This window comes from Cryptomeria japonica, chromosome 5 (assembly GCF_030272615.1).
Source record: "Cryptomeria japonica chromosome 5, Sugi_1.0, whole genome shotgun sequence".
Lineage (NCBI taxonomy): Eukaryota > Viridiplantae > Streptophyta > Pinopsida > Cupressales > Cupressaceae > Cryptomeria > Cryptomeria japonica.
In genome coordinates this window covers 699778049-699850137 of record NC_081409.1, presented here as the reverse complement: position 1 = coordinate 699850137, position 72089 = coordinate 699778049, and the positions used below count along the sequence as shown (strand labels likewise).

At 35.1% G+C, this 72089-nt stretch overlaps 2 protein-coding genes across 3 annotated transcripts; both read right to left on the bottom strand.

The window, feature by feature from the left end:
* Positions 1–32910: 32910 nt before the first annotated feature.
* On the bottom strand, positions 32911–36475 carry LOC131070635 (sugar transport protein 13-like). Its single transcript, XM_059220869.1, has 4 exons — positions 36429–36475; positions 33503–33602; positions 33316–33399; positions 32911–33183 (listed from the first exon to the last, which is right to left on the bottom strand). The coding sequence occupies exons 1-4, from the start codon at positions 36473–36475 to the stop codon at positions 32911–32913; spliced, it is 504 nt and encodes a 167-aa protein (XP_059076852.1).
* Positions 36476–45170: 8695 nt separating this feature from the next.
* Positions 45171–48121, bottom strand: LOC131070644 (ABC transporter G family member 29). Of its 2 annotated transcripts, XM_058006228.1 has the most exons (4): positions 47703–48121; positions 46568–46770; positions 45999–46044; positions 45171–45638 (listed from the first exon to the last, which is right to left on the bottom strand). In XM_058006228.1, exons 2-4 carry the CDS (start codon positions 46603–46605, stop codon positions 45459–45461), a joined length of 264 nt encoding a protein of 87 aa, XP_057862211.1. In that variant the 5' UTR covers positions 46606–46770; positions 47703–48121; the 3' UTR covers positions 45171–45458. The 2 variants fall into 2 exon arrangements, 1 of the variants encoding a protein (XP_057862211.1); XR_009112358.2 differs by having other exon boundaries at positions 45606–45906; positions 46568–48121.
* Positions 48122–72089: the final 23968 nt, after the last annotated feature.

Genomic DNA, 72089 nt, shown 5'->3' with positions numbered 1-72089 from the left:
GGGGTCATAGGACACCATATGACCCCTTAGGAGACCATATGACCCATAACAACACCATATGGTGTCCTAAGGGGTCATAGAACACCATATGACATCTTAGGACATTGTATGACCATAACAACACCATATGGTGTCGTAAGGGATCATAAGACACCATATGACCCCTTAGAACACAATATGACCCCTAATGACATCATATCGTGTCCTAAGGGGTGATAGGACACCATATGACCCCTTATGACACAATATGACCCCTAACAACGTCATATAGTGTCCTAAGGGGTCATATGGTGTTCTAAGGGGTTATAGAACACCATATGACCCCTTAGGATACCATAACACCCATAACGACACCATATGATGTCCTAAGGGGTCATATGGTGTCGTAAAGGGTCACGAGATACCATATGACCTCTTAGGACATAGTATGCCCCATAACAAAACCCAATGGATCATATGGTGTCTAAGGGGTCATCCAATGTCCTATGATCCCTTAGGACACAATAAGACCCCTTAGCATGCCATATAACCCCCAAGGACACCATATGGTGTCCTAAGGGGTCATAGGATACCATATGAACCGTTAGGACACAATATGACCCCTAACAATACCTAAGGGGTCATATGGTGTCCTAAGGGGTCATGGGATACCATATGACCCCTTAATATACCATACCACCCCTAACGACACCATATGGTGTCCTAAAGGCTCATATAACACCATATGACCCCTTAGGACACCATAAGACCCATAACAACATCATATGGTGTCCTAAAGGTTTATGAGACACCATATGACCCTTTAGGACACAATATGACCCCTAACAACACCTGAGGGGTCATATGATGTCCTATGACCCTTTAAGATACAATATGACCCCTTAGCACACCATATAACCCCTAACAATGTCATATGGTATCCTAAGGGGTTATAAAATTCCATATGGTGTCCTAAGGTGTTATAAGATACCATATGACTCGTTAGGACACAATATGACCCCTAACAACACGTAAGGGGTTATAGGACACCATATGAACCCTTAGGACATAATATAACCCCTAACGGCACCTAATGGGTCATATGGTGTCCTAAGTGGTGATATGACGTCCTATGACCCCTTAGCACACCATATAACCCCTAACAACACCATATGGTGTCCTAACAGGTCATAGGACATCATATGACCCGTTAGGACACAATATGACCCCAAATGACACCTAAGGGATCGTATGTTGTCCTAAGGGGTCATATGGTGTCCTAAGGGGTCATAGAACAACATATGACCCCTTAGGACACAATACGACCCTTAACAACACCTTAGGGGTCATATGGTGTCCTTAGTGGTCATATGATATGATATGACCCCTTAGCACACCATATGAATCCTAACAAAACCATATGGTGTCCTAAGGGGTCATAGGATACCATATGACCCCTTAGGACACCATACGACCCATAACGACACCATATAATGTTTTAAGGAGTCATATGGTGTCCTAAGAGGTCATAAGACACCATATGGTCTTTTAAGACACAATATGACCCTTTAGCACACCATATGACCCCTAACGACATCATATGGTGTCCTAAGGGTTCATAGGACACCATATGACTCATTAGGACACAATATGACTCCTAACGATGCTTAAGGGGTCATATGGTAAAGTTAGAGGTGAGGATAGGTATGATAGAGAGATGGTATTTTGGGAAGAGAGAATTAGAGAGAGTTGGGGGTAATTAGGAGTTGGGAGGAGAGGGGGGATGGGAAAGTATCAACGAAGGGAGAGAGGGAGAGATTAGGAGAGAGGTTCAAAGAGAGAGGTCTAGAGAGAAGGCAATTAGGGGAAGGGGAGGGTGGAGAGAGAGGGAGGGAGTATCAACAAAGGAAGAGGCGAGAGAGATGGGGAGAGAGCCCCCTGATTACCCTCTCTCTAGTCCATCTCTTTGTTAATAATTCACTCTTCTTCTCTACTCCCCCTAATTATCCTCTCTCCACATCTCTCCCTCTCTCCTTTTTTTGATACTTACTCTTCTGGCTCTCTTCTTATCCGATAACTACACCTAACTCTCTCACATTATTTCTTTCCCTCAATAACCCTCGATCACCTCTCTCCTCCTATGCATTTATAGATACTTCCCTCTCCCCCTCTCCCCACCCCCTAATTACTCTCTATGTCTCTCTTCACCTCTATTCCCATCTCTCTTCTCTCTTTGTTGATACTTTCCCCTCTCCCCCTCTCCTCCTACCCCTAATAATCTCAAACTCTCCCTCTCGTTCTCTCTTCACCCTAATCACCCCTCCCTCTCTCTCTTCGCCTACCACCTAATTACCTCTAGCTCTCTCACACACACACTCTCTTCCCCCCATTTTATCTCTCCTTCTCACCTCTCTCCCCCTCTCCTTTTTTTGATACTTCCCTATGCCTCTCCTTGTCCCCTCTGAATTTTGTTGCTAGAGATGAGAAAGAAATGCAGAGAGACTAGTCTAGATCTTAAGGAAGAGAGAGTGACATAGTGGAGGAAATTATGAAGAGGTAGAAATATAAGCACCTTGTAGAGATTGATAGAATGAATGAGGTATTCAATGATAGTTAGAGATATAGGTCTGGAGAGAGATGTATAAATATGGACAAAAGGGAGGGAGGAAGAAACACACAGGTGGAGTGATAGGTTTAGGAGAGAGAGAGGTGGAGAAAGGAACAAACATAGATATCATGGTTTATTAAAATTTATTGAACTCAATAAAATTCATAAATTTTCTACTATTAATTACTTATTTAGTTTATTTTGAGATGATTGTTACAAAAATTCATGCAATAGGGAAATCATATTAAAAAGTCATGAGTTTTTTATGTTTAAAAAATGAAGAATGAAATTAAATTAATTATAACTATTTTTTAAAATAGATAATTGAAAATATACCTATTCCATATCATAGATCTCTTAATTACCTTTCTAATGCCTATAAAAAATCAAAATTTTGATATGAAACGTAAAAGTTATGCCCAATTTAATAAAATGTATTTTTTTATTTTTTTCAAAACAGTTATCCGATTTTAACGGATGCTTGATTTTATCGGATATCCAATTTTAACGGATATCCCATTTTAAAACATAAATAATTCCCTCCATCTTTTCATTCGAGTTTGCTTTGGGATTTGGCTTGGAAGTGACAAGCCTAGAAAGTCAACTGAAAAAACGTGTTTTTCAGTATTCCTTGATTTTCCAAACTTTACACTAGTGGCTGACAACTTTTTTTAAAGACAAAATTGATAAAACAAAAAGGGTTTTTTAAGAACATTCTCATCTTTCCAACAATACAAGGCTTGTCTTATTTCAACTTTAATAAATAATTATTATTTATTTTCTAATTGAATTCTGACAAAAGTCCTGATTGATAGACTGACTGAAAAATACTCATAACTTCGAAACCGTATAACATTTTTTGAATCCGAAACATGCGTCACATCCTATGCTTTGTCTACTATAGGGAAAAAAAAGTTTAAAAATGAATTTCATAAGCTTTTGACCAAGTTAAGGTGGTCAGACGTAGGAGTTTCTAAATTTCTGAAAAGTTGTAGTAAAAAATTCATAAATAATTATTTACTTTATAAAAAATATGTGTCACATCCGGACGTGAGTCTAATACTTATATTATAAATATTATAAAAAAATATTATGATTTGATTGTGATTAGGGTGGTTAGACATACACCTACTTCTTATATTTTTCCTGGAATTTTAGTACCACTACATTGAAATTTGAAATTTGAAATTTTCATCAAATAGGATTTTTTTTTCAAAAAACAACTAGTAGCTTAGAAACTAAATTCAATTTTCTATAGATTCTCTTCTTACATATTTTAAAAATAATGTTCATAACTTATTTAATTTTTCATGTCAAGTTGCATAACTCTGATTTTTTGAAATTTCATTGTCACTTAAGGGCCTGTTTTGGCACACTATGATCCTGCACATACCCTGTCATCTTTCCCAACTGACATTCCTTACAAATAGCATTGACCAGTTTGTCCAACTGAGCCAAACCTCTCACTATCTTGGACTTACTCACTTTAACAATGTTATCAAAGTTTATATGACAAAATCTCCTATGCCAAAGCCAACCATCATCAATCTTTGCAATTAAATAGTTGTTGACTTTAGGATTAAGGTGAAATAGGTCGCCTTTAGTTTTCTTCCTGGTTGCAATCAGTTCACCTTTGCTCCCATAGATTTTGCATATACCATTTTTAAACTCCAATGGGTATCCTATGTCATTGAGTTGTGTCACACTCAAAAGATTGTGCTTTAGACCTTCAACCCAGTAGACATAATCTGCACTGATCTTTCCATTAAGAGAAATAGATCCCTTACCTTTAACCATGTAGGGTGAGTCATTATCAAATCTTACAACTCCACCATCAAATTCCTTCAAAGAAAGAAATTTGCTCTGATCACCAGTCATGTGATGTGAACAACCACTATCAATGATCCAATCATCAAAGTTATCCATCCTTGATACTAACTCCTTCTGATCGGATATCTCTTCTTTAATGACTACAACCACAATATCTTCATTAGCATCACCATCAAATTCCTCATTAGTGATACCACCATCAACAACAATAAGACAATCTATTTTGCCTTTACCCTTATACTTCTTGAATTTCTCTCACTTGTGTTCATTATCACCATCAGGACAGTTACCAACTATGTGTCCAATCTTGTTGCATGCAAAATATTTTAAAGGTAATTTACCTCTATGTTTACCAGTGCCTTTGGGAAACCGCTTGGCCAACAATGCTTCAAGCTCAACTAAACTATCTTCATCATCAACTTCTCTGCTGGATCTAGATTCATAATAGTGACGAACATCTCTACTTTTCCTCATAGATGGGTTCGAAACAAAAGATCTAAATGTAGACTCGAATTTTTGTACACTGCCATCATAACCATTTAATTCAAAAGCAGTAAGATTTCCAGTGATGGAGTCAAGGGTTACCTTAGTATTGTCAATAGATTTCAGCTCTTGAATGGCTGCAACTTGGATAGCGTAGACCGGTAGCAGGATTTTCAATACCTTACTGATCACTATGGCATCTTCCACTTTACCTCTTGCACTCTTAATTTTACCGACTATCTCTTTTATCCTTTGATCATACTGCTGGATATTCTCACCTTCAGCCATCTGCATGTCATCAAACTTCTCTCTTAGACTCTCTTCTTTAGCAATCTTAACATGTTCGTCACCACTATAAATATCTTCAAGTTTTTTCCATACCTCATATGTAGTCTCTAAACCATGAACATCTACATACTCTACATCAGACAAAGAACTGATGATAGCCTCTAATGCTTGATTGTTTTCTTGTAGTTCTTTCCTCTAATCATCAGTCATAATCCCAATAGGTGCAATATATTTAGTATTGACATGTTCCCAATACTGGTTTCCTAGCCTCTTGATGTAAATTTTCATTCTGTCACTCCATGTCCTATAGTTCTCTCTATTAAACTTCAAACCTTCCTTCTTCATCATGATCTGTAATATATTTACCTCAAGTTGTTAGGCTTAGACCTTAGAGAACCTGATAAGCTCTGATACCAATTGATGGTATGATGAATCCGGTCAACTACTCAGAGTGGGGGGGTGAATCAGTAGATAGAAAAACTGATAAAAACTTCACCAATCTCAAAATCAATCTCTCAAAGTAAACTTAGAACTATCAATGTAATAGCATTGTCAATATAAAAACTCTTAAGATAAACCGGTTAAATGTTACAACAAATTAATAGTAAACAACTTCAAGCTCATAAACATCCAAATTCTTATACTTATGTAGTAAAACTTCATTTCACAATGTTTCGGGTTATCATGACTTATCAAAGTGTATTAAGTACTTAAGCAAATCAACCATAAGAACATAACCACAAAACATTCACCACTTGACACAATATTTTTGACATGGAAACCTAAATGGGAAAAACCATGGTGAGATAAGACTCACAAGATAACTATATGAACTCTTCTGAAGTTCACCCTATTAGGAGCCAAGCCTATTAAAGCTTTACAAAAGTCTTGTTAAGAACATATCCTATTAGGCACCACCCGGTTAAGGGATTGACTATAATTTCTTGTTAGAAGCAATACACTATAAGGAGTAACCTCAGTAGAGGATTTGAAAATCCAAGCTAATGGATCACCTTGTTAGAGGATTTGAATAGCACCAAGCTTGTTAGAGCTTACCCAGTTAGGGGATTTCAATTCTGCTGTAATTATTAGAAAACAACAAGAGTTTGCTAATCTGTTTGAATAACACTACACTTGCTTGTTCAGATCCTTTTCATGCTCCTATATGCCTTTACTCAAACTGCAAATACATCATCTGGTTTGGCAACCACACACACAACTAAAACTTTGCCAAATCTAAAACTAAACAATTTATCGATCTTATAAACAAATCAATTAGGTTGGTAACACGACAAAAACCTAATTCTCTCATAGAGATTACAAACAAGTTGGTTCAAGTATGACCATTGGGTTACATAAAAATCTCTGCACATCAATCAAGAAAACCTCAACCGCTCCTTGATCACTGCTTCATCGAACTTAGTAATTCATCATGCGCTTTGCATTAAATGCAATATACTTGCTCATTCCCTAGACAAAAATTGTTTCATCAACACACCAAAATCACTTGAGATTCTCTTCATACAATAATGATACGTGTCATAATCATTACCGCTTATCATCAGATCATAAACCAATATAACCAATTCACAAAACTAAATCAGTTAGGGTTTATCAAAAACAATAGGTAGGGTTTACCATTTCAACTCTCCAATACATAGCAATACTGGTTCACTCCACAAAGTTACCTACTGGTTACAATTTCCTTCACTTATCTCTTTCTACTGGTTATAAAACAATATTATAACAATATCAACAATATCATTACCGGTTAATTGACATCAATGACAACATAACATATCATTAATGCAATCTTCATGCAAATGCCAACACAAACAACCAGAAGGACCATCCGGCGAGCCTGCAAGTACTAAGATAAAGGAACCAGTGAAGAGGAAGCAAAAACTAGCTAGGCAGTATATGACTGTTTCTTAAGAGGAGACTAAATCTGATGAAGAAATTAAACAAGCTCCAAAGAAGAAAGGTGTATTTGCAAGGGTTGTTAGACAAAAGAAGGAACAATTAAAGGAGCCACCCAAGAGGACTCTAAAAATCACAATCGTACATAAGAGGAAGCCTAAGGAAGATGAGCAGTCTAAACTGGAAGCTAAAAGGAGAACCTATAAGTAGAAAAAGTTAGATGCTCGGGATATTATAGATCAAATTATCAATGATGGAAATTCAAACAACATTTCTACATTTAATGATGATTTTGATGATAAGGATAAGAAACAATTAGAAGAAGCAATTGTTTTATATCTTCATTCTTTTAGTAGAACATTGATTGAGTTGGATAATATTTTGCCTAAGGAGTTGTATGATAAATTAGAAATAAGAAAATTACATGTACAAAATTTAGACCGACAGATGAAAGAAACAAAATCCATTAATCTTTGTTCATCAATAACTCCGACAAAGGTTCCTGATTTGATAAATAAGACAGGTTCAATAAAATTCAATCCTAAACACCAATATTAATAATTTAATACTTGCAAAGTATGAAGAGATCCGGAAGGAGACAATAGACATATGGGTCAGAATTATTTTGAATCTTGGTTATGAGCTTAGTCCTAGTTTTTTCAGTCACAAAATATTCAATTACATAAGGACAAGGAACCAAAAAAGAAGGATGAACAGAATGTGGATACTAATCCACCGGTTGGTATTCCACCAGTTACTAATGAGTCAAATTTTGATGCTGAGGATACACAAAATCCTCCAGAATCTCATGTATAGGATTTTGAGGCAGATGTTGATAAGGATAAACATTCAAAAGATAAGGTTTCTGAAGATGCACCAAAATAGAGTGAAGCACCAAGTGGTGAAGCCACTGGTGCACATGAGGTGAAGACTTATGAGGATAAGTCATCGGCAGATAAAGGCAAGAAGACATATTCAGATTTTCCTTCTAGTTTGGCAATTGACACTTCACTGTCAAAAGCTAAAGGGAAATTGTCGAAATTCTCTATTAGTTTTGACAAACCTTACCATTTAATGTCATCGACAGAAAAGGTTTTGGTCACTGCAGCACTTCAGGCTCAGGATACTCAGGAATTGTCACAGGAGGAATCCAAAGATAGAGAGTTAATTCAAAATGCTTTTGATGTTTTAAACCGACTTGTACCAAGATTTCAGGCTAAGGAGATCTCAATCTCATCTGGTAAACTATAGGCAATAATTGATTATATTCCTAAGAAATATGATTCTTTGGTGAGGCTTTTTGCACTTGAGGCTAAAGATAAATTTATTGAGGCTCAGAAGAAGAAATTTTTGCAGATGATTACATCAGAGAAAGCTAAGCTTCAAACTTGCATACAGTCCATTGAAGAAGCATTTGCAGAAGGAGGTAAAATGTATAAAACTTGTCTAGATTTTTTCAAAGCTCAAAACATCCATAGAAAAGAAAATTTTGAATTGTAAGGACCACTTGCTCTAGATTTCTAACTCTTATAATCCGACAACAAATTTGACAAGTTCTTTAGAAGGTCCAATTTTGGCAATTATGGATCAGATTTTAAGGTTGGAAAAGCAAAGGGACAATGCAATAAGGCGAGCAACAAAGCTCCTGAACTTTATAGGTCCCCGGCTAGATAACTTGTTGTGCCACAAAACAAAATGTATAGCTAATATGCAACAGGATGATCCAATAGAATCCTAAGCCATTGAGTACTATGTCAGTCTCTTGAATGGTTCAGCTCCATTCTAGATTCTCTTAAGCATGGATGGTATTGGTGTAAATAATTATTCATCATGGATATTATTATACTATACTTAAGTTTACTTAGGAAATACATTTCATAGTAGTTTGGGTATGAGACACTTGGGTGTTTGTGCCACATTGGGATAGTGCATGTAGGAGAATTTCCACCTTTTATGGTGTTGATCTTGTTACTGCTCTATCATATCCACTTATTGCATAGAGTGATAATTCCACCTTTGGTGGGTGATCCACTTCATGTGGAATATTTTATTGTTTCTCCTACCTACCCACACCTATTTCCTACCTACCCTTGTTTCTTATTGAGCCACATGTCATGTCTATATGCTCACATATCCATATAGCCTTGCCTATATATGCAGACTCATATTCATTGTATGTAACAACTATTGATCTATTTTTTATTATTTATCTATTGATGAGAATACAGTTTATTCTTGTCCTATATTTTGTCTCTATTTTGTACATTTCATTGAGCTCTTGATCTTGGCAAAATCTCACATGGTATCAGAGCCATTACAGCATCATTAATTCGTCTTTGAGAGGCATTATTGCGATGTCAAGAGGTAGATCTAAGGAGAAGCATCTTATTGAGGCGTCCTAGACCAACTCTGACCTTGCCATTGCATCCGGGTGACCGTTTCCATGGATTCTGATTATAAAGTCAGCCTATTTTGGTGAGGGAAAAAATTTCGCTAATTTTGCTATATTGGTACGGATTTCGAAATTCTGTTTTTTTTTTAAAAAACATCTGCAAAAAAAATATTTCTTTTTTCCGCAAAGAAAATAAAAAGCGAAAGGGATTTTTTTTTTTTTAAATCAATAAAAGAAAATCTTTTTTGGGGGGGTTCGCAGACCCCCCCCGTGACCTATCGTATTGTAGGTTTCGACGACTGTGTCGTCGCTACTGCATCCCCCGATCATCGTGATCTCCAAGTCCTTCCTGCACGTTTTCTTTCAAGGCATCTGTCATCGATCTTCATTGCTATCGTGACCACACCACACGGGCCCCCACAGTTCTTCACTAGCAGTGTCTATAGATCTCCAAGCTGCAGTCTCTCCCGACACCTCCCGCCGACACCTTTATCCCGACTGTCGACCACCCTACCTCTCACGACTAGGCCTCCACACATCGGTGACAGTTTTTTGTAGGCCATGCACCGCCCCTGCCATCTTTGCCACGTGGACCCGAGACCTTTGCCACGTGGCACCACGTGACCTTGGCCATGCGACACCCCTGCCACACGGAACTTCATCACCAGTACCTCATCATCTTGCATACAAATCGACCATACATCACATGGTATCCGCTAAGTACAACACATCAGCAACCAAATCATCTTCGTACATTGCCACATCGTCTTTCCATATGACACGTGTCATTCTTCGATCGGTCCACGTCAGCGATTCGTATATTATAGACACCTAGTCAGCAGGGAGGTGAAGTTTTTGCGATGGTCATACGACCATCAAATTTAACCTTGCAGTTTGCTGACATCATCATTTTTGAAAATGTTTTGCAGGCCCCTCTCATTGAGCTTTTTTATTTTATCGTCCAACTTAAAATAGGCATATCTTGCTCATTTTTGCTCCTATATTGGTGCAATTTTTTTTGAAATGGGCTAGAATTTTGTGTACTTTCTTCTAGTGGCATTATTTTCTAATTTTGATGGACAATTTTTTCAGAAATTGCAGTTTTTGGTGACTGTACTTGTCCAATCCCCATTTCTGCGACTTCTGGGACTCCATTTGGGCTCATAAGAACTCCTTTTTAGGTGTCGTATTTTTTGAAAGTGCATGATTTTTCATCTACTCTCATAATATGCTATCATTTTATAGCAATTTTGGGTGGAAATTGTACTTTTAACATATGGTCTTTTTTGGCCAATTCAGCACTTGTATTGCATAGATCTATCTTGTTGGTCTTTTGCTTTGTAGTTCTCAGCCTATTAGGGCATTTGTAAAACATAATCAAAAGTCTGCCTTGCCATTGTTTGCAAGTGGCCTATTGTACACGCACTACATATAAAGTGTCAAAATCATCATTTTTGGGGGGGTACTTTGATTGATTGAATTTGGGGGGTGTCCTTGTTCTTTTGTGCTCTTGTGTTCCTTCCTTTTTTCTACCATGGGTTCTTCTAAGTTTCCTCTCTTAACTCCTCATAATTATGCTACTTGGAAAATTGATGCATGGAGTAAACTTATGGAAAAAGGACTAACTCATTATATTGATGGAACTATAGTTGCTCCTACTGATCCTAAGGTTGATCTAGTTGGTCACTTGGATTGGCTCACTAAAAATATCATGGCAATTGGTACCTTAAGAAATTATGTGTCAAAGGATCTCATTTTTCATATTGAGAAGTGTACTCTAGTCAAGGATGCTTGGCAAAAGTTTCAAGACTTGTATGGTCAAGTTGATGAGATTAGGGGGTATCAAATTGATAGTGATCTCACCATGTTATATCCCAAGAAATTTGATACTATACAAGATTATGTCACTAAGGCAAAAGAGTTGAGAGCATAACTCAAGGATTGTGGAATTGATAAGAAGGATACTCAATTAATCTTCAATTTGATGGTAAAACTTCCACAAGAATATGCAACATCTATTTCTAGTTTCCAAACCCATAGGATGACAATGGGTTCAAGCTCCACAATGCCTACATTTGATGCTTTCGCTAAAATGTTGATGATGGAACAAACTAAGTTGATAAGCATGGGCATTCTTAAGGCTTCTAAGTCTCAAGCATTAGTGGCAAATCAAGGGAACAAAGGAAATCAAGGAAAGGACAGCTCCAACAAGAAGAAATGGCAATCAAAGCCTAAGGACAAAGCATCACCTTCTCCACAACAAGGAGATTCATCCTCTTCCAAGAGGGACAATTCACCAAAGAGGGAGAGACCTACTTGTGCCTATTGTAAAAATTTTGGTCATGAGGAGCATCGTTGCCATTCTAAGAAGATTGATGAGCTCACACAAATCCTCAAAAAGCATAACATTGATTTGCCTAATGTCTACAAGAAGGATGATTCATCCACTTCCACTTCCACACATTCAAAAGGAAAAGGGCAAGCATTCATGGCTTCTACAAGTGGGAAGACTCACTCTTTTGGGACAAGAAAAGGAAAATCTTTGTGTGCTATTACAAGTCATGATTTAGGGAGATGGCTTCTAGATTCAAGGGCTTCTCATCATATGGTATCTTCGTAGTCTATGTTCTCTACATTTGAGCCTTGCACCATGCCATAGATTTTGATGGGAAATCATACATACATGGATGTGATTGGGAAGGATCTATTGTCATTGGGGATAACTCCTTCAATGATGTGTTGTGTGTACCCCACTTGACAAACAATCTCCTTTCCATCTATCAAATCACACATGGCACAACTAAGAGAATTGTGGAGTTCACACCTGAATCAATTTTTATTAGAGACTTGGAGACTAGAGCTATCATTACGACTGAGGTGGCTGATCATGCATATCGGTTATACTCCTTTTCAAATTTTGTTGATGTTGATGATTTCACATATGATGATTCTACACATGATGATCACACTTCTTGTGATGGTTCAGATTTTGAGAACTTTGCGTACATGAACTTGGGGATTCTCACATGTGACCCTGTTCATGAGCCTTGTATTTTATCTCCCCCTATTGATATCACATCACCTATTGCACCTGATGATGCAAATAATGTGATAGTTTTGCCTTCATGTGATTCAATGCAACAGGATATATCTTGTCTTCCAACTTCAGTTTCATGGGATGATTACTTGATAGACATTGTAGGTTTGTTTGTGGAATCCTACATTGCAAACTTGGGAGACATCATTGATGATATTAATCTTCTCTTTGATGAAGATGATCCTTCTTCGATTGTTGCGAGGGATCACTCTGACCCTCTTGTTCATTCTCTACAAGATCATTCCTTCGGGGTTGACATGATTGTGGATACTTATGTACAAGAGTTGGAGGAGGTCTCTTTATCCTTTAAGGAGACATGTGAGTCTTTGAGACATGTTCTACTTTCATCTCCACTAGATCTTGGAGTACCTTTTTCAGTAGTGTGGAGCAGTTCACCACCTTTGGAGGGGGTATCTTTCATCTTCGACATGGGGACACTTGAGCAGTTTTCAAAGATTTCTTCATCATGATTTTTTTTCATAAATCTTCCCTTCATGCTTGGGGAGACTTCATGGATACACCTTTGGTTTTGTTTTTTCCTAAGGGGAGGAATGTTGTTCAACATTCATGGAGCAGTTTCTTCATACATCATTGAGCTTCTATCATTGGTGTTGATTCCACATTGAGAGGGGGATTCCTAGCTTCTCTTCTTCTCTCATATGGGGAGACTTTTTCCTCACATGGGGTTTTGTTCCTCACATTCTTCTATGAGAGTTCTCTTGTATAGCTTCCATCTCTCTTTTGGGGGAGGGTTTTTTCTCATTGGTTTTTTCTCTCTTTTCCCCGCTTTGTGAGAGATTCCATTGCATTGGTTTGCATGCATTTGCATTTGTACATGGGTACCTAACATGGCCTAGTAGCCAGGACCCATCTTGCATTGCTTAGTTACATTGTAGACTTAAGTGCATTCCCCTAAGTTGCACTTAAGGGGGGGTGTTGGTGTAAATAATTATTCATCATGGATATTATTACACTATACTTAAGTTTACTTAGGAAATGCATTTCATAGTAGTTTGGGTATGAGACACTTGGGTGTTTGTGCCACATTGGGATAGTGTGTGTAGGAGAATTTACACATTTTATGGTGTTGATCTTGTGACTACTCTATCATATCCACTTATTGTGGAGTGATAATTCCACCTTCAGTGGGTGATCCACCTCAAGTGGAATATTTTATTGTTTCTCCTACCTACCCACACCTATTTCCTACCTACCCTTGTTTCTTATTGAGCCACATGTCATGTTTGTGTGCTCACATATCTATATAGCCTTGCCTATATATGCAAGCTCATATTCATTGTATGTAACAACTATTGATCTATTTTTTATTATTTATCTATTGATGAGAATACAGTTTATTCTTGTCCTATATTTTGTCTCTATTTTGCATATTTCATTGAGCTCTTGATCTTGACAAAATCTCACAGATGGGATACTTATTTTCATTTTGGAAGACCTTGTATGCTGACATTTTGAAACGTGTATAGGAACTACTATCTGAATTTTTGTACACAAAAATTTTGGTGTGCACCTTGCTTTGTCATTGATGTCAAAGGGGGAGAAGTACAATGAAAAATGAATGTATATCACAGGGGGAGAATACCATATATATATAACTATATGGATGTACAGGTCATGGGGAGAAGACTCAGAGGTTATATCATTTTTCACATGAATGTTGCCATCAATGTCAAAGGAGGAGATTGTTGGTAATTGACACTCATCCAGTAGTCACCTTCTGACGTAAATTGCATCTTGGGTTGTCAATGATGGCAACTCATCTTTAGGTGTTGGTATTTCTCATCTGGATTCATTGGTTTATCATTTTGCTTTGATTGGGGCCAACTGGTATACACCCTGTTGTTTATTCTTGTTAACCAATTAGTCTTAGTACTGACAACTTATAATTAGGACTCGGTTAAGATATTATTGGACCCGATAAAATCATTTGTGGAATTATGGCTAGCATGTAAGGCCAACATCAGATATGATCATCAGGATAATGGATAATACACTTTATGATCTGGCAGCAGACAGGTTTATTTTGATCTTGAGGTCGAGATGATGAACAAGTTAAATGGGTATTTAAGGGAGATCATTTAGCGATGGATTTCATGTTAGAGGTGATGCAATTTGTGATGCGAAAAGGTCAGAGATTGATGGTGTGCGAGTGTTAGCATTTGTGCACAGTTACACCTGCACAATCCTAACCGGTAGCAGAAGAGAGTATCATTTACACTAGTTCAGTGAAGGTTGTCAGAGCTTAAATCAGAACTTATCCAGCATGATCAGATGCACTATTTAAGTTCATTTATGTTTGTGATCATTGTGTAATGTTGTGTAAGTCAATGAGACTTTTGTTTGAGCAGTGAGCTCTAGGCAGTGAGCCTGTATGCATGTGCATACCCCCTTATGTAATATTTGTATACCTTGATCAAGTATATAGATATTGTGGGTATCAGCCCCATCATGGTTTTTCCCTTTACAAGGTTCTCCACATAAAAAATACTGGTGTTATGGCATTGTTTTATGCATTGCTTTGTTTATGCACTTAAATTTCATATTTTGTCATCTGATTGATCAGTAATAAGTTCAAAAATTTATTTACCGTTAGAACACTAATTCACCCCCCCTCTCAGTGTTTTTGGATTCCAACAGAGACAAACCCAAACAAGAAAGTGTTTCAGATCGATTCAACATACAAACCCTTGTTTGTTCCCCAAACCCTTGTCTGCACCATATATTTGCCATAAATTTTATTACAAACCCTTGTCTGTTTCCCCAAAACATTACAAAATCCTCCATTCAAAATCTTAAAAATGAAACTTTTTTTCACCATTATTTATCGTGGAGTCAATATACAACCCTAATCAACAAGACGACACCACGCACGTAAAAACTCAATGCCTCCAAAACCCCACTGCCCACGAACATCCACCAACACCACAAACTTCAATGTAACAAAACAATTTCAAATAAACCATATGAAATACACTACCATAGCACACTACCATAGCACTAAACACTAAGAAAAAAAAAAAGGATCTTTTCGATTAACATTTAACGGGCCATCATTTACAGCCCATCCCCCAACCACAGCCCATCCCCCAACCATACTAAACGTCATTACGTCATGATATGTTATCATGCTATGGCCATGCCGTTTTGGGTAGAAAATAGCAAAATGATATTTTATTTTTTTATTCATCTGCTGACGATAGACTCAGCTTATCAAGAAAAGAACCTGATGGAACATTCTCTCGCCCGATTTTATAAGGAAAATATTGACTACACTGTTTTCCTCAACGTCGCGTAAGGATGATTCCTCCTCCTGCAGTCAATTAGTCGGGGGAATCCTTCTTATGCAACGTTTTTTTTCTTATAATAAATCCTCTTGGAGTCAATTAATCGGGGAAATCATCCTTATGACGTTGAGTGAAACATTGCACCCAATTTTTTTCTTATTAAACATCCTTTGTCACGTTGAGTGAAATAGTGCACTCAACTATTTTTCTCATAAATTGTGACGTTGAGGAAAACAGTGCAAAAAGAAAAAAAATCCTCTGCATTCAATTTGTCGGGGGAATCATCCTTATGTGACGTTGAGAAAACGTGCACCCAATTTTTTCCTTATAAAAAATCCTCAGTCGGGGGAAATCCTCTATGACGTTGAATGAAACAGTGCACCCAACTATTTTTCTCATAAAAAATCCTCCTTATGCCGACGTTGAGGAAAAAAAAAAATGCACCCAATTTTTTTCTCATAAAAAAATCCTCCTGCAGTCAATGAGGAAAACAGTGCACCCGATTTTTTTCCTTATGCGACGTTGAGGAAAACAGTGTATCCAATTTTTTTCTTATAAAACTGGGCGAGCATTTTTACCAAGAAACTACTCAAAAAAATCTTAAGGTACTCTTCGTATTTCTGCCCAAATAGTAATTCCAGTAAGCTTCCATGGACTTGCCTCTGCTAGAATATGTAAAATTGTGCCTGCCAATTCAAACAGCGCTGATGCTAGCCATGCTGAATGGAGAATTGAAGAGTGTCAACGCACTCATCTGCCATAAGTGGCGGGCAGTTTTCAGCATTTGTGCCATTGGTGCTGCTGGAATGCTCGTACTGCTTGCAAAAGAAGGCATTAATCTGTTCAGGGAGGTCACGGCCCAACCGCCACTTTTACAGCCTCAGTTGTTCCGTGAGAATCTAATTATAGAAGAGGGCATTATTCAGGAGGTCACGAGCCCACTGCCACTTCCACAGCCTCGCTCGTTTCGGGAGAATCTCAAATTATATATTTTGCATTTGAGGGAACGTTGGAGTTATATCATCCTCATATTTCTCTACATCGGCTTCTCGGCTGTGATTTTGAGAACGAGCTATGCCTTTCATGGACTGTGTAAGCCATAGCGAAATAGATGTAGTTCTTCCCATGAAGAAGTTTGATGTATTGGTTATTGGATCTCGATGCAGAAGAAGAAAGAAAAGCGGGCTATCTTTCATTGAGTGGTGCGGATATAACGAAATGAGACGATCCCACGATTCAATCTGTCCAGTTTATAATTTGAATGTTCATGTTTACCTGAGTACAATATATGTGAAATGTCTGTAGTTTTCGCAATCCGTTTTTAGTGTATGGAGAGCGGATTAAATAATATTTCATTCTATTAGTGATGCTAGTTTGTCGATCATTTGTTGGAATCGTAAATCGCGCAGAAGTAAAAAACTAAAGAAACAGGTAATGTTTTGAATTTTTTTTGTTTTTCATCAAGAAATAACTGTTTCTAATGACGAGGCATAAGTTTGATGGTTCTCGCTCGTTAAGCAATTTTTCGCGTATGGTATCTATTCAAAATCTCAATTCAGCTATTAAATAGATATATTATCTAGAAAAAAAATCACATAAATTAGAGATAGATAGCTATAATGTCGTAGAACGATCTATCCAAAATCTTAGCTTTCATACGATATAGATTTCCTAAAATTTTGTTTGTATTTTGCGACTGGTCTACATACAGGAATACGGTCATCAATAGAGACACTTGTCGGAATTTAAAAATTCAGAATTTTGAAATATATCTGATTTTACCTTTCTTAATGTTTTTATCAAATTTTATTATGACACGTTTCTCTCCCTAAACGTCACGCCCGTATTAGTGTGTACGCAAAATCATGCCTTTGCTTGTCATGGGGTAAATTCGCCGCAAAAGTGTTTTCGTTGCCGTTAACCCTGATATACCGGCTTTGATGGATCCCTCACGACGATGACTTAACGGAATCTCTTTTGAATTGGATGGATGACTGTAGAAGAAATGATGGAGGATGTGCAGGGAAAGGGCCGCCAATTCCGTGCATAGTCGACGACACGTTTTTTGGTCTGGCCAAAAAGCTTTCTTCGGATGTTCTTATCCAAAGCAAAACTTCATCAATTTTGCAAACCTCAAATTCATGAAATCCCATGGGATTATTGTACAGTGAGCGATCCCCCCGTTGATTACTTTCCATAAACCCATCCAGCAGTGTGTTTCATACGTCAGAGGCAACTCAGAGATTTTTAACCGCTTACAGATTGTTTGCTCCTGAGATTGTTTCTCGTCCTCTTTTGGGATGAAATGAGAATCATTTTAATAGGGATTTAGGCTTAAGTTTTAAAGATTAAAAAAATGTTTCCAGGGGTTTTCTTCAGCATCCATGCCCACAACTGGTGAAAGGCAAGTCCTTTTTTCTACACCATTTCCATGAATTTTTGTCTTTCGGTGTTATTCTATCAAAATGATTTATCCGTAAAATTGGAGATTGTTAGTAAATGTGCTATGTTTATCCACAACCTTGGACAAATCGACAATAAAAATATTTTACTATACCTTCTTAAGTAATGTATATTTCGCAATCGTTTTTTAATTTAGGGCATTCCCTCTTCCTTGAAACCTGGGGACCTTGCTTGCCATACTGAAATCAGATCCGATGTTAAACTTCTGATTGTGCCCTCCCGGCCGATTAAAATTAATTGCATGATATGCGGAATACGTACACAATACAAATTTGCCCTAAATTACAAAGGAAACTTCTATCACACGAAATGTGAGACTTTTGGTATCCATTAAAAAATGTAGACTCTAATTGTATATATTCAGTCTACAGTATTTTCATTTTAGAATTTTAGCAAACTAGTATTTATTGTGATAAAAATTATAAGTACATCTATTATCTTGAGGAGACACAGGTCAGCATTTGTAGCACAACTTTTGAATGAATAACTGTTGCGGAAAATTTGCCTGGCAGCCATGATCGACCATCAAATTAGGTCTTTGGCGGTATGTAACTGAGTGTCACCCGTCTAAAAAATCCTCGGAAAGAGAAAGAGGTTTCCAATTCATAATCTATTTGTTTAATTTTATATAGTTTTTATATGTTCTCAAAATTTGGGAGTAATTTTCTTATCTTAAAATTGTTGGGATTGTGAAGTCACATGATCATTCTCCTTCTCAACTTTTTCAATTCATAGCTGAATATGAATGCATAAATAGTTGTGTGCAATCCAGTTGTATTGATATCGATTAATGACCACTATAATTTCCTGTCTCCTGTCTTTGTTGTCTTTGTCTAATTTACTCTCTGCTACTTTATATTGTTCTTATGTTCTTCTCTAATCGTTTAAATTAACAATAACAATGTCCCCATGAACCTCTGTGCTGGAAACAATTCAAAACTCCTAAGACAGGTTGTATGCTAGTTATGGTTAATTGATCAAGTTGGACACATATTTGACGAGTTATGTGAAACAATCTCTTGATGCCTCGTCAAAATTATCATGCTTTGGGTAAGCTATAATCATTTTGTTTTTCCCCTAAAATTTGAGATATTAATAAACGTGCTCTGTTTATCCACTGCCTAGTGCTAATTGATAGTACAAATCTTCTACTATACTGTCGTATCAGCTTCAGTAATATATATTTTGCAAGTGCTTTTTCATATACTCCCAGGAGGGCATGCCCTTCTTGTTGAAGCCTGGGGATCTTGTTTGCCATACTGCTAAATCAGATCTGGTGCCAAACTTGATGACTGCAATATGATTGTGCCCTCCCGGCCAATTTTGAATTGCTGGTATATGGAATAGGGACATAATGCAATTTAGCCCAAAATAACTAAGGAAACTTGTAAGATTTTTGGCATCCATCAAAAACACTAAAGGACTGTAATTGTATATATCCAGTCGATGATATTTTCATTGTAGATTTTAGCAAATTTGTAGTTAGTTTGATAAAAATTAAAAGTGCTTCTATTATCCTGAGAAGACAGATTAGCATTTCAAGTGCAACTTTGAATGAATAACTGTTATGGAAAATTTGTGAGGCAGGCAGAATTGACCATCAAATTATGTCTTTGGTGGAATCTACCTGGATGTCACTGTAATGTGCCCTATTTGAAATGAAGCCAAGTTGAAGCACAAATGTCCATCATTGAATTCCTATGGACCTTGAGAATTCTGCACTAGGAAAACGGGATTGTAATAATAACTCGAGGTTCGTAATATCAAAAGGGGTCGCTTAAGTGATACTATAAAATATAATTACAATAAAGAGGGCCTTGGTCTCTTATAAGTAAAGTTTATTTTAAATAATTCCTTTCAAATATCAATCAAGGCTCATCAAATAATATAGAGTCACGACTTTTGGAGGGAAATTCTGTTTAAGAGAGGCCAAGCAAGGAGAAGGAGGATATTGATCAACCATTCTATTTTCTGATTTCTACTTCTTGTTGGAGTATTGGACTTCAGTTCAATTAATCTTAGGATGAAAACCTCCCTTATTTGCAATACTAGTTCAGTGGAGAAAAACATCTTATTGGGGCATGGAATGATCTCATCCACAAATTGCAGATGAGCTTCAATTTCTGATTTCTACTTCTTGTTGGAGTATTGGACTTAAATTCAATTAATCTGAGGATGAAAACCCCCCTTATTTACATGACCAAATCAGTTGAGAAAAACACTTTATTCGGGCATGGGATGATCTCATCCACAAATTGCAGATGAGCTTCAAAGTAACAGGCAACTTTGAATTATGGTGAAATCTTGTTGAATATGCGTTGAAGATTATCTTGATAATTCATAGCTGTTTGCATAGCACCATTATTGATTACTTGGAGCAGTTTCCATAATGCTATATTTGTGTAAGGTCTGGCAGTCTTTAATAGTGCGAATTTTAAATTGTCAGGGGTGACTCTTACAGTGCGACTGTTGGTACAACAGGTGACTTGTGTAAGTGCCCATGCCTTAAGATAGCAGGCACTAATATTCAGTATAGTGGATTGTTTCTAGGCATAAATTCTTGACACTTCAGTGGGCTGCTGTGGGTATTTGGCAACGCTTTGCAGAATGAATGAAATCAAAATGGGGGAGCGATTGCTCTGATATTATTAATATCTGTGATCTATATGTATATTGATGTCTGCCATAACAGCACTACACAGTTGGAATGCATTATTATGATTAAGAGCAGATTGGTGTCTGTAATTTTGTATGTCCGTATATTTGTTCAGGCAGAGTCGCATACCTGTTTTGTGTTAGATTTTTTGGGGGAATAAAGAGATTTAACTTAGGTCGATTCTGCAGGCTGGAATAATAAGATTATTTTAATCTCATTGTCTATAACTGATGCATTTACTACTACAAGTTGTATAGAAATTAATATTATTCAATCTGGCTGCGTAGCTAAACCTTGGAAATTGTTGAAGGGATTAGAAATTTAATAGATTATCATTGAGTAATCCCGTGGGGATATTTAAGTCACCTATCTTAAAAAAAATCGTTGAAAAACAAATGAGAGTAAACTATTCCTTTTTCTAGTTCAAACTTCAAATGTTAAATTTTATATAATTTTTAATTGTTGTCCGAAAAATTTGAGAATTATTTTGCCATCTTAAAACATTATTACCATGTCCCTCTGTCCTAGAAACAATTCAAAAATCCTGTTCCCATTGCCCATTATTAGATGTCCAGGACCATACCCTGTTAGTATGTTACAAAGCTCTTGTTTTGGTAAAGGTTGGTTGTATATTATCAATGGTTAACTGATCAAACTGGACACCTATTTGATGAGCTGGGTGACACTATCTCTTAGCGCCTCATGAGAATAATCGGGTCTTTGGTAAGCTGCGATCATATTATTCCAGGAGATGCTAAAAGCCTAAAACTATAAGATCATCCATCAAATTTTTTCACTTTGCATGCGTGTTGATAAGCTTATGATGAAGAATTGTGCATATGATACAAGCAAATTGCATCATGGTCAGGAAAGGGCAGATCTGTATCCAAAGTTTTGGCATACATTATAGACATTGTAATGCCATATTATTGTTTTGAAAATCACTAATATATCTACGAGTTTTTATGTCAACTTAAACTACAACAAGTTTCATAGCTTTTCTACAATTTATGTTAATTTTTGTTAAGTTCAGCTGATTGATTGCAGATGGTCAAGTGGAATATTGAAGGAGATTCTAGGTATCAGATTCAAAACTTTACAATATCTCCTTAAACAGTGAGGACCCAGACTAAAACAAAGCTTAATTTAGCAGTTACAAATATACTTGTACATGGAGGCTATCTTATGTTTGAATTTCAAAGGCAAGGTTGAATGAATTCAATCCTATTTCTCCGCTTCACACATAACAGTTCCTAATCTTTATATTTTGTCATTCTTAAAATTGAATATCTGAGATGGTTTGTACTTGAAAAGCTGTTCCTTTCATCATTATAAATGCTCTGTTTTAATAGGGTTTTACCAAGAAAAACATGCCTCAGAGTGAAAGCCGTCTACAGTCTCAATTGTAGAGTGTGATAATATGGACATGGCTTCTTGTATTTGTCCATCATTTCCCTGTTGGCAAGGATGTAATTTGAGCAGTTTGCTGTGACACTTATACTATACTGATTACTGATTAGGGTCGGTTTGTATTTGAAGATATTTTGCTTAAGTAGACTATATTGAAAGCAGATTTTCGACACATCGTCCGTGTGCTGAACACAAGTTTTGATGGGTGACAGATGATAATGCTTGTTCTTCCATTAAGGGTATTAGACGTCGTTTTGCTAACATTATTGCAAGAAGTCCAATGTTGAGATGACCAAAAGGTTGGCTTTTTTGGGTATTTTTTGATCTCGTATTCATTTTAGGATTTTCAGTCATACATAATTGTATAAATAAGGTTTTTAGACTTTCTTGATTCAATTTTTGGCAAAAATGTAATTTCAGCAATTACAAGGTCAATAATTTTTTTTAAATTGTGTGGGATTTTTCCGTCCAATCTGTGATGAGAGGTTTCCAAGGGTTTGAGTTGTAGGGTTTCAGGATGTCTCTGGATTTGACAGGGCTAGAAAGCTATCAGATCAAGAATTGAAAAAACTAATGGTAAAAATGGTAAATCCTAGATAATTTTCTCTGCAGTTTAAGAAAATTAAATGCATAATATAACGCTTCTTTTAGTTTTCTCATTTCTTATTTCTTCCTTTCCTGTGTGGTTTAACAAATCAAACGAATTGTTTGAGCAGTGCATTTTCTGGGTAGCTATGGGCAAGCTTTGGCTAATGGTGGTTCTGTTATTCTTCGAACTATGGTTGGAAAAGGCTCCAGTTTGAGTAAATTGGACTTGATGTTTAAAGGATCCAGAGCTATTAATATTGGCATCAAATTGTTGCCTTGCAGGTGAGCATTGCCAACAATTACGACATTCTTTTGGAGGGTTGTACAGGTATTGACTGGATTTCGTAATGTGACCAAGGCTCATTTGTCCTTTACTGTCAGGTTGTTGATGCACTGTATGTTCTCGTCTTCTCTACAGAAGATCTGTTTTATTTTTAGTTTTATAATTTTCCTAGGAATCTATGGCCAATTTTATGTACTCTGCCATAACAGCACTATACAGTTGGTATGCATTATTATGATTAAGAGCAGATTGGTGTCTGTAATTTTGTATGTCCATATATTTATTCATGCAGAATTGCAGACCTGTTTTCTGTCCGATTTTTTGGGGGGAATAAAGAGATTTAACTTGGGTCGACTCTGCAGGGTGGAATAATAAGATTATTTTAATCTCATTGTCTATAACTGCTGCTTATACTTCTAGCTGTATAGTAATTAATAATTTAATAGTATTCAATCTGGTTGCTGAGCTAAACCTTAAAAATTGTTGAAGGGATTGGAAATTTAATAGATTATCATTGAGTAATCCCGTGGGAGTATTTAAGTCACCTATCTAAAAAACCGTTGAAAAACAAAAGAGAGTAAACTATTTCTTTTTATAGTTAAAAATTCAAATGTTTAATTTTATATAATTTTTAATTGTTGTCCCCAAAACTTGGGAATTATTTTGCCATCTTAAAACATCTGTCCTAGAAACATTTCAAAAATCTTGTTCCCATTGCACTTTATTGGATGTCTAGGACCATACCTTGTTACAAAACTCTTGTTTTGGTAAAGGTTGGTTGTATGTTATCAATGGTTAACTGATCAAACTGGACACCTACTTGATGAGTTGGGTGACACTATCTCTTAGAGCCTCGTGAGAATAATCAAGTCTTTGGTAAGCTGCAATTGTAGTATTCGAGAAGATGCTAAAATTTTAAAACCATCCACCGATTTTTTTCACTTTGCATGCGTGTTGATAAGCTTATGATGAAGAATTGTGCATGTGATACAAGCAAATTGCTTCTTGGTGAGGAAAGGGCAGATCTGTATCCAAAGTTTTGGCATACATTATAGAAATTGCAATACCATATTGTTGTTTTGAAAATCACTAATATATCTACAGGTTTTTATGTCAACTTAAACTACAACAAGTTTCATAGCTTTTCCACAATTTATGTTAATTTTTGTTAAGTTCAGCTGATTTGATTACAGATGGTCAGAGTGGGATATTGAAGGAGCTTGCAGGTATCAAATTCAAAACTTTACAATATCTCCTTAAACAGTGCAGACCCAGAGTACAACAAAGCTTAATTTAGCAGTTACAAATATACTTGTACATGGAAGGCTGTCTTATATTTGAATTTCAAAGGCAAGGTTGAATAAATTTAATACTATTTCTCCGCTTCACACATAACAGTTCCTAATCTTTCTTTTTCGCCATTCTTAAAGTTGTATATCTGAGATGGTTTACACTTGAAAATTTGTTCCTTGCATCACTATAAATGCTCTGTTTTAATAGGGTTTTAACAAGAAAAACTTTCCTTATAGTGAAAGTCGTCTGCAGTCTCAAATGTAGACTGTGGATAATATGGACATGGTTTCTTGTATTTGTCCATCATCTTCCTGTTGGCAAGGATGTAATTTGAGCAGTTTGCTGGGACACTTATCCTATACTGATTACTGATTAGGGTTGGTTTGTAAATTGAAGATTTTATGCTTAAGTTGGCTATATTGAAAGCAGATTTTGGACACATACTCCTTGTGCTGAACACAAGTTTTGGTGGGTGACAGAAGTTCGTGCTTGTTATTTCATTAAGGGTATTAGATGTTGTTTTGCTAACATTATTGCAAGAAGGCCAATGTTGAGATGACCATTAGGTCGGCCTTTTTGGGTATTTTTTGATCTCATATTCATTTTAGGGTTTTCAGTCATACATAATTGTATAAATAAGGTTTTTAGACTTTCTTGATTCAATTTTTGGCAAAAATGTAATTTGAGCAATTACAAGGTCAATAATTTCTTTAAAATTGTGTGAGATTTTTCTGTCTAATCTGTGATGGGAGGTTTCCAAGGATTTGAGTTGTAGGTTTTCAGGATGTCTCTGGATTTGACAGGGCTGGAAAGCTATCAGATCAAGAATTGAAAAATCTAATGGTAAAAATGGTAAATCCTAGATAATTTTCTCTGCAATTAAAGAAAATTAAATGCATAATATAACACTTCTTTTAGTTTTCTCATTTCTTATTTCTTCCTTTCCTGTGTGGTTTAACAAATCAAACGAGTTGTTTGAGCAATGCATTTTCTCGGTAGCTATGGGCAAGCTTTGGCTAATGGTGGTTCTGTTATTCTTCGAACTATGGTTGGAGAAGGCTCCAGTTTGAGTAAATTGGACTTGATGTTTGTAGGATCTGGAGTTATTAATATTGGTAGCATGTCAACAATTACGACATTCTTTTGGAGGGATGTACAGGTATGGACTGGATTTCGTAATGTGACCAAGGCTCATTTGTCCTTTACTGGCAGGTTGTTGATGGACTGTATGTTCTCGTCTTCTCTACAGAAGATCTGTTTTAATTTTAGTTTTATATTTTTCCCAGGAATCTACAAGTGCTATGGCCAATTATATGTACTTTGCAGGTCTTACAAGCAAATTATACAATTTATGAATTCTTTGTTTGTACAATATCTTTAATAAAATAAATCAACTGTTCCTCTCTGTGAAGAAAGGGAAGGGGCTTACAGAAATCTTTAAAACTAAAAGTCTTGATCTATCACTTAGTAACTTAATCTCAAACTCACACCAAATATTGCTATATTTACAGAGAATAAATTTAAGTTAAACAGCGTATCCATTTCCAATTATAGAGGGTAATTGTTAACTTTTTATGTTGTAAACTATGAAGAAGAAATCGGAAAATGGTAGGTTTTTATGGAAGTTTTAATCGAGCAGATTAACTTAATAAACATATCTAAGATAGAAATAGAAAAATAGAACGTAAAATATCTTATTAATGTTTAACTAATCTACATATTATATGGACTGGACACACTCCTTTATATAATTATATTCAGCCATGAAATGAAGAGATGAGGAAGCCAAACAGTGATGTGACCGTTGGGCTTCACATTCCCAACATTTTAACTATTGAGCATGTCCAGTAGCTTGGACGGTTTATGGACTCGTTATTATGTTTGATGGGGTTGCTACTAACCCAATTATGGTATGCAGAAAATAGAGATTGACTTAAAAGTAAACTGGTGGAAAATATTACGGATAACATCGATATTTGGAAAAACGAAGAAAAAGAATAGCCTGCTAATAGGTCTCGAAGGCTGGAAGACGTGATCGAGACTTCCCTGCTTTAAGACATATTTTTGTAATTTTACGCACTGGCATGAATGGGTTCGGTTTAACCGGCACACTCTAAGCATTGACTTAGAGTGTGTCGTGCGATGTGGGGCCCATTTATCTTTTAACCTTTTCCGTTTCCATTCAATACTTTTTCATTTTCCGTTTCTTAGAGTGTGCCATGCGATGTGGGGCCCATTTGTCTTCTAATCTTTTCCTTTTCCGTCAAATTCTTTTTCATTTTCCGTTTCGCATATGTTTCGGCTCACATCGAAAGTTTGGAGAGATGTTTTTTGGTTTTATACAAATGGTTTTTAATCCCACATGAATTGCATGAGGGTAGAAGCAAAAAATTTAATGGTGTATCTTATACTATCTTACATATATTTGATCAAATATATATATAATACGTCGAGATATATTCTTTTGATTAAAATCAAATATATGTAAGCTAGTAGCAGTCGTGCAACATGAGAAACAATAAAAAAATTCAAAATAGAACTATATAATATTATACTATTAATGTTTGTTGCATTAATATGTAATATTATTATTGCAATTATTATTATTTTCTATTTGTTTGTACTAAAATAAATTATATTATAATATTATTATATTACTATGTAGAGATATATGAAATTTTAAATATCTATTTAGACTATTTTATATAATATATTTGTGTTGCAAGATCAAAGCAAATATTAAAATCTAAGATAATTTAAAACTTTATTTAATGATAATATAAAATTTTATTTAATCGCGAGTATTATGGTCATGGTTAGCATTAGGGTTAAGGTTAGTGTTATGGTTAGGGTTAAGGTTTACATCATGGTTCAAGTTAGATTTATGATTAGGGTTAGGGTTATGATAATGGTTAGGGTCAGCATCAACGTTAGGGTTTGGTTTTGGTTTAGGATTATGGTTAGCTTTAAGGTTTAGAATTACAATTAGGATTATGGTTAGGGTTAGGGTTATGGTTGCAGTTTAATATTAGGGTTAGTGTCAGGCTTACAATTATAACTGGGGGTATGGTTAGGATTACGATTTGGTTTATGGTTATGTTTTAGATTAGGGTTAAGGTTCGTATTATGGTCAGGGTTAAGGTTTATATTATGGTTAGGGTTATGATTAGGGTTAGGGATTAGGGTTAGGAATATGATAATAGTTAGGGTGTATATCATGGTTAGGGTTAGTATCAAGTTTTGGTTCTGGTATAGGATCATGGTTAGGGTTAAGCTTAGGGTTAGGGTTAGAATTATAATTAGGATTAAGGTTAGAGTTAGGGTTAAGATTGCAATGGAAGATAGTATACGATGATAGCTATAAGAGTTAGGGTTTGAGTTAGGATTAGGGTTGTTAGGGTTAGGGTCTAGATTAAAGGGAGTTATAGTATTATTGATAAAATAAGTTATAATTGGTTTTAGTTAACGATTAGAGTTATTATTATAGGATAATGCTTTGGGTAAGGGTTCAAGTTCAATTAGAATCAATTATTTAATAAATATTTTTATTAAAATAAATTATATTATAATATTATATATTACATGGAGATATATGAAATTTAATATATCTATTTAGACTATTTTTAATAATATATATTTGTTGCAAGATCAAAGCAAATACTTAACTCTAAGATATATTAAACTTTATTTAACGACAAGTATTATGGTTATGGTTAGGATTAGGGTTAAGGTTACTGTTATGGTCGGGGATAAGGTTTACATCATGGTTTGGGTTAGGGTTTGGGTTTTGGTTACGGTCTAATATTAGGGTTAGATTTATGGTTAGGGTCAAGGTTTAGTGTCAGGGTTACAATTATGTAACTTAGTGTTTAAATCAAAGGTAGGGTTAAGGTAAGCATAATTACAGTTAGGGTTAGGGTTGGAATTATAACTGGGGCTATGGTTAGGATTAGGATTTGGTTTATGGTTATGTTTTGGATTAGAGTTAATGTTATCATTATGATCAGGGTTAAGGCTTATATCATGGTTAGGGCTATCATTAGGGTTAGGGTTTGCTTTTGGTTTAGGATTATGGTTAGGGTTAGGGTTTATTGTTAACCTTAAGTTTATGGTAAGGGTTTAGTGTCAAAGTTACAATTAATTTAGGGTTTATATCAAAGTTAGGGTTAGAGTTAGGGTTATGGTTCAATTACATTAAAGTTAGGGTTAAATTAGTATTCAAGTTCAATTAGGATTAGGGTTTGGGCTAGATTAAGGTTAGGAATAGATTAGGATTAAGGTTCAATTTGGGTTAGGGTTAAGTTTAGGGTGGGATTATTCTTAGGGTTAGGGTTTATGATTATGGTTAGGTTAGCATTATGATTAGGGTTAGGGTAAGGAATATGATTAGGGTTATTATTTTTGGTTATGGTTAGGTTTATTGTTTACATCACAGTTGGGTTTAAGGTTAGGTTTAGGATTATGGTTAGGGTCATAGTTAGGATTATGGCTAGGGTTAGGGTTTACATCATAGTTAGGGTTAGGCTTAAGGTTGGGGTTATGATTAATGTCATGGTTTAGGGTTATGATTTACATCATGCTTAGGGTTAGGGTGAGGATTATGGTTGGGATTAGGATTTAAGATTAAGGTTAGGGTTAGGGATATGGTTTGGGTTAGAGTTTAAGGTTAGGATTAGGATTATGGACAGGATTTACTCTTAGGATTAGGGGTAAGTTTCGAGTTAAGGTTAGGGTTAGGATTAGGATTAGGTTTGGGGTTAGGGCTAAGGATTATTGTTAGGGTTAGGGTTAGGTTAAGGTTAAGGCTAAGGAATGTTGTTTAATTCTCTACGGTTATAGTGAAGTTTAGGGTTATGTTATGGTTTGGTTTTAATTATGGTAAGATTAGGCTTAGGGTTAGTGTTAAGCTAAAATTAGGAATAGGGTTAAGATTGGAGGTAGGGTTTAATTATAGGTCTTAATTATGGTTAGATTTGAGTTTGACTACATGATTAGGGTTTGATTATGGTTATAGTTAGGTTTTGGTTATGATTAGGGTTAGGGTTTGATTATAGTTAAGATTAGGGTTTAATTATGATTTGGGTTAGGGTTTGATTATGATTTGGGTTTGGTACAATTATGGTTTGCTTATGGTTAGGATTTGATGACGGTTAGATTGGGGTTCAATTAGGTCTAGTTTATGGATATTGTCAAGGTTAGGATTTAATTATGGTAAGGCTTAACATAAGAGTTCAATTAGGGTTATGATTCAATTACATTATGGTTTGGGTTAAATTAGGGTTAAAGTTCAACTAGGGTAATGATTCAATTACATTAGGAGTAGGGTTAAATTAGGATTAAAGTTTAATTAGGGTTAGGGTTTGGGCTAGAATTCAATTAGGATTAGAGTCCAATTAGGGTTATAATTTAGTTTAGGGTTATGGTTAAGTTGTTGTTAGATGAGGGTTGAAGTTGTAGAGGTTTTAAAATTATATGGGGTTATAGTTAAGTTTAGTGTTAGGTTATGATTAGGTTTCAATTATGGTAAGATTAGGTTTAGGGTTAACGTTAACCTAAAATTAGGGTTAGGGTTAATATTGGAGGTAGGGTTTAATTATAGGTTTTTATTATAGTTAGATTTGATTTTGATTGTGGTTAGGATAAAGTTTTTGTTATGATTAGGGTTAGGGTTTGATTATGATTAGGTTTTGGTATAGTTATGATTTGGTTATGGTTAAGGGTTAATGATGATTAGATTGGGGTTGAATTAGGTCTCTATTACAGATATTATCAAAGTTAGGGTTTAATTATGGTAATATTTTTATTATAGTTTGGTTTAATATAATACTAAAATTGTTTAGGTTAGAATTAGGGTTATGATTCAAATACATTAGGCTTAGGGCTAAATTAGGATTGAAGGCTAATTAGGGTTAGGGTTTGGGCTAGACTTTAATTAAGGAACTACTATTGTAGGATGAATCTCGGGGTTATGGTTAGGTTTCAAATATTGTTTGAGTTATAGTTTAATTAACATTATGGTTTAAGCACAATTAGGGTTAAGGATTAATATTAGCTTAGGGTTGGGGTTCAATTAGAGAAAAATCTCAATTAGGGTTTAATGGGTTATAGTTAATTATAGTTAGGGTTCAATTGTAGTATGGTTTGATTGTGATAAGGGTTTAATTATAGTTAGGCTTAGGATTTGAGTCTAATTAGGGTTAGAATTTGGTTTATTATTCAATTAAATTAGGGTTAGGGTTCAATTTGGTTTAGGGATAGGGTTCAATTTGGTGTATTGTTAGAGTACGAATTTTAGATTTTTTTTTACGTGTTATAAAATATTTTCTATTTGTCAAATTGAACCTATTTTCATTTACTTCTCAAAAATTCTTTAGTGAAAAGATTATGCATTTTCTTAAGTACAAGAATATAATACTTTAGTATATAAATAAATTATTATATATTCTATAAAATAAAATAAAATAATGTTTAAGAAAATTATATTAATTTTAAATTTAATAATTTTAGTTAAATAAAATAACTATATTATACATATTTAAAAATTGTGGATTAGTATAGATATCTAAAACACTTCTATATAATATATAAGAGCATCCTTCAAATGGATGTCTTTAATAAATTTATATTAATTTTATTATCTTTTATGTGCCACTTTCACTTTTTTTTTTTTTTTGATAAAAAAATTAAAATCATTTGTATTTATGATTAAAATCTAATCACTGGTGTACTATGAGATATGGTTGTTTTATCGCTTGCATTGTTGGCTAAATACATGGTCTATAATTTTGTTAAGGATAAGCATTCTTTTTTTTAGATTTTTCTTCATCCCATCTTTTTCAAACTTTTTAATGTTTTTTTGTTATTTTCTATTGAGTTAAGAGCTATTTAATTTATTTACATTATTTACTTATTATTTATTCATTATTTGATTTTTTTCATATAATATCTAAAAATAATTCATTATTTTTCACCCATATCCATGATAATAGGGATAATAGATATAGAAACTTGGTTGTAAAGCATGGTTCATAGATGAAAATAGCAATTTAAAACCATTGCTTATGATCTTTTAAGGAAACAACTCTTTGAAAGAAGAAAGTTTCATTTTTATTTGCAGTGTATTAAAGAGACTATGGGATTTTGATTCAAAATAGAAATTGATATTTGCAAACACTCATCCATTACAAATATTCCTAAATCAATAAGCATAGTAGAAAAACATTCTTAAATTGAGTCCAACATCTAAGATAGCTACAATCTTGTCTTGGAGACATTCTATCTATTATATTGAGGTTTTTTCCTTATTATTATATTATTTGGGCATTCTTTATATGTAGATTTTTGGAAAAAAAAAGTTACTATATTGATATTTGAAAATATAGAAAGATATTTGTCACAATCTTAATTTATTTTAAGTGGTTAAATTATAGAAACTTTAAGAATAAAACTTATTTTAAATTTTATGGAAAATGTTGTATTCTAGCTTATCAATTAATATCCAAATTGATTATCAATTAAGATCTTTGCTATTAAAAAGAAACAATAGTTTGAAAGTAACAATTCTAATATTGAAGAACAAAAGCTTTGTAATTTATTTAAAAATTAAAAATACCATAAAATTGATCATCTATACTTTCATTCAAAATCTTTCATTAAGAAGAGAAATAAATCATTTTTATAGCTGCACAAATTCGTCAAGGTTGTGCCCATTGTAGATCATGTTTCCACCCTATTGCAAGAATTCTAGAGCACAAATTTGAGCTACCATTTAAGAGTAATTCACAACAACTTGGAATATAATTATATGGTATGCTTAATATGCAATTATAGTACAAAGTGTATCAAATTTAAAAAGGAAAAACCCCACTCTCAATTCCAAATAGAACTCAATTTTTTCCCTCTCCCCCAACAATATTTAATCTTTAATTGTTATTATTTAATACAATATATTAAATTGAATGAAATTCAATGATATGAGAGATTTAATGATGTTCTCCAGTAAAAAATGGTACAACTCACACCATTTAATTTTGAATTTTTTTTAACATATTTAATATCATCCTGTTTCTAAACCCTTTTTCTAAATATATATTGAAGATCCTGCTACTGAGCTTGGTTCCCTTCTTACAGGTTCAGTATCTTTGAAGGGAAAGGGGAACATAATTGACTTAAGGTTGGGCTTGGTTAATTTCAAGCTCTACACCTTGTCAGAGACATGAAAAAGCAGCCATTCAAATCAGAGATGCAGAGTAGATCAATTCGGGAGGCTTAGAAAAAACTTTAAGCTTGAAAATTAATTATGCAGTAAAATCAAATTATAACTGAGAATTGTGATGGGCCTTGCCATTAGCTTTCCCAGTTTCTTGATTGGAATAGGCATCACCGTCCTCATCATCGATCAGATCAGAGTCTGTGACATACTTCTTCCACAGCGAGTGTTGTCTCCACACTTTCTCTATCATTTCTTCGATTGGCACATTCTTTGTTTCCGGAAGGAGAAACAAGACGAATGTAGACATGATTAAAACCCAACTAGCGAAAAATAAGAAAATCCCGTATTTGAAATGACAAAGCATTGACAGGAATGCCTGTGCAATGACGAATGTGAAGAGAAGGTTGACGCACACGGTGACACTGTGTCTAGCGGATCTTGTTTCGCAGGAAATGAGCCATGCAAGAGGCCCCCATGACCATGCAAAGGCTGAGACGAACGTGCATACCATAAGTACTATCACAATTGCCATGCCCTTGGAAATATCTTTGTCCTCTTTCATCCCTATTGCTAACAGAATTCCAATGATCACCTGCAATTCCAAAACAAAATCGTTACAATTTTTTATATTAAAATGAAAAAAAAATTGGTTACATGTGATTACAATTCATAGCAGAATGGCTACAAAGATTTACCTGTGAAACAAACATTTGCACTCCGGCTTCGAGCAGAAGCACTCTTCGCCCAACTTTATCAACTGAATAGATTGAAACGAAAGTGGATGGGAATCGCAACCTGAACGTTTACAGTGTGGTGTTTCGTCTTCCATCTTTTTTCTTCCACGCAGCTTCAGGTGGTGTTTTCGTCTTCATCAATTACATCTACCATTTTCTTTAACGGTCCACGCATACTAGGAGCGGTTACAATGCATGGCCACCAATAGGTTTCCATTTTCTTTCGCATACTTGGAGCGATTACAATGCATGGCCACCAATAGGTTTCCGTTTTCTTTAGTGTATACATGGATGCCTTCACTCCCCCCTGTTGTGACTGTAGGAACGCCTCTCGGCGTAATTAGGAGAGGGGGTCATAGTTGTACAGAATTGGCAATTGTGCTTATGATATAGGCATAAATATATTCATTAACAAGCGAAAAAGTATTTTTATTCAACTAATGGGGATTTTTAGATTAAGTTTTGGTGGAATCTTTAAAAAGTCATTTTTTGGACAGTTCACAAAACACGTTATTTTGACCAAGTTAACATCAATTATTGGTCCCTCTCCCCTATTTCATGGTAGAATCAAAATGCAATTAAAAGGATGTATGGTTAAATTCATAATTTCAAATAATTTATTTTATGATGTTTAGTATATATTTTTTATTTTTACATTTAAAATATATTAAAAAATTAATAAGATTTATTTAATATAATAATAGAGGTGTAAATAATATATTATAATCATAAGACTTTTCAATGTTTTATTATATTCAGTGAAGTATTATTTTTATTTATTTAACAAAATATTTTTACTATTATAAATATTTTATTTGTTAATAATTAATTTTGAATCATAAAATTTATATATCATGATATATAAGGTAATAGTTAGAAATTTTATTATTTTAATAAATAAATAAAAAGTAAACTTACATAATAAATTTGATAATTTTATGATTGGTAGCTTACAAAAATATTTTTTATCTAATTAATATTTAATTTTGAAACATAATATGTCTATATAGTAGTAAAAAAAAAACCAATCCTAATAAATATAAAGAATTCCAACACTTCTAAATTAAAAAAAATTATGATTAACAGTTTAAGAAAAACAAAGATTATAAATATGCTTATCTAAATAATTTTCTTTTTTCATATATTCAAGATGTTTATTTTTCTATAGATGTCATAAATTAATATTCTACCTATTAACATTTAATTATTGATCAACATTAGTAAAATTTGAGTTTTAAGCATTTATACATTTAATTTTCATGATGTATCACTAAAATGTGTTATAAATTTGTTGAACACACTATGTCATCAATCGCCGTATCCGATTTTACTTTTCCTAATGTTTTTGTTAATTTTTTTTTATGGCTGACACGGTTCTCTCCCTAAACACTGCGTCCGTACTAGTGCGTTCTCAAAAACATGCCTGCCTTTGCTTGTCGTGGGGAAAATTCACCGCAAGAGTGTTTTGGTGGATGTCTCTGCAGGGAAAGGGCCGCCAATTCCGTGCATCGTCAAAGACACGTTTTTTGGTGTGGTTTCTTCGCAAAGTTCTTATCTAAAGCAGAACTTCATCAATTTTCCAAAGCTCAAATTCATGAAATCCCATGGGGTTATTGCACAGTGAGCGATCCCCCAGTTGGATACTTTCCATAAACCTATCCAGCAGTGTGTTTTATACATCAGAGGCAACTCAGATATTTTTAACCGCGTGCAGATTGATTGCTCCTCAGATTGTTTATTGTCCTCTTTTGGGATGAAATGAGATTCATTTAATAGGGGGGAATTGGGTTAAATTTTGAAGATTACAAAAATGTTTCCAGGGGTTTTCTTCAGCATCCGTAAAATTGGAGATTATTAGTAAATGTGTTCTGTTTATCCACTACTTAGGACAAATCGACGATCAAAAGGTGGTTAAGGTGGTTAAGAGGGTCTAAAAAAATCCATGAGCAAGTTTCCTCACCTACATCTAGCAATTTCTCATCTTCTTTTAGCAACCTAAAACAAATCAAAAGGACATTACTCTTACTATATGCGAACCTATTGATGATGATACAATTCTTGGTAATGAATGAGATAAACTTGATTACCATGATCCTTATGTTACAAGTATTGCTTAAATATTTTATTTATTTTTATCTTTTATCTTCTTATCACCTCACCTTTTTTAAATAATATATCTTGTTTTTTATTAATAAAAAAAAAAAAAATTATTTATAATTACTAATTATTTTAACCTTCACAATAATAAACTTTGTACAATTTATAGTGTTTATTAAATAAATTAGACTTAACAAAAAACAAAAAGCTATTCATATCTCATATATATTAGCATGCCTATCTTAGAGGACTTTAGATAAAATACTTTAAATGATATCATATTTGGTCATTACTCTACTCAAAAATTTATTATATTATCATTAATATTAATTTATTATTAAATTATGATTGTATTATAATGTTTTAATATATTCTTATTATTACATCAAGATGTGTATTAATACTCACATAATGGATTGATAGATATACGCAATTAAAAACCTCTTATGATTAAAATTTACACCTGTCATCACTGTTATAATTACAATTAGTTTTACTATTACTTAAATAAAAATAATTTAAATAGATTTAAATAATCTAAATTAAAATAAATTGCACATGTAGTATTTGTTGGGTGAATATTTTGTCACCAGCGTACCAATGACAAAATATTCACCCAATAGTTTTTTGGTGACCCTATTGGGGAGCGACGTGCAACCGATATTTTCTCTTTTGGGTTGCAGTGCACTTTTTCATTGTAATAATTGTATTGCTGATTTTTTCGAAGTACTAATCTGACTGATCGAAGTTACAGTCGCGGACAACGAGCAGTAGGAATTGTTGATCCTACCTTTGAGTTTTTGTAGCAACATAATTTTCCTTTGGTGACTCCTCCATAGATGTGATCTCCTTTGCAGCAGACACAAAGTTTTTCTCCTACTACACAACAGTCTCCTATACCAAGTGAGGCATCAAGTTTGCAAGTTGTGGTTGTTCCACTTGCAAATCATTTTGCAATTCCCCCATATAATCCACCAAGGATGGCTTCTCAAGGTCCTTGGGGTACTGTGTTTGGCCCTTTCAGCCTAACGCCACCTCTACATGAACTTCCTCGAGGTTCCAGAAAAAATTTACCCAAGATTTTGGGTGATGGTACTCAACATCCTGATGAACACCTTGCTGTATTTTATATTGCATGTGGTGTTTTGGGAGTTGAACATGAAGATGTATCTGTAAGGTTATTCATTGAAACCTTACAAGGTGTAGCTGTTGATTGGTTTTACCATTTGCCTGATAACTCTATCACTAATTGGGCTACTCTCAAGACAAGGTTTGAGGCAAGATTCAAACCTTCTGAAGATGAGCATGCGCTCTTGGTGCAGTTGACTCAAATGAAGAAGGAACCGCGAGAGCCTATGCGGGAATTCGTTGCTAAATTCAATAAGTTGTATAACCGCATTTTGGTTGCTTCACAACCTACTGCTGGAAACTTAAAATAATTTTTTATAAATGCACAATTGTCGGAGGTGAGTTTTCTTTTGCGTAGAAATGATCCTACAGATTTGGCTGCTACACAATAGTTGGCCACATCAGTTAAAGATGATCTTATCCTTGCTGGTAAGATAAAGATAGAATCAAATGGGTTCAAACAAAACTCTTCTTTGGATGCATGGTCTACCAAGATAATAGATCCCATGGTGCAGAGGTTGGTTAATGAGTTGGTTGCCCTCAAAAGGCAAATAGCTCAAGGTGTATTCTCTTCCCCTTATGATGAAGACATTCCAAGGAGGCCATATCCAAATACTGCTCCTAGTTATGTAGCTGAAAATCAAGATAATCTTCCTTCATCACCAAAAGGGATTGTTGTTGAGGCACCACCAACAAATGCAACAATGGAGAATTTTGAATCTGAACAAATTGATCTTGCTAATCTCTTCCAAGAGGAGGAAGCAAACATAGCTGACGACTCTCATATTTGGTTTATGTAGTACCAGAAATTCGATGAACAAAAAGAATGGACCATGCTAGATACCATGGACAATACACAACAAGAGGTTGAAGGCCACTTTTCAAAGGTGCTAGTAAAGGAGGATCATCACATCATGAGATGTGAAAAGATGGACATGCATGAAGGTCCCAATCAAGTTGAAATGAATGCATTCATTTTCCAAGGTCATGAACTTGGACATATCATGCATAAGAGACCTACCCCAGAACTTGATGAAGATCATTTCATGAGTACTATAGAAGAGTTTTGTTCAAGTCTTGTTGACAATCCTCTCAAATCTAAAGTTTGTGAACAACATGTTGAGGTAAGTAATGTAGTCACATTTTCAATTGACTCACATGAAGAAACTCGTTCTTTTCAGCATGAGGTTGTAATTGAATAAGCAACTAATAAAGGTGTAATCAGTAAGAAGAATTTGGTTTATGTCCCATCAAGAGGATGTCCAATCAGACATCTTTCTTGGTTGGAAGCCAATGGAAAGCCAAAGGTTCCACTTGTACATGAGCTTGAAGATACACTTGAGGAAGAGGCCAACCATGCATTTTCAGCTAAGCAAGAGCAGTTTGGTTTCAAAAATCTACTTTGGAGCAGCAATACATATGATTCATTTCAAGAGGAAGGTGAATTCGTTCATCTTTTCCAAAGAGTGTTGCATCAGGTTCTGGTACACTTGTTCGTGCTTCTATTGGTTGTGGTTGTTAATGACCATGCAAGGAACTGCAAGCTACTAAAGAAAGGCAGCTACTTTGATGAGCCCATGAATGGTTTCATTTAGGAAGAATTCCATCGTCAGTTAGATTACGTTAGGTTAGTTTCCTTTTTCAATAAGTGTAGTTACACAAGTTTTTGTCTTGTTTTCATTTGGTTGATTTGCATCAGTCTTATTTTCTGTGTCTTTGTTGCTTGACTCTATAACCCAATGGATACAAGCACTTGGAGTTTTGGATTATACAACCTTCATTAGTGAAGGTCGTTCCCCAGTCAGAGCTAATTGTTGTCACCGATTTCAGGTAACCTGAATCGTGGTACAACCCCTACGAAACTTGCCCATTTTGTAGCCTACGTTCTCTAAGGTTGATCGACTTCCCTTGTAATTTGTGTCAGTTTGCATCTTCGTTTTTGTCATTTTCATGTTTTTTCCTTCATCTTTTATTTCATCTTTTAATTGCACTTCGGGTTTTAAAACCCGAAATGCAATGTTTCTTATGTTTTCCTGCACATCGGGTTTTAAAACTCAAAGTGTAGTTTTGGTCTGCCAAGTAGTGTAGGTCAGGTTTTGCCTTGGTGCAGGTCGAAAAGTTCTCTCGACCTGCAGGTCTACTCATTGTGCAGGTCAGATTTTAAAACCTGACCTATGAGTCTACCTCATGGTGCAGGTCAGGAGGTCTGTCTATTGCAGGTCTTCCCCAGTTGCAGGTCGGGTTTTAAAACCTGACCTGCAACCTAGGTTTTCCCCAACTGCAAATTGGGTTTTAAAACCCAACCTATAGGAGACTTTCATGTGCGGGTCGGGTTTTGCAGTTTTGACCCGCTCAAGTGCAAATTGGGTTTTAAAACTTGATGTGATGATTTTTTTGTCTTTTTATCTAAGTGTAATTTTGATCTTGCAGACATTATTTTGGGTCTTTGAAGCCGACAATCTGATGGTGAATATTGATTTACATAATGAAAATGTTGTAGATTCTGGCAGATGACTGGTTCTTTTCCAAGTAAATCTAGAGGGATGAAAAAGAAGAATAAAGTGTCCTCATTGACACTACTTTTTCATGTAGTTGCATTCTTAGTTACTGCAAATTTTCTTGCAGTTGCATTTTCATTTTATGCAGTAGTTGTAGTCAAGTGGGACTGTGCAATTGAATTAGTCAATTGTGCCCACCTTTTTCTCAACTTCTTTTCCTATATAAGGAGGACCTCATTTGTAAATATTTATCTTTTATGATGCTAAGCAAGACACTGTCGAAATTTTGCCTCAACAAAGACTTTGAGCTTTTTGATGTAAAGTTGTATTCAAGGAAATAAAGATAGCAATCCACGAGTTTCCAAACTTTATGTTGGACTAAAGATTGTGTTTATGAGTGAATTGTTCTTATGTCCAGTTCTTATAATCATTTCTTAAATACTTGAATCTTTTTGGTGATATTGTTTATATGAGTAAGAGAGCTTTCTAATTATGACAAGTAGAATTTGTGCTATTTACATATTTGGGAAATCTTCTGATAGTTAAATGATTACATAGTAAGCTTTGCATTGCTATTAGCTGCTCTTAGTTTTTAGGATAATTAATCACATTTTGGAGACTTTGAGCTACAAGTTGTGATTATAGTTGTAAGTGTGGTGATTATAGTAAGTTGCACTCACGTAAGACTTTAAGCTTACATGATTGTCTAGATATTAAGAATCTTTGTCAAGAAGTTCTATTTAGTTGTTAAGTTTATTGAGTTACAAGAAATATCACTAAGTGAAGGGAAAATACATTAATTCTGTAAAAAGCGAATTACATGCCCTAAGCTTACACCTGAATTTTGTTTTCATAAGTTGTTGAAATACCCAAAATTCCAATAGGGAACTCCCCTTGATGAGAGGAAAGCCTTTGTCTTAACATAGCTGTGTGTGAAATACATATTTTGTCATTGGTACACTAGTGACAAAATATTCACCCAACAGTATTGTAACAAGTTTGAATTAGTTTAATAATTAATAGTAATAATAAAAATAAAATAATAAATTAAATTAAAATAATTAAAATATTTTTAATCCAGACAGCTAGTTATAATTAGATTTTTCTAATTAAATATTTAAAAAATTTATTATAGAGTATAAATAGAAATCAATAAAATATATATTACATTTTATTTCAAATTAATGTAAATAAAATAAAATAATGAATTAAATTAAATTAAATAACTTAAATGAAAATAAATTAAATCTCTCTATATAAATAGAAGTCAATAAAATATTTACTAGATTTTATTTCAAATTATTGTAAATAAAATAAAATAATAAATTAAATTAATCTAAATTAAATTGAATAATTTAAATTAAAATACAATGCATATTTAATATTGTAACAAGTTAGAATCAATTAAATATTTAATTTTATTTGACTATAGCATGAAATTATATAATTTAAATAAAACTAAATAAAATAACTTAAATTAAAAAAATTAACTTATATTAAAATAAATTGCAAGTGTAGTATTGTAATAAAAATATTTTAAATAACCTTAATCTGAACAACCAGTTCTAATAAGAGTTCTCAAATTAAATATTTAAAATTTTCATTATATTACTCTATATATATAAATAGAAATCAGTAAAATATATACTAGATTTTCTTTAAATTAATGCAAATAAAATTAAATAATTTAAAATAATTAAAATAACTTAAATTAAAATAAATTAAATAAAACTAAATTAAATAACTTAAATTAAAATAATCTAAATTAAATTAAATTAAATTAAAATAAATTAAATAATTTATATTAAAATAAATTGCATGTGTAGCATTGTAACAAGTTAGATATCCAATATGAAATGCATAACTATTACTTATAAAAAGACATCATCATGCATTCAAATAGATAAATTCATTCTATATTTAGAACATTTTATTTATACTTTATTTAAAGCGACAAAGTTTGTTTATTTACCTTCAATTACAAAAGAATAAAAAGTCATTATGGATTTTGAGGAAGCCAAAGAAAGGAAAGGACAACATTAGTGTGTAAATTTGAAGGTAAACAACAATTCACATATTCTAACTTTAGTTTATCATTCATACTTTCTTCATATATCCTTTCTCATTATCTTATCAATCTATTCCAATCTTCAATTTTGTATTAAGATTATCTCTCTATTTTCTAGTTGAATTCATTTGTTGTGTATACATTAAAGACCTTTGGATACAAGTAGGACTTGTAAATGGAGCTTTAGGATATATTCGAAAAAATTATCAATAAACTAGGAAGTTCTCCACCTAAACTAACAACATATGTGATGGTTGAATTTGACCATTATTCAAGAATACCATTTGACAATCATCATCCAAATACAATACCAATAACAACAATACAAAGGGGCAGGGCACTTCAATTACCATTAAGATTGGCATAGGTATTAACAATACATTAATCTCAAGGGTTGACTCTATCAAAAGTCACAATTAATATAGAAACACGAGAAAGAACATGATTAACATTTGTGGCAATGTCTCATGTAAAGTCTTTGGAAAGTCTTAAAATAATGCCAACATTCTCATTTGATTGTTATGGAAAAATGAATAAAGGTAGACAACTTGCAAAGCGAAAGACCGAAGAAAATAGATTAAAATATATTTGATGTAATATATCTTTCTTCAAATAATATGAAATAAATTATCATTAATAAATGTGTAATTTTCAACTATGATAATAATTGCTACATCCTTATATCACTTCTTCATTTGTATTTTTATAAAAATATTTACACATTCTCACTATGAGTAATATAGTAATATAAATATATAATGATATAACAATAATTAGTCTTAATAGATTGTTTTTGAATGCTGAAGAGTTAAATAGAAATGTTAAAATATAAAACTATAGTAATATCTCAATAATAATTATATATATATATATATATATATATATATATATATATATATATATATATATATATATATATATATATATATATATATATATATATAATTTAATTAATATCTTAATAATAATTTAATATTATTAGTATCATTTTTTAAGCTATGCTACACATATGTTGTTCTACTCTTTTTACTATTTAACTACATACATTTACTTCAATTGAAAAAAAATTCAAAATATGCAACATTTTCTAAATATACATCATGTAACCTTGCATCATTTGTTTGTTATGATAAGAGAAATGCTAGATATATGTTTCTCTACTTTATTTCAAATGAAAAAAAATTCTATAAATTTATCTAATTACCCCACCTTAACATATATTGCCTTTAAGTTTAAAATATTTATCTTCTACCATTCAATATTGATTTAAAAGCTAAAAATAATTTCCTTCCAGGTGAGAAAAATGTCGTGTAATATATGTGCATGGGCGTCCAATTGGTTCCAAGGTGAAAATGAACTTAGATGTAAAAAATATAATCTACAAATTGAATTATAAATTTATGTGACTAGTCAATTTGTGAACTTAGATGTATATGGAAGGCCACTATTAGGCCAACTCAATATGAAGTTCATGAGATTTCTTAAGGGACAATCATGAATTAGTTTTTACACATGACCTAAGTTTAATTATTCAATGCATCAAGTCATGTCATCATTCAAGTTGTTACATGCTCACTATGGGATACCTACATTATATGTTGTGAAGTCCAACATAACAATCAAAATTCGGACTCTTCTTCATGATATTGAAAATGAAGAGATATTATGAGTGCATAAATGGTTAACAAAATAAAATTTGACACAAATTTCGAAAACCTATTTCCACATTGTATCTATGACCAAATTCAATGATTATAATATAGCGTAGATGCTTAAATAGTTATTACTACTTCGTGAATGATTAGTCAAGTGAATTTTTTTCTATTTTTTAAATGTCATTTTGATAAATGATTCCAAATTTTTAATTTGCATAATATTTTACAAATGTTTTTATTATACCTCAAAAATATGATATTGCCTTCATCTTATTTTAATTATCATTAATTCAAATTTTAAAACCAAAATTAAATTAAAATCGATCACACTTTATCATTGAATGTATAAATATTCCATATTTAGAAACTTGATATCTAAAAGTATAGGCATACTAGTTATAATATTATATTTTTATATTTCCACGAAACTCTTTTGAATTGTTGTTATTATATTTTATATTTCTATTAAATTCTTGAGCAAAACAAAAAAAACTATTAAGACATTATTATTATATTATCATATCATTATATTTTTACTATGTAGGGACACTTTCAATCCCCTATAATTAATAATATTATTTCTAATTTATTATTAGACTATTATTTTATTATATTATATATTTAAATCAATGTAAAATATTTTTTGTTTTTATATATATTTATTTGAAAAAGAATATTAATATACTAAACTTGTAATAAAAATAACATAAAATAATAATAAAATATGAAATATGTTTTTTTGTTTTTCATGCATTTGAATGTCACAAACACATCAAATTAAACGCTTTTAGTTATTATTCACAAACATTTTTGCATCTATGTGAATATAGTTCATTTTAAGTGGCCCTCCCAATAAATGAAATGTTAGTACAAATCTATCCAAGGATCAAATTACACCTTTAACTATACTTTTTTTTATAATTATATTCTGATTTCAATTTAATTATACAGTCAAAAATACATTATGATAGTTGAATAGATAATGGTTATCCCATATCCAATTCCATACCACTTGATACCTCTTCACTGAAAAACTGATCTAATTGTAATAGAAACAACACCCTCATTTTAATGCTTATTTGTACAAAATGACAAGTTTATATTGAAAAAGTGCATTCATTAAAATGATCTCTGCAAATGCTGACGGGGTAATTTTGGGTGTGGGGCCACTCCCCATCAGAAACAACAATTCTAGGTATCCTATCCTAAACAGAATTCCTCGTCCCTTTGCGAAACTTCCTCGCATTCCCAGGCATGTCATGCAAAGTGTTCTTGTTTTTTAGATTATTTTTGGAACATTCTTTTGCCAGATGCCATCCCATGAGCTGAGCCGCGAGACCCCTAAACCAACGTAGTGAATTATTTTATTTTATTATTTCAGCAAATAATTTTTCAAAGATTCTTTTGAATGGCAGTGGTAAGCAGGTTTGAGCTATTGGTGGACCTTCTTTATCTACCACTCAATCAAGATTAGGCACGTGGCGTTATCATTTTATAGATCACATACATAAATTGGCCTTATTCTACCATGACCTTTAAAAGATGGTCATTTGATAGATTGCATACACTGATGGTGATTGAGGGGATGGACAAGGAACCTGTGTAGTTGGTTAACAATTTTACCTGACACTTGTAAAGCAAGGTAAAATATGGATCACCGATAGTAGGTATACACTATTCGATGTCACATTGGCTTTCAGACATGAGCAGCCAATCTACCAAGCAATACACTTTATTGATCCCCGCCCAAAATTGTGAAATGTTCATTGAAAATTACAAGCCAATTTTTTCCTTTGCTTAAGTTTTTCAGCACAAGCAGTTGAATTGGAAAACAGTCAAAATCATTTGTTAAAGTAAGTAGACAGGAATATGAAATTGTAAGAGGTATTTTCATAGCTTATACAGTGTTGATACGAGGATGAGCAGGGGTAAAGGCTATCATTGGATAGTTCTAATGTACCAAACTTCTCTCTATGAGTAGCCTCTTCTAGTATTGGATTACATGTTGGCTTTCATCGTTACTTGCTTAGGGCACCTAACTTTATGTATGATCTAATAATCTTGTAAAATACCCGAACATTAAAACATATCAACTACTTCATAATTTAAAGCATATGCGAAGATTGGAAGGAAACCTGATATGTATGAGGACTCAGTTATAAAATTTATTCAAATACAGGATTTGACTTTACAATGAAAACTAAAATTCAACGTATTCCCAAAATTGTGATACATAAAAGAAAACACTTTAAGAAATAAATTATAAGAGATCTTAAATACACCTTAATTCCCACATGAATGCACATAATTTCCATAATGACGGTGTGAACGAGAAAACACTGAGCATGTATGGCAGTGCATAAATATTTATCTTAAAGCAGCGAAGCAGGGGAGTCTCCACATCTTCGAGCCTTCGAGCGTATCATAGAAGACAGCCTACTAAGGTTAGCAGGCTATTCTTTTTTCGCATTTTAACCAAAATATCGCTGGTATCCAAAATATCCTTCCTTCCACCAATTTTTTAAGGCAACCTCTATTTTCCGTACCATAATTGGGTTAGCGAGATTGCCATCGAACATAATAATCAATCCATGAACTGTCCAAGCAACTGGACATGCTAAATAGTTTAAAATCCACCATTTTTGGATTTTCTGCTTTATATGTTACAACATAAAAAGTTGACAATTAACCTCTATCATTGGAAATGGATACAATGTAACTTAAATTCATTCCTCTGTAAATATAGCAGTATTTGGTCTGAGCCTGAGATTAAGGTACTCTGTGATAAATCAAAACTTTTAGTTTTAAAGATTTCTGTAAACCCCTTCCCTTTCTTCATAAAGAGGATCAATTGAATTATTTTATTAAAGATATTGTACGAAAAAGGAATTCATTAATTGTTTAATTTGCTTAAAAAACCTGCAAAGGACATAAAAACTGCAGAGTAAATAAAATTGGACATAACACTTATAGATTCCTAGAAAAGTGCAAAAACGAAAGTCAGTCAATACCTGTACAGCCCTCCAAAAGAATGTCGTAATTGTCAGCAATGCCCACCTGCAAAGCAACAATTAGATACCAATATTAACCCCAGTTCCTACAAACATCAAGTCCAATTTTTGCAACCATAGTCCGAAGAATAACAGAACCACCATTAGCCAAAGCTTAACCATAGCTACCAATAAAATGCACTGTTCAAACAATTTGTATGAGCTGTTAAACCACATAGGAAAGGAAGAAAAGAGAAATGAGAAAAACAAAATAAGTGTTACATTATGCATTAAGAAAATTGAGTGCAAAGAATATGAATGAACATACCTAGAAGCTGAAATGTTTTTTCTAATTTCTAAGACCATGAGAAAATCAGAGTCTTTCTCATTAAATATGTTACTTCTTTGAGCTACTATAATGTTACATACATATCTGTTCTGAAATTCAGTGCAAGAGCTTTTACGGTTTATACAAATTTCAGAATTTCATGTGTGATATCTGTTTCTGAAATTCATGTGAATGTTAAGTTTCAAACTCCATCTAAATAATAATTAATTATGGATTTTATTCTTTCAAAAGAAAATCTTACCTGATCTTAAAACATTCCAAGTCATCCTTAAGCTTCATGCTAAGAGCATCTGGTACTCGAGAGAAACAGCCAGCCTTGTCATCCTTCTTTCTATTTATAAACCAGTTTGGAATCTTGAATTATCAAGGATTCACCAATATTGCCGTTAGATCTTCCCATTCTTGTGTTGATAGCTCTTCAGCCCTGTCTAATCCAAAGCCATCCTGAAAACCCTATCCATCACAGTTCTTAAGAAAGTATTTACCATTCAAATGCTCAAACTAGCATTTTGACAAAAACTGAATAAAGAAAATCCACAAAATTTGTACAATTATGTAAGACTGAAAACCCTAAATTGAATATGAGATGAAAAGTACAATAAAAAAAATAAAATAAAATTTTTTCCTCGTCTCAACATTAGCCTTCTTGCAAACAATGTTACCAAGATGGCAATCAATACCCTTAACGGGAAAACAATCATGATCTCCTGTCACCGATCAACACTTTTGTTCAACAAATGAACAATCTGTTGAAATTTTGCTTTCAATATAACCAACTTTTAAGCAAAAAATCTTTACAAACAAACTCTAATCATATGGGATAAATGTGTCTCTCAATGCAAAGGTCTCTGCAGCAAACTGCTTAAATAAAATCCCTAGATTCTTCTCCACGAAACTGCTGGTGAAGAAACTCGAAATGTAATACTTGTTATCAAGACGAAAAAGACAGTCTGCGTTACTGAAAAAGTCAAAATATATTTTACTGTAGCTGTAAAGACAAACTCCATTACTGAAAAAGGTGAAGTAAAAGATTTCTGTTGATTGGTCCCAACCAGTGTATAAACAGAGCACATTTACTAACATTCTCCAATTTTAGGGATAATGATAAAATAACAGTGAAAGATAAAAATAGGAAAAGGGGTCGAGTAAAGGACATGCCTCTCACAGTTCAGGGCACAGATGATGAAGAAAACCCCCGGAAATATTTTCGCTGGTTCCAAAACTAGCACTCGAATCACTTCTACCCATTAAACGATTCTCAATTCATCCCAGAAGAGGGCGAAAGCAATCACAAATAATCATTCTACACAGGGTTAAATTCTCCAAGTTACCTCTGACGTTCAAGAAGTTATGCCGGGTAGGTTTATGGAGAGTACCCAAATGAAGGATCGCTCGTTGAGTAATGACCGCATGGCAATTTCATAAAATTTGCGCTTTGAAAACATGGGCGTATCTTCTGAAGGAAATGCTGCTTTCTATTCAAGCCTTTTGAAGGAAATATTTTGGTCCGGGCATAGATAAGAAAATGTGGGTGATTATGCACGGGAGTCCCGGCCCTTTCCGTTGCAGATCCTCCATCACTCAGTAAATTCAGGGTCGAGTACAGATGTGTCAAACCCAGTGAACTAGGGCTAATGGCGAGAAAATCAAAATGAGATTCAAAACCTCTATGATTCCAACATGGTTCTGGAATTTTATGGCCAAAATTGTTGGTGTAAATAATTATTCATTATGGATATTATTACATCTCACTTAGAAATGCATTTCATAGTAGTTTGGGTATGAGACACTTGGGTGTTTGTGCCACATTGGGATAGTGTGTAGGAGAAATTCCACCTTTTATAGTGTTGATCTTGTTGTTACACTCCACATTCAGTGGGTGATCCACCTCATGTGGACTATTATATTATTTTTTCTACCTACTCACACCTATTTCCTACCTACTCTTGTTTCTTATTGAGTCACATGTTATGTTTGTGTGCTCATATATCCCTAACCTTGCCTATATAAACAAGTTCATCTACATTGTATGTAATTGATATTATTGATCATTTTCAATTGATGAGAATAGAGTTTATTCTTGTCCTATATTTTGTCTCTATTGTACTTTTCATTTTGAGCTCTTGATGTTGGCAAAATCTCACAAAAATGTTTCCAATCAACAACAAACGATTCCAAACAATTCCAAAAGTTATCCCTAAATTTATTCGCAAATAGCATCCATCATCCACTATATGTGCATCCACTTGATTGGTTCTTTTAATGTAAAGTTATATATATACTTAAAAGGTCTATTTTTTTAATATTTTGAAAATGATTTGTTTGTGAGTTGTAATATATCAATTAAATGAATTTTTTATTTAATAAAAAAAGGTTAGATACATGTAATGTTGTGTTCACACTAGACATATATAATTGTATATATGTTTATTTTTTAATGAAGGCTCCACGGTAATTAGTACACCAGGCACTATCTTGAGTACGTAGTGAAGACGTGGCATTTATGAAAAAAAAACGTGGCAGTTATCATATTATTCAATAAAAATATTAGAAAATGTAAAATCAGATACTTGAAAATTCCAATTGTTTAGCACTCACAAAAATGCAAGCTGACCTAATTAACGAACGTATGCCGTATTAAACTCACTCACGAAATAGCATTTAAAATGTGTGTGTGCATACATATATGTATATGTATAATAAGTATATATGTAGATATTGTATTTATCTATGTATATATAATATGTTGTAATGGTGGAAAAAAGATAAATGATGGAGATCACGAGGAAGCTACTTTTCCCTCCAAGGAGAGATGAGAGTTTCGCTATGGATTCCCTTCAAACACTTTTCACCTAACTACATTGGAAGAGGAGAGGAGAATTCACTAGATTCAACTTGTCGACAAGAACAAGATGGAATTATGAGTGAAATAGGAATGATAAGCTAATCCCCCCTTTTCTATTTGAAATGGAAAGAAATTGATTGAACTATGTAAGGCAAAAGTTACAAAGAACTGATTATAACTTAAGATTGGGATATGGGATGAAGTTGTGCACCTGGACTTGACAGTAATATGTTGAAACGAAGTCGCCCTATGAATTTGAAGAAAAGTTGTCCAGATCGTGGCGGGTATGTACAGGGTCCTCCGAAAAATCCGTGAAATGAAAAGGGTTTTTTCACCTTTGCAAATGGAGCTCGAATCCAAAAGTACATCTGCGCACCTGCAACCTACACACATAAAAGAGAGGAAAATGGGTTGGGATTGGGGGTTTGCCTTTAGGTCAAACCCCAGTTTTGGAATTAACTAAGTAATGAAAGAAAGTACTTGCAAGTAGATGTAAATGAAAGACTAAATTGTAAATCACCTCAAGAGAGGTTGTGGTAGTAATGTTGATAGAAATTCTTGTGTGGAACTGAATCTTTTAATCAATCTCCTCTTCAATGGTGGAATCCTTGACTTGAATGCAACACCTAGCCTTGAAGGGAGACTTGAGAATGCTCAATGCTAGAAAAGAATGCTTGATTGCTTATGCAACTTGACAAACGCCAATCTTATCCAACTTCAACTTATGCAACCTCCACTTATGCAAATGAGATGATGAATGCCCCTTAAATACATGTTAGTGGATTTAATTTTCATCATAGGCCTGTAAAGCGGAAAATAATCGAACCCTAGTTGCTCTCCCTTCTTCCAACTCCAAGGAGAGAGAAGGGAGGTTACTAGGATTGACGGTTTTCACTTAGGGGAGACTTTACATTCAAAAGAGGGGTTGAAACCCACAAGATCCAATCCCACACAATGCAAGATTGGATTCTAAATGAGTTTCAAGGGTTAAGACAGCAAGGCTACCCTCTTTTGTAAAGAATGTGCATAGAATGATCAAGCTAGGAATGCATAGAAAGTGAGAAAGATTCGCTTATAAACTGAGATAGGGATATAGGATGAAGCTGCGGACTTGGAATTAGCAGTAAAATGTTGATATGGCACTGTCCTGCAAATTTGAGCAAAAGTTGACGGGACGATAGCGCCCAGCGTGCACACGGTCCTCCGAAAAATCTGCGAAACGAAGGGGGATCTATTCGTCTCTGCATAAGGATTCCAGATCTTCAATTTCAGCCGCATACCTGCAACCTACACACAGAAAAGCGAAGACGATTGGGGGGTTAGGGATTAGGGGTTTGCCCTTAGGTCAAACCCCGGTTTTGGAATTAACCAAGAAATGAGAAATGATGTAAATGTAAATGATTGTAATGTAAAACAAGTACTAGTACCTTGTTGTAAGGATGTTTGTATCCTTATGTGCGAAGGTATAGATGTTGTTGTTTGTTGTTGTTGTATGTTGTATGTTGTAGCATGTGATCTCCTCTTCAATGGTTGAATCCTTGTCTTGAATGCAACACTTAGCCTTGAATGGAGACTTAGAATGACCAATTGCTTGAAGGAATGCTTGAATGTTTGAATATTGCTTTCACCTTTTTTCCATCCATCTGAATGAGAGAGGAAAATGTCGTTTATATACTTGCCAATTAGGGTTAAAAGACTGATTTTCCCGACCTTAGGCCGACCAAGAAATATTATTTTCCAATTTGCAAACAAAAAGACCCGAAGCCTCATAGGAGACTGGGCCCAAAATAGGGCCAGGGACTAGGGCGCTGGGTGCCATGGTCTTGGGGGACCAGGGCACTGGGCGCCCTGGTCCTGAAGGACCAGGGCGTTGGGGGCTCTGGTCCCACCTCCCGAGACAGCATGGTGCAAGGAGGATCAGGCCAGGGTGCTGGAAAAATGCAGTTTTTGATGTCGTGAGCAAGTTTCGAGGTCTCCATTCAGGTTCCGTGTTGCGTCACCATCATGAAGACCAAAATGCGATCGAAATTGCAAATGTCGCAATTTTAGGATGCTACATTTAGCCCCCACTTTAGCGGGAGTATAAGCGTATGCTCATACTTCCGGTAAAGTACAAGGAAACAACATTGAAAGACTTTCACCACGTCAAGGAGGAAAGACACACCAAGCCCCCAGTGGACTAAGGATCTTACGACTTCGATTGACAAAGTAAAAGGGAAGATCACGAGGGAGAACCATGACTGTCAGTAGTAAGGTTCCCTCACTATGAGTCATGCAAGAGAAATACCAAAAATTTTCAAGGCAAAGCTAAGTTCGCCAAGAAATTTTCAAGTATCTTGAAGGGATAGACAGGGTGTATGCCCCCCTATGTTAAAGCGATCGCACACTCCTCAACGGGGGTGATTGCTTTAACATAGTGATACACATAAGAAATGAGAAGGGAAAGGAGCACATTATCACAAAGATTTAGCCCCCAAGTGTGAGATAAACCCAAGGATAATAGATACAAAACACAAAGCACGAGGTGACTTCGCTTTCCTCGGGGTCAGTATGTTGTATGATAGTTCATGTATATCATATGTATGTATGCATAATTGTTCTTCATTCCCCAATCAAGGAAGGTCACCTAGAAGAAGGGAACACATGTGTCTTTCAAGTCAACATGAGAGAGACCAAAAGAGATCTCAATGCTTTGCATCGTCCTCAAGTAGACAACACTAAGGACAACAAATAGAAGAATGAGAATAACATATAGAAGAAGTAACAAAAGAGAGGAGGAGAAAATCTTCTATGCTAATGAAACTAGTATAGCACGTCATCTACCCCCCAATCTTGCTGATCAATGTTTCGGGAAGGCAGGGAACACGCTAGAGGAGGAACATCCAACACAGCAGATGGAGCTATCACAAGATCCAAACAAGGGCTATGTTCATGTTCTGAGCCACGTTGTTCTTGTCTAGGAGCTAGGATAAGTGCTTTAGAAAATTCGTTAGATAAATGGTTATCAATATCAACAAGTTCATATTCACTATCAGAAGCAAGGGGAGTAACATGTTCATCATGAATAACATTTTCATCTATATCATCATCAAGATTTATAAAAATAGGATCTTTAACCCGCACAGGATCAAGACCATCATGCATCTTATGTTTAGGAGATTTTGGAGAAAATGGAATAATGTTTGTTGAAGGTGTTTTTAGAGATTGCAAAGTTTGAGAAGCAGCTGCTTGAGCCCTAAGACGACGCTTTCGTCGGCATTCATGTGCAGAACGATTTCGTCTAGTCTTAGTAGGAAGTGGAGAAGATTAAGGAGGAGGAATGTTCTCATCCTTATCACTTGGGTGTTTAGGTTGTGGTCTCTTAGGCTGGATAATAGGAGAAGAGGAAGGTCTCTTCTCTTTATAAAAGGATGGAGTAGGAACTGTTCCATATAAAGGAGGAATTTTTGGTTTAGGAAGGAGACCAAGTCCATCATGACGAGGAGGTATAGGTCTGCTTTTAGAAGGTTTATTAGGCATAGACATAGTCACATCCATAGGGATGGGTTGAGAATCTTCTTGAGGAAAGACATTAGTTTTATTTTTCAAAGGAAGAACTTCCTTCTCAAGAACGATGGGAATATCAAGTTTGGGTGTTCTAGGTTCACTTAGAGATAGGATCATATCTGTTTTCCACTTTTGATAAGATTTGAAAAGATGATCACTTCGCGGAGGAAGGGATTGGAATTGCTTAGGCCAAAAATAATCAATAGGAATGATAGAAGTTCTTTCAGCTGGTTTAAAGAGACTATGATTGACAGTAACAACTTCACCATTATGGGGAAATTTTAAACATTTATGAATAGGAGAAGCAATAGCTTTCATGGAAGATAGCCAAGGATAGCCAAGCTTCACACGAAATTGTTCGGATGAAGGAATAATAGCAAAGTTCACATCAAGGGATTTGTTATGGACCTCAATAGGTAATGTAATAGAACCAACTGCAGGAGAAGAAAATGTATCAAATAATTTCACAACCACATCTGTTTTGTCATAGATCACTTGATTCAATTGCAAAGTGAAAAGAAATTCTTCAGTAATAATATTAACCATGCACGAAGGATCAATAAGCACTCCACGGCAAGGTGTATTCTTGACTTTTGCAACTATGTATAAAGGACCATCGGGTGCCCTGATAGTTTCACTAGAATCAAATGTGATGGAAGGTTCTTTAGGGTTTTCTTGCTGCTCTACAAAGTTAATCACATTCAGAGTCATAGACACAAGACCATCAGATGAAAAAGAGGAATCATTAGTCTCAATCGCATTAGAGGTATGAGAAGGTAATGGATCAGTAAAAATCTGAAGATTTTGGTTAGGAGGAGCTACAGATGTATTGCCTTTATCATTCACTCCAGAAACAGAGATAGTATTATTATCAATTAAATCTTGAATTTTACCCTTTAAAGCAAAACATTTTTCAGTATCATGCTCAGGTTGACGATGAAATTGACAAAAAGATTTGTTATCAAAATAAGGTGAATTAATCTTTGCAGGATCAATTTGCCTTACAGGAGGAAGAGTAAGCACATTTTGTTCCAATAACTTATTCATAATACTATGCAATGATTCATTCAAAGGAGTATACTTTCTTTCTTTCTTGAAAAACTTAGAAATAGGAGGCACACCTGATGCTGCATTCACATTGTTGTTGATGATGTTTTCATTGAATTTGATGGAATCTCTGTTCGGTTTAAACTTTCCAAATGGTTGTTGACTGCTATCACCCTTATCACTCGGAGCCATAGGATGTGATTGTTCCATTTGACTCACAGTCAGTTGATAATTGTGAAGAGTTGCACACAACTGTTGGAAAGAAGTAAACTCAGAAAACAGAAGTTTGTCTCGAATATCTTTTTGTAAATTAGAAATAAAAATTCTTTGAATATCATTGTCAGGCACTGGAAAAGAAATTTGAGCATACAAATGCTTATATCTACCAATGAAATCAGTCACTTTTTCTTTAACACCTTGTTTACAATGCATTAAATCAATCAAAGTAACTTTAGGACTTATATTGTTTTGAAATTGTTGAATGAAAGCATTTGCAAGTTGTTCGAAAGAAGTAATAGAATAAGAAGGCAACGAGCAATACCATTGTAGGGCTTTGTCTCTTAATGTTCTAGTGAATAGTTTTGCAAGGAACCTTTGGTCATAAGCAAAATCAGTACATATTGTTTGAAAAGTCTTAACATGTGTTAGAGGATCTCCTTTACCATTATAAAGTTCCAAATGCAGGATTTCAACATGTTTAGGAGGGATAGCTCGAACAATGTCAAGAGAAAGTGGGCTCGCAACATCAAATGTGGGCACACTAAACTTAGATTGATTCATAGAGGCAATTTGTTGCTGTAAAGAAGAGACAGTTTGTGCAAGATTATTAATGGTCGCTTCAGTCGAAGAATTCATATTAGATGTGTTAGATTGTGATGGAGGTGTTATGTTATTGAAAGAAGGTAAAGAGTAAGGTGGCGGGACACTATGATAGTTAATCATAGGAGAGGATTGGAAAGGAGGAACACTACAAGGAGGAATGGAATGGTTGAATGAATTGCCCCCTTGCGTCATGTTCATTTGTGGAGATGTAATAGGAACACTCATTGAAGGAATGAATGAAGAGGTTGGGTTAATTGAAGAGGAAGGATTGCCCCCATGACTAGTGATCATAGGGGGAATGTCTTGTATAGAAGTAGTCATTATGTTTGATGTAAAGGTAGGTATGCTAGCAATAGGAGTTGTCAAAGGAATAGAATGATTGACCTTAGTGGGAGGTTGTGTATAACCTAAAGTTTCGGCACAACTCTTTATAGGCATCACATTCGAATCCACAATGTGTGCAATACCACGCAAAATATCAATTCCATTCTTATCACTTTGAAGCATATGTTTTAGACCCTCAATTAAAGGAAGAGCTTGACTATCGGGGTATTCTTGAGACATCCATTGTCGAAAATCGTCAAATTGATTATCCAATTTCGAAAGTTGTTCTACAGAAACCTCATGGAGAGCTTCTTCATCATTAGGAGGATTAGAGGAATTACCCATGTCCTCGTTAAAAAGGCTATTCAAATTAGGTTCCATCCCCTCGGTAATTAAACCTCGAAAAGACTTAATTCTAAGGTTTCGTCTAACGGGAATAGTGTAAGTAGGGCTTATTGTTGTAAAACTCATGCACTAGAGAGGGAGAGAAGATTTTGATTTTAGAGGTAGCAAATTTCAGTAAAATCAGCCAATCTTCTAGATTTAAGCTGTTAAATGCAATCACGGCAATCTCCCGAAATTTTGGAAAAAATGTCAGGGACCATGGTGCTCAGAGTGCACACGGTCCTCGCAACTTTTTTCAAAATTTGCAGGGATGAAAGTTATGATGATTTTAAAGCTAACCTGAAAAAATTGAGTGATTTTACGATCTGTAGATAGGCCAAATTAAAGTTGCAATCTCAAAATTGAACCCTACCAAGATTGTCAAAAAATGCAAAATTTGAATTTTGAAAAAGAGAGGGAAACTGAAATTTTGAATTTAATGATTTTAGAGGGAATACCAAAAGCAATGCAAGTTTTGAAATTTAAAAGTTGATTCAATTTCACGCAAAATTCAATTTTGAAAGCGGAAATCAAAGTTGTTGTAATCAAGCACTTAATTTCAAAAGTCACAAATTGCAAGAATTTGAATAAAGCACTGAAATTACGAATGAATGTTGACACACTTTTCAGATTTAGGACAGTAAGAACACAATTTTGACACAAAATTTCAATTTCAACAATTTTTGAATGATTAGAAGCCCTAAACCAAGCAATCACAAGACCAACTTTGACTGTAATTTTGAAAGTGTTAGATTTGATAAAATCAACCAAAATTCTGGATTTTAGTAGAAAAATACAGTAAGATCTAGCTCCCGAAATTTCAGAAAAAATGTCGGGGACGATGGCGCTCGGAGTGCACATGGTCCTCGCAAGTTTTTTTCAAATTTTCAGGGATGAAAGATATTATGATTTTATTGCGGATTCCAAAGTTACAACTGATTTGGAGATGTTTTGATCAGTGAAATTGTCGGACAAAGGTTGAATCAAGAGGGTTTCAAAAATTAGGGTTTTGACACTTAACCACTTAATTTTCAAAATTAAAGCACAGATATGATTTGATAATTTGCAATAGAAGGGTAGATCTGAAACAAGCATTAACAATTAAACATTTCGCAAGCTTAATTACTAAAAAAGAAAATTTTAGGGTTTTTATGCAATCAACCTCTAAAATTTTGCAAAAGATCAAACACGGAAATGTAATCAAGGAATCCAATTTTCAGATCTAACCATGAATAATCAGAAAGGATGTTCACGTCGGGTTCACCAAAATGTAAAGCGGAAAATAATCGAACCCTAGTTGCTCTCCCTTCTTCCAACTCCAAGGAGAGAGAAGGGAGGTTACTAGGATTGATGGTTTTCACTTAGGGGAGACTTTACATTCAAAAGAGGGGTTGAAACCCACAAGATCCAATCCCACACAATGCAAGATTGGATTCTAAATGAGTTTCAAGGGTTAAGACAGCAAGGCTACCCTCTTTTGTAAAGAATGTGCATAGAATGATCAAGCTAGGAATGCATAGAAAGTGAGAAAGATTCGCTTATAAACTAAGATAGGGATATAGGATGAAGCTGCGGACCTGGAATTAGCAGTAAAATGTTGATATGGCACTGTCCTGCAAATTTGAGCAAAAGTTGACGAGACGATGGCGCCCGGCGTGCACACGATCCTCCGAAAAATCTGCGAAACGAAGGGGGATCTATTTGTCTCTGCACAAGGATTCCAGATCTTCAATTTTAGCCACGTACCTGCAACCTACACACAGAAAAGCGAAGACGATTGGGGGGTTAGGGATTAGGGGTTTTCCCTTAGGTCAAACCCCGGTTTTGGAATTAACCAAGAAATGAGAAATGCTGTAAATGTAAATGATTGTAATGTAAAACAAGTACTAGTACCTTGTTGTAAGATTGTTTGTATCCTTATGTGTGAAGGTATAGATTGTGTTGTTTGTTGTATGTTGTATGTTGTAGCATGTGATCTCCTCTTCAATGGTTGAATCCTTGTCTTGAATGCAACACTTAGCCTTGAATGGAGACTTAGAATGACCAATTGCTTGAAGGAATGCTTGAATGCTTGAATGCTTGAATGTTTGAATCTTCATATGTTCATCCTCTACCCAAAATGAGAGAGAAAATGTAGTTTATATACTTTCCAATTAGGGTTAAAAGACTGATTTTTCCGACCTTAGGCCGACCAGGAAACAATAATTTCCAATTTGCAAACAAAAAGACCCGAAGTCCCCTTAGGAGACCGGGCCCAAAATAGGCCCAGGGACCAGGGCGCTGGGCGCCCTAGTCCTGAAGGACTAGGGCGTTGGGCACTCTGGTCCCACCTCCCGGGACATCAGGGTGCAAGGAGGTTCAAGCCAGGGTGCTTGAAAAATGCAGTTTTTAGTGTCATAATCAGGTTTCAGGGTCTCCATTTAGGTTGCGTGTTGCGTCGCCATCGTGAAGACCGAAATGCAGTCGAAATTGCAAGTGTCGCAATTTTAGGACGCTACATTTAGCCCCCACTTTAGCGGGAGTATGCATGCTCATACTTCCGGTAAAGTACAAGGAAATAACATTGAAAGACTTTCACCATGTCAAGGAGGCAAGATACACCAAGCCCCTAGTGGACTAAGGATCTTACGACTTCGATTGATAAAGTAAAAGGGAAGATCACGAGGGAGAACCATGACTATCTGTAGTAAGGTTCCCTCACTATGAGTCATGCAAAAGAAATACCAAAAATTTTCAAGGCAAAGCTAAGTTCGCTAAGAAATTTTCAAGTATCATGAAAGTATCATGTAAAGGAAAAGGGAGGGAGGGAGGGACCTAGGGAGGGGAAGGGAGCGAGGGAGGAAGAGGGAGAGGGAGAGGGAGATAGAGAGAGAGGGAGAGAGAGAGGGGTGGGAGAGAGGATGGAGAGAGAGAGAGAGAGAGAGAGAGAGAGAGAGAGAGAGAGAGAGAGAGGGAGAGGGAAGGAGAGAAGATTAAGGACATTCCATTGTCTTTTGTTTTATAATATATTGGTAGGTGAACATGTCTGATGTTTTTCAGGCCATGTTTGAAGGGGATTTGATGGTTCAAAAGAAAGAAGTGATTTTGATAAAGGTGGTGGGAGATAAGATTATTATGTTCCAAGTGGTATATTATGAGATGTGTAAACAAAATATAGTGATGAAAGAGGTCGGAGGAGAAAGTATTGTGTTTCAGGTTGTAGGTTTCCTAGAGAACGAAAGAGTAGAAGTGATAGTGGAGGAGGTAGGAGGAGAAAGCTTGACAGTGTTTCTGAATTTTCTCTACACAAGAAAAGTGGATAATGAAATTTTTGCCAATTATAAACAACTTGTGATGCTTGCAACCAATTTTTTAGATAAATAAGTTGTTTACCAAGTTGAATTTATGTATGGATGGGGTATGGAGGAAGGGAGAGAGGGGGAGAATGTTGGTTTGTTATTTTTGTAAGCAGTATTGGTACTACTTTTTATATTGTAATAATGGTTCATCTTGCCACCTTAAGACGCCATATGACCCCTTAGGACATCATATGCTCCTAAAGGGTGATGTGGTGTGCTAAGGGGTCACATGATGTCATTAGGTGTTCTGTGGGGTCCTAAGGAGGGAGGGAGAGATAGAGAGAGAGGAGGGAGAGATAGAGAGAGAGGGGGGATGGGAAAGTAAGGGATATAAAGGGGGTAGGGAGAAAGAAATAGTGGGGAGGGAGAGAAGAAGAGAGAGAGGGATGGGGTATGGAGGAAGGGAGAGAGGGGGACCATGCTGGTTTGTTAATCTTGTAAGCAGTATTGGCATTGCTTTTTATATTGTAATAATGGTTCATCTTGCCACCTTACGACAATGTAATGCCATCTTTCCTTTCATGATACTTGAAAATTTCTTGGCGAACTTAGCTTTGCCTTGAAAATTTTTGGTATTTCTTTTGCATGACTCATAGTGAGGGAACCTTACTACAGACAGTCATGGTTCTCCCTCGTGATCTTCCCTTTTACTTTGTCAATCGAAGTCGTAAGATCCTTAGTCCACTGGGGGCTTGGTGTATCTTGCCTCCTTGACGTGGTGAAAGTCTTTCAATGTTATTTCCTTGTACTTTACCGGAAGTATGAGCATACATACTCCCGCTAAAGTGGGGGCTAAATGTAGCGTCCTAAAATTGCGACACTTGCAATTTCGACTGCATTTCGGTCTTCACAATGGCGACGCAACACACAACCTGAATGGAGACCCCGAAACCTGATTATGACACTAAAAACTGCATTTTTCAAGCACCCTGGCCTGAACCTCCTTGCACCTTGTTGTCCCGGGAGGTGGGACCAGAGCGCTCAGCGCCCTAGTCCTTCAGGACCAGGGCGCCCAGCGCCCTGGTCCCCCACGACCATGGCGCCCAGCGCCCTGGTCCCTGGGCCTATTTTGGGCCCGGTCTCCTAAGGGGACTTCGGGTCTTTTTGTTTGCAAATTGGAAATTATTGTTTCCTGGTCAGCCTAAGGTCGGAAAAATCAGTCTTTTAACCCTAATTGGCAAGTATATAAACTAAATTTTCTCTCTCATTTTGGGTAGAGGATGAACATATGAAGATTCAAACATTCAAGCATTCAAGCATTCAAGCATTCCTTCAAGCAATTGATCATTCTAAATCTCCATTCAAAGCTAAGTGTTGCATTCAAGATAAGGATTCAACCATTGAAGAGGAGATCATTTACTACATACTACTACAACATACAACAAACAACAACATCTATACCTTCACACATAAGGATACAAACATCCTTACAACAAGGTATTAGTACTTGTTTTACATTACAAACATTTACATTTATAGCATTTCTCATTTCTTGGTTAATTCCAGAACTGGGGTTTGACCTAAAGGCAAACCCCTAATCCCTAACCCCCCAATCATCTTCGCTTTTCTGTGTGTAGGTTGCAGGTACGTAGCTGAAATTGAAGATCTGGAATCCTTGTGCAGAGACGAACAGATCCCCCTTCGTTTTGCGGATTTTTCAAAGGACTGTGTGCACGTCGGGGCCATCGTCCCGTCAACTTTCGCTCAAATTTGCAGGACAGCGCCGTATCGACATTTTACTGCTAATTCTAGGTCCGCAGCTTCATCCTATATCCCTATCTCAGTTTATAAGCGAATCTTTCTCACTTTCTATGCATTCCTAGCTTAATTCTTCTATCAACATTCTTTACAAAAGAGGGTAGCCTTGCTGTCTTAACACTTGAAACTCATTTAGCATCCAATCTTGCATTGTGTGGGATTGGATCTTGTGGGTTTCAACCCCTCTTTTGAATGTAAAGTCTCTCCCTTAAGTGAAAACCATCAACCCTAGTGACCTCGCTTCTCTCTCCTCGGAGTTGGAAGAGGGGAGAGCAACTAGGGTTCGATCGATTTTCCGCTTTACAGGTGGTTTGCAACATTTGCCAAGATGTCTACATTTGGATAACACACATGAAATTGGTAAGAAACTAGTATCTAAATTGGAAAGTACAAGTTAGTGACATATAGGGTTAAAGATGGAAAAGAATTGAAGAGATGCGAATTAGTGAAAAATGATATATGTGTAGCTGATTTTATGAGAACATTTAAAGATAAACTAGTTTATGAGTACATAATGCATACATATAGAACTCGGTGGTTAGATGATCAATTCAAGTTATGCAAGGACACATTTCCTCTTGGTACCATTGTCTCTATAGTTGATTTTGATGAAAATTATACACTACGACCTCAAAAGGAAGTGCAGTTTATGTATTACCATTCTACACAAGTTTCTATTTTTTTACACATAGCATTCATGCATGTAGATGATAGCACAGAGGATGATAGAGAGGTTGTAAGAGAGTATCACTTCTACATAAGTGATGATCATAAACATTCGTCAGAGTTTGTGCAAGGATGCTTTAAAGTTTTCTATGATAGTTTAAGGGAAAGGAACACACGATAAAAGCAACACATAATATGGTCAGATAATTGCACCTCGCAATTCAAAAAAGAAAGGATGCTCTATTGGTTGAGTAGGATGCATCTGAAAAGCGGTGTACAACATTTTTGGAATTTCACTTAGGCTGGACATGGAAAGGGAGAGCATGATGGTACAGGAGCATGCATAAAAAGAACCCTAGCTAGAGAAGAATTGAAGTACGAAGGTGGTGTTGAGTTGATAGATGCAGCAGCAATTGTGTGATGGTGTAACTCTACAATGGGACCAGGTAATGCAGGTACATCAATGGTTCATAGATATTTTTGGTTGATCATTGAATCTGACATTGAAAACTATCAAGACTGTTGTATAGTTGTAGGAATCAGTGACATGCACTCATTTCAAAGTTCAAATGCAAGTTCATTGGTAATTTATACTAGACAGATTATATGTTTTTGCTCTTCATGTATGTATTTTTGTGGGAAGAATGTGAATCACAAGAGTGCTCATTGACAAATGGTCTTGTAGATTATTGCTTCTCATTGATTCCTATCAAATTCCCAAAGCAACTGCACTTGAGCCAGATGGAAGCATCAGTTGAATTCGATCATGTATCCGACCTAGTGAAACCATGTGATTTTTGGGGTAAATTTTATTGCAGGAAATTTTTTGGCTCATTTTGTTACATCAAACATTATTTTGGGTATTAATTATCATTTTATAATGTGCAGGTCATGTGTACGCAGTTGTTGCAGAAGAGAACAGTGAAGAAGGAATGGATTACTTTTTGTGTCATTTTATTGAGCCAATTGACAACCACAATCATTAATGGAGAGGGTATTGAGTATCCAGTAGGGTATGTTGTCATGACAGGCACATGGATTAGGAGATACCCTATCAAGAATTATGATGTTTGGTTGTTTGAGGACTTTGAAACACATAGACATATTCTTCATTTCTCCAACCTTGTTGTTGCAACAAATATTCATTTGATTAAGTATCATGGTAGACCTCATAACAAGCTTTTATGGAAAGTTTGTGAATCTGACCATGAGGCAATACTTGACACAATACAGGTTAGAGTTGATCTAGAAGGCTCACTTTATTGATTCTATAGTTCAAGGTAGAATGATTTTGAGAAATTTTTATATATCCTCGGCGAATTGTTTTGTATTCGTTTTTTGTATATATAAATGCCCATGAGCTGATTTATACATATTTAGGGTCATAATTTTGTATATTTAAATGTCCATGAGCTGATTTGTGCATATTTAGATGCCAAATTTTGTATATTTAAATGGCGATGAGATGATTTGCACATATTTAAATGCCAAATTTTGTATATTTAAATGGCGACAAGCTAATTTGCACATATTTAAATGCCAAATTTTGTATAAAATCCCATGAGATTATTTCTAAAATATTTTTTGAATATATGTGAGTATGTTTTGTGACTATTTTTTTAATATATGTGAATATATGTGATTATGTTTTGAATGTCTTAAGGGTTTTGAGTTTATGTGATGTGATAAGTCGGGTTGGTTTTTGCATTGAGATAAGCCACTTTAGAAGTGGGAGTTTTGGCTTTTCTTGTGGTGGGTTTGCAGTTAGAGAGCTTGGGAAGGAAGGCTTTTAGTGGTGTATGGGTCGTGACTCTGGCATTAGCCCTAAAACTTGTGAATGCACATTAGCTGTTGTTGCCATTTGCATGAATTTATCCTATTGGGGATTTAGGGAGGAGAGAAAAAATTAGGCATTTGGATTGTTTGAAGCAGACAAGAAGAGAAAAAGGCCTCTTTTTGGCTCGGACGAGAGAAAACACCCTTTGGAGAGACAGAGTGAGAATGGAGGAGAGCTATCAATTTGTTGCTTGCCTTCCTTCTCTCTCTTTCTCTTTGTTCCATTTCGCCCTCATATTAGAATAGTTTGTTAGGAATGGGCTTGTAGAGGGCGCCATGATAGCAGCAGGATTAAAAACGGTTGACAAGCATTTTGGGATGACCAGGAAGATAACCAAGATAGGTCATTTTAGAAGAACCTCACATGACCCTATAGGTTCAAATGGATAAATCATATGCATCCTAGATTGTGAGAAACTGTCTGTCAAAGTTTGATAATTTTTGGGACTCAAGGCACTTGAGAGATCGCATTGATAGGGTATGGCTCTCGACATTCCGACATGTTGTGAGTCACAAAATGAGCATGCCTAGCATAAACCTTCCCACCCAGATGTGCTCATTATGTTGGTTTGTGCCCACGACGAACGAAATCAAATCTAGTCTATCTTGCAACTTTCTATTGCATGCCATTGATAGTTTTTGTAGCAAGTGAAAAAAGGCTACAATTTAAAAATGGCTCTGAGTCGTCAAAAACCGAGATGGGTAAATGTAGAAAAGCCTCACATGACCATATAGGTTCAAATAGATTTATCATGTGCATCTTGGATTGTGAGAAACTGTGCGTCAAAGTTTGACATTTTTTTGGACTCAAGGCACTTGAGAGATTGTGTCGGTAGGGTATGGCTCTCAAAGTTCTGATGCATTGGGAGGCACAACAGGAGCATGCCTATCATAAACCTTCCCACCCAGACATGCTCATGATGTTGGTTTGTTCCCACAATGAACAGAATCAAATCTATCATATCTTGCAACTTTGCATTGCATGCCACTGACGGTTTTTGTAGCAAGTGAAAAACGCTACCATTTAAAAATGGCTCTGAGTCGTCAAAAAATAAGATAGGTAATTATAGAAGAGAATCAAGTGGACCTATAGGTTCAAATGGATCAATCATATATATCCTGTATTGCGAGAAATAGTCCGTCAAAGTTTGACAATTTTTTGGACTCGGGGCACTTGAGAGATCGCATTGGTAGGGTATGGCTCTCGACATTTTGGTCCATTGGGAGGCATAACAAGAGAATTCCTAGCATAAAATTGCCTAGCCAAATGCGTTTATGATTTTTGTTTGTTCCCACGACGAATGGAATGAAATCTAGCCTATCTTGCAACTTTGCATTGCATGCCACTGACAGTTTTTGTAGCAGGTGAAAAAAACACTACCATTTGAAAATGGCTCCGAGTCATCAATAATTGAGATAGGTAATTATATACGAGCCTCATGTGACCCTATAGGTTCAAAACAGATCAATCATATGCATCTTGGATTGCGATAAACAGTCTGTCAAAGTTTGACAATTTTTTGGACTCAGGACACTTGAGAGATCACGTGGGTAGGGTATGGCTCTCGACGTTCCAACACATTGGGAGATACAATAGGAGCATGCCCAGCATAAAATTGCACACCCGAATGAGCTTATGATTTTGGTTTATGCCCACGACGAAACTTTGACAACATTGACAACTTTGACAACAACTGAGCAACTTTTACATCTTTTATCCAAATGATCCCAAACTTTCACAAATGACTTCAAATGATCATTAATGACCCCAAATCACCTTATTTAAATTAAAAAAAAATTAAAAAATAAGACAAAAACCAAAATTTGATGAAAGGAATCAAAAGCATCTAGTGATCATTACCACAGATCAAATATGACCATTACCATTGAATTTCATTTTGATTGAGACAAGGAGTTTTGTATTTTTAATTAAATAATTTATAAATCTTATCAAATCAAATTCCACAATTTCAATGCTTTATATCATATATTTTTGTTTCTTATATTCATATTGTTGATTACATAGGCAAATATCCATTTAACTTTATAAAAGGGCAGCCACCAAACACACCAAACAAATTCTTTATAAATAATCATTTATATATATCAAAATGCACAGTAAGAAACACAATGAATAAATTCTATATGTATCAAATATGCCTATCAATATCAATGAAATGCACAATAATAAACACAATGCACATTTATTGGATCGAATATCAATATTTATATATATATATTAAAAAGGGCATATATGCCAAGTCAATACAAGTTTTACAAAAATGTGGCATATACCATGTCCAAATCGATATATAATAAAAATTTAGAATATATCTACATGTATTGGTCATTCAATGACCACAAATAACACTATATGATCCTATACTTGTGCTGGATCATCAAAATCAAGCCTCTTTGATGTAGTACGTGGCTCTATAGATGGCTACACAACCACAATTCAAAAGCCAAGTTAGAATCCTTTTGTAGAAAATAGTTCACAATTATCAACATAACTATGCATTTAACCATAATTTCTTTGCAATTGAAATGTAGATTACCTCATCTGTTGATCTATGATCCATTCTCTTCTTTCTCTTCTCCTTATCAGTCTTAGGAGTTTTCTTGAACACAAACTTGAAAGGATCCAAGTTATGGATGAACTGCGAAGGGGCCTATTGTAGATTAAATACAATTAATATGATGTACTAACATATATAGATCAGAAACACTAAAAATATACAATATAGAGAACAAAAGTGTATTGGAGCCTCAGATGCTTCTCCAGTAGTCTGAGGAGTGCTCGCCATGGTTGGAGCAGTTGTGGCTATTACCTATACAAAAAATGAATAAAGAATAAATTGATGCTCTACAAAAAGGATGTTAGAATATGTTTAGGAAGACAAACACAAACACACAAGAAACAATCCAATTGTTAGTGTTAGAAATCACAAATCAAAGACTATCCTAAGAAAGCATATCAAGAGAGATACCAAACACAAAATAGAAAGCTTAACAAAACTAAGGAATGCAATAAAACATCTCCAAATGCCCTCCACCATGTTTGTAGCTACTCCTCCCTTGTTCCTCTCCTCTCCAAGTTCCAAATGAGTGTAGCCCTTAGTAGCTTTTTGCACCATTTTGGATGTCTTATGGAGATTCAAGAGTATAGAATGAAAACTAATGAGAATGCAAATGTAAACAAGCTAAAATGTGGAATGGAGAGTGGGAGAGGGAGAGCAAGAGCGGGAGGGGTTTCGTGCCAAGGAGTTGTAGAAGATGGGGAAGACAATGTTGCGGATGAGGATGATTTCCTCCCTCTCCTCCTTTCACCTTCCATGTCGTGAATTTTGTCTGATGGGGCTCTTCGTGGCTTTTCTTTGCTGGATTGGTGTGTGGAGGAGTTTGGTGAAGAGGAAGGAGTGGAGGTTGCGGCAGCGATGGAGGCATTTTGGGTGTCTGGGAAGATCTGGGACCCTGGCGGATCACTTGTGGAGAGATTCTTTTGTTGTTTTGTGCTCTTTTCTTTCTTCTATGCTGAGGATTTTTTGCAGTTCTAGACTCTGGTGCTCTGGTTTTTCAAAGGAGCTTCTTGTGTTGGTTCTTCTTTGTTGGGCTACTCTCCTATTGAGGTGGAGAGGTGTCTTTGGTGGGAACCTTTGAGAGGGGTTTCTTGGCTCTTGTTCTTTTCCCCTCCTTGTCTGTTAGAGGTGACTTTTTTTTCTATGGAGGTGGACATTTGGTGGAGGGGAAAGGACTGGTTTCTGCTTGCTGTTGGAGAGCACTGGTTGTTGTCTTTCTTCTTCATTCTTCATCCTGTAGAGGTGGATTTCTTTCCTATTGAGGTGGAGAGATGGAATGTTAGGGATTTTTGACTTTTGGTGCTCCTCTTGTTGTTGGCTATGGCTGCCTATTTCTTCTCTCAAAGGTGTCTCCTTGGGTGGGTCTGGAAGTTCTTTTTCCTAGACTCCCTGCTTGTCTCTTGGACTGGTTCCTTTTTGTTGTTTCTTGGTTTGGCCTTCTTTCTTCTAGTTTTTTGCGTCTTTGTTCCCCCTTTTTCTAGTTATGGGTTCCTGGTTTATCCCACTGGCAGGTCGGTTGCTAATAGTTTTAAAGGGCCCAATCTATCTTTCTGTTGTCTTTGGTTTGGGGAAAATCTTGTGTTTGGTGTTCTGAGCTCTTCATTTAAAGTTGAGGGTGCCTGGCAAAACCCCCAGTTGTTGGTTTTGGGTTCCATTTTAAAACTCAGTTTGAAGGTTGAGGGAGCCTCTCAAAACCCCTACTGGCCAGATTCAAATTGTATGAATATCTGCTATAATTTGGTGTTGTTAATGAAGGTTAGGGGTACCTTTTAAAACCCTGAAAGTTGGTTGAGGGTGCTTGTTATACCCTCAATAATTACTCTTTTGTGCTATAGTTTTGAGTTGTAGCTTTGTTTGGTGTGGTGTGACTATGCTGGATGTTGCTAGTGTTAGTCATCTTTGCTGGATTTTGGCTGCAGTTTTTCACTGTGTATTTCTTTTAGTAGCCTGCTTTGTTGGGTTCTATATCCCGGTAAAATCTTCTAGGTTTCAGGTCCCTCCAAAACCTGTTGTATGGGGTTTCGAGTCCCCTCAAAACTTGTTTTTCCCCTAATAAAAAACAAGCTAAAATGTGAGAGATTATTTAGTTATCTAATATTAATTTTAACCAAAATAACAAAAAAGATAAATGTTCCTAAATGCTCTCTCTAATTTTCACTATAACTTAGATGCATACAAGATTTTTGAATCTAGATTATGAAGAAATGAGCTCTATTATAGGTAAAATGGAGCAATGGATGGTTGAGATTGAATAATCTCAATAAGGGCCAGGATTCATGGGTTTATAATCCATGTAGGGGATTTCAACCTGATCCCATAATGACAAATGTCAACATGAGATGGGTTGAGAGGAGAGGGAAGAAACATTAATTGCTTGACATGACTTGAAGGTTAACCTGGGAGGTAAGATTAATGTTGAGTTGAATGAATAAATCCATTATCCAATAAATATTGTCTTTATCCAATGGATAAACTCTTGTGTGAGAGTTAGTGAGGATAATCGTGGTCAAAGCAATAAATGCTTGAAGAGACCCATGAGTCAAATGAGGGTTGAGTTAGAGGTAAAGTCTCTAACTATGTGGGTGAGTTGAGTTAACCATAAATGGATATGTAAGAGCCATTAATGGTCATGTAAGAGCCATTAGTGGTTTGGAAGACTTTAGGGGTTAGCTTGTTGAACACATAAAGCATTAAATGATTTTCAAAGACTTTGGAGGCTTTGAGAAGTGACTTCAAGCTGCTTAGGAATGTGACAATATTAAGGAGATGGATTAGGCTAACTAGGAGTGATTAGAAGAATTTAGAAAGTGGTTAGAAGAGTCTAGAAGGGGATTTAGGATTGCGAGTGGGTTTGGTGGGTGAGGGAAAATAGGATTTTAATTAAAATAAAATTTATTTATTTCAATTGTGGTTGCAACTTGCATTTGTAGGAGAATGCAAGTGGGGGGGTAGTTTAGGGATTTAAATAAATATTTATTTATTTATTTAAATAAAAGAGGAAAGGGGTTAAATTAAATAAATATGATTTATTTATTTAATTGATTTAGAGGTGTGGTTTAATGAATTAATTTAAATAAATTGAATAATTTATTTAATTAATAGGAGAAGGGGTTGAGGATGAATTAATTAAATTTTAATTTAATTAATTGATTACTGATGGTTTATTAATCAAATAAATAGTAAATATTCATTTAATTAAATGGACATATTTATGTGACTACATTTGCCTCTCTTTGAAACAGTGTGGTTTATCACATCGTTTCAAAGAAAGAAAATAGGTGTCAAGAAATATGCTCCATAAATGTTAATTTAATGGGTGGTATACCCCCTCAAGAGATGGGCCGATTTTTTTTTAAAAATAGGGCGATCTCTCGAAAAAGAACGAGAAGTGGAGGGGAGGTAGAACAAAAGAAATTAGCAATAACGGTGAAAGAATGGAAAAAATTGGAGTTAAAACGGAGAAATGAGAGACGTTGGAAGTTCACGGAGACCACGATGGTGAGCGGGGTGAAATTGGTTTAGGGATGGAGGGGAAGGGGTAAAAAGCCTCATTTTCTATCCCACAGTCAACATCATTCATTCATCATAATGCATACATAGTCATTTGCTATCCATTTATGTTTCTAAATGACTTAAAATAAAATATGACTAAGTGATAAATGAAAGTGAAATGATAATGCAGATAAATGCAACCAAGGGATAATGAATAACTGCACCTTAATGCAATTAACATGATAATGAATAACTGCACCTTAATGTAATTAACATGAAAGGAATGCCTAAGGAATGTTGTGAAAATGAATGCACTATATGAATGAATGAATGTTCTAGTTGATAATAAAATGCACTTGAATGAAATGCAAGTAAATGATAATAAATGCATCTGATATGTTAAATGCCTTAATGGGATGAACAAATTAATGTACGTAACTGAATATCTAAATGAATCTAAAATGCAAGTAAATGATAATGAACTAGATGCATTTACATGCAACTAAAATGTAATGGAATGATAATGCCATGCGTTCATGATATATGGATGCAATTTGGTGAGAAATTGCATTGATGCAATGATGATGTATCAAAGAACTCCGTCATGATTGTATCCAAGACCAATTCATATTAAAGAACCTCTCGTATTTTAAGTTGTTTACACTTGTGTACAAACCATAAATATGAATAATGAACGATCAAATGGATGGGCGATATACAACTGAATGCAATATAAATAGATGAGATGAAATGACGATCCATAGTGCTTTATTTTTTATCATTGAGCATGGTAGTATCAATCTTGGACAAGGCAGTAGGAACCAAGGTTGGAGCATTGTACCTATAAACAAGTAGTATAGATAAAGAATATGGACCCTCCATTTTGGTTCTTGTGCAGATGGTCGAGGTATACATTGTAGTCAGTAAGCCATAGTGATCCATGACTAGATTTTTGCATATGATCACGTAGCCTAGTGAACTTCCCACATAGACACCATTAGTACATGCCCTAGAACTTCATTGGAATAATTCGCAAACAATAAACAAAATGATACCTAGGAACCATCTCGGTTACTCTAATCACTTTTGGATATCCCAGAGTAGCATAGGAACTTGATATAAATGAATAAACAACTTATCAAACTGACCAAGTACTTGATAGCTTAAACAGAATTTTCTTGTCAAAGAAAATGTTATCATGTCTTTGTTTTGGTAAGGAAGGATACATCCTTGTTAAGACAGTTGTGTGTACCTGTGTTGATTGTTTTGGTTGATTTGATAAGTGGTCATTGTTTGAGTAGTTCAAAATGTTTTTTTGATGTCTGTTTGCAATGTGTATGTACAAAGTATTTTTATGTATTGCTATGTTTTTGATTGATTTTTTATTTTTTATGTTGTTTTTGGTATTTTGTGAGTGTTTTTTAATGTTTTTTGGTATTATTTCCAAACAGTTTTGAATGAAGAACTCAATGAATCACAAGTAATGTATAATCCACTTCCATCAATAGTTTAAGAGAATTGCCCCTAGTTTTAGACATTCCTATGAAAAGCAGGATGCAGGATCCATGAAGTACTAGCCCCGATTGCGGATCAATAACAAGCCATGGTTTGACTGATGGATGAATGGATGCAATGAATGTGATCGTGATAAGTCTGAAAGACAATGGAGCCATAGGCTTTATGAATGGCACCTGTTTGCCATGTTTTCACCATCACACTTACCCAAGGTGCCACCGGAGTGGTTGTTCACCGTTTGGATGAATGATTTTTCTTTACTGTTTTCTGATTTTTTTGGTATTTTCTTCAGGACATTTTTTTGAATTTTTTTGGTGTTTTTCTAGTATGTATTGGAGCCTAATGCTCTGTACAACTTATGTATGAAATCGTTTGAGGTGCATGTTGTTGATAGGATCTGCTAGCAGTTCTCCTTCTGAAGTAGCCAACTGATATGCCCCGGACCCAAATACGGCAGTGATAACATATGGACCCAACCAGTTTAATTCAAAGTTTCCCTAATGCTCTATGTTTGGTTGGTTATGAGGATTATCCCTGAGAACAAGATCACCTACCTCGAATGTACGAGGTTTAACCCAATGATTATAGCTTCTGCTCATGTGCTGTTGATAGGCCTTGAGGTGGTTGTATGCAACTTTTCGCCTTTCATCAAGCAGTTCCAAGTCTTGAAGATGGGAGAATCGATATGCTTCATCATCTATCAGATTATGCAAAGAAACCCATAGAGATGGTATCTCAACCTCAATAGGAAGGATGGCTTTTGCGCCATAGACCAGTGAGTAGGGAGTTACGCCTGTAGGAGTTCAAATGCTAGTTCGATACACCCATAGTGTTGGATTTAATTGAATGTTACAATCACAGCCAACATCATTGATTGTCTTCTTGAGGATTCTCAATATGTTTTTATTTGATGCTTTGGCATGACCATTGCCTTGTGGGTAATAGGGAGTGGAAAAGCGGTGTTGGATGTGAAACTTCTTAGAGAGCTCACGGACATCCTGATTTTTGAAAGGAAGTTTGTTATCTGTGATGATGGACATGGGTACACCATACCGAAAAATGATTTTATTAAGGATGAATGAGGCAATCTGCTTATCGATGACTTGGGTAAGTGGAACAGCTTCGATCCACTTTGTGAAGTATTCGGTGGCGGTAATGATAAATTAGTGGCCATTGGATGAAGATAGATGAGTTTTACCCACAAGGTCAAGTCCCCATTAACAAAAGGGCCATGGTGTTGTGATTGGTTGCAATTCTTGTGCTAGTGCATGTATCATGTCTCCATGAACTTGGCATTTCTTGCATTTTCTGACAAAATAGTGGGAATCTTTTTCCATGGATGGCCAATAGTATCCAGTGCGCATGATCTTCTTTGCTAAGGTTGGACCACTTGAGTGAGTCCCGCAAAATCCTTCAAGTACCTCTTCCAAGGCCTTTGTTATCTTTTCTTGTTCTAGACATCAAAGGAGAGTACCATCAAGACTACGTCGGTAAGGGGTTTCAATAATGATGGTGTATCGAGCGGTTTGCTAGATGAAGGTTTTGTGCTGGTTATTCAATTGGTTAGGAGGAAGTGTGTGATTGCGTAGGTAGGTGTATAACTCATCATAC

What these genes read in the sequence shown, in the direction of transcription:
- LOC131070644 (XM_058006228.1), bottom strand. Translation starts at nt 46,605, where the DNA reads ATGAAGCTTAAGGATGACTTGGAATGTTTTAAGATCAG. An exon ending in TTGGAATGTTTTAAGATCAG is followed by an intron (nt 46,045 to 46,567) that starts GTAAGATTTTCT and finishes GTTGCTTTGCAG; the next exon opens with GTGGGCATTGCTGACAATTA. An exon ending in TCTTTTGGAGGGCTGTACAG is followed by an intron (nt 45,639 to 45,998) that starts GTATTGACTGAC and finishes CATATAAAGCAG; the next exon opens with AAAATCCAAAAATGGTGGAT.
- LOC131070635 (XM_059220869.1), bottom strand. Translation starts at nt 36,475, where the DNA reads ATGGAGGAGTCACCAAAGGAAAATTATGTTGCTACAAAAACTCAAAG. An exon ending in GTTGCTACAAAAACTCAAAG is followed by an intron (nt 33,603 to 36,428) that starts GTAGGATCAACA and finishes GTAAACGTTCAG; the next exon opens with GTTGCGATTCCCATCCACTT. An exon ending in TGCAAATGTTTGTTTCACAG is followed by an intron (nt 33,400 to 33,502) that starts GTAAATCTTTGT and finishes TTGGAATTGCAG; the next exon opens with GTGATCATTGGAATTCTGTT.